At 45.6% G+C, this 72089-nt stretch overlaps 3 non-coding genes across 3 annotated transcripts; all 3 read right to left on the bottom strand.

The window, feature by feature from the left end:
* Positions 1-24918: 24918 nt before the first annotated feature.
* TRNAP-UGG lies at positions 24919-24990 on the bottom strand. The gene has a single exon. It is a non-coding gene; the product is annotated as a tRNA-Pro (tRNA).
* An 18132-nt stretch (positions 24991-43122) lies between these two features.
* Positions 43123-43194, bottom strand: TRNAP-UGG. The gene has a single exon. It is a non-coding gene; the product is annotated as a tRNA-Pro (tRNA).
* Positions 43195-46924: 3730 nt separating this feature from the next.
* TRNAP-UGG lies at positions 46925-46996 on the bottom strand. The gene has a single exon. It is a non-coding gene; the product is annotated as a tRNA-Pro (tRNA).
* Positions 46997-72089: the final 25093 nt, after the last annotated feature.

The following is a 72089-nucleotide window of genomic DNA, read 5'->3' as shown; positions in this document are numbered from 1 at the left end:
AACACTTAGGGCATGGCTACACTTGCAGTTGTAGAGCGCTCACACACCATCCAGTGACCCCATCTCCTCCTACCTCCTGAACTTGATTGCCAATGGAGTATCAAGTCTTCTCCTGAGTTTTGTACCCCGAAACAGTAAGTAAAAGTATACTCTGATCTCCCCTACCTAAGATCCTTTCTCCTTCTGCAGCTACCACCCCCTTCTCCTTTGAAACTCATTGAACGCAGTATTTACCATCACTGCCCCAAGCTCCGGTCTTCTATCTCCATCCAGTATCCACGCCAACCTTATTTCTGTCCTGTCCACTCCATGCAACTGCTCTCAGCAATGTCTCTAGTGAGCGGTTTCTGGATAAATAAGAGGGCCAGTACTCCATGCTCATTCTTTCACCTCTCTACTGCCTTAACACTGCTATTCATAATTCCCATTCTCAAAATCTTTCCCTCCCTCTGTGCTTTCATCACTGTTCTCTTTCTGTGTTTCTAGCCATTACTTTAGCCTCTTGTTTTGTGTCTCCTCCCACCCTCTCCCACTCTCTTTTGGGTGCTCTCAAAGGGTCCTGTCCTCGTTCCTTTCCTGGTCTCATTCTACACCTTTCTTATAGTCATGTCATCTACTCTCACATCTTTATGTCAATGACTCACTAATCTACACACACAAGAAGGTAGAATTTGTGCATGTAGTGGATGTAAGCAGGTGTAAACGGCCCTGATCCTGCTGAAAAACTCCCAAAGAAACCAAAGCTGATGTAACTTACCTAATGAAAGCGTAAGTAGGTGATGTCCTATTTTAATTAACACGTACGTGTGCCAAAGTCTGAGACAAAAATTCCTTTGGGGGGCTCAAAATAAGAGACAATGTGTAAGGAAGGTGACAGGAGGGGAGGAGATGGCTTGTCACAATGCAGGGGTAACAGAGCCTAAATTACTACAATGCACTCACTGAGGGCTGGAAAACGGTGTAAATTATACCATCTTAACACACCTCTGAATTTGGCCTAAATAGTTCAGTGTGTTACGAAGTTATAACCAGGAGTAATAGGTTGGAATAAGAACCTTTTGTTAGTTACATTTCTTCAACCATCCATAACAATGGAGCAAGAAAGTTACATTCAAGCTGAAACAGGAAAGCAGCGTCTTAACAATCATGTTTCATGGACTGAGCATTAGTTTTCTCTAGGAAAGAGGTGGACACCCCATGATCATTTCTTTTTAAAAGCATTAGAGAAGGTGCTGCAAAATATACTGGAGGCAACAAACCATCAGTGGCAAAGGTATGGACTAGATAATATAATGGGCCTTTTCCATCTCTATCACCTAGGATTTTGGGTGCATTGTGTGTTCTTTATTTCATTGTGATAACTATGTTGCTCCCTGGGTGAGAAAGGTGTTTAAATTCTAACTGTGTAACATTGCAAAGCCAAAATGTCTCCTGCATTGGGACTGCCATGGCAACATATCCATGAGGCCAAAGATTTAGCTTATTGGAGCGATGGGTATACCTTGCCAATATGCAATCTGTCAAAAAAAGGATATTTAATCTCCACAGAGGTGGCCATTCTTGACCCTGGAATCACCCAGGCAACCACTGCTGCATACCCTTCTTCTTATAAATGTCAATTATTTTCAGTCTTGGACACATGACAGTGAATACACTTTTAACATTTTGATCAGAATTGTTATTAAACACAGAATCATATCTGCTTAGCGGCATTTATTATAGACATAACTGATCCAAACACTCGTTTGTGGCTAACGCAGAGATGATGAATAGTCAGCAGCAATAAATGCAATGTATAATAACAGTTATTTTACTTGCCTTATTATTCTATTAGGAATCCACTGTGTGGTGGATTCATCTGGTAATTCTTTAACTGAGATTGGACTTGGGAGACCCACATTCAAATCCCTGCTCAGTTACAGATTTCCTGTGCGACCTCTGGCAAGCCATTACATCTCTATGCCTCAATTCTCCATCTTCTAAAATGGGAATCACAGCACTTTCCTACCTTGCAAGGGTGTTGTGAGAAAGATTGTGAGGGGCTTAGATATTACAATAATGGAGGCCATATAAGTAGCTAATAATATTTCTAAACATAATTTCCAAAACAATATTTTACGTCAGTCCAGAGAACAGGGAAGGAGAGAAGACAACAGGTGCTGTTAGCTGGCTCACTGTTCTGTGTTGATGTTTGGTTATTGGATTTTGCTTATTACACAGTCATGCCCTAAGTCGTTTTTCTCAGTATGTAGTCACAGACTAAACTATTTCACTAGGGCAGAAATGAAAGATCAGTCAGTTAAGAAGGACTCAGCGGGTTTATTGTGCCTCCCAGTTATATTTGCGATCACAGAAGTTGCTGTCTTTTAGCTTGTACTTGCACAGCAGTGAGTTTGCGGTTCATTTCAGACTGACATTGGAATTAGTTGTTGTTGGTCATTATACGCTGGGCTTATCTATATTAATTTCACTTTATTATTATGCATTATTCACATTACATATATTAATACTAGGGTGACCAGATGTCCTGATTTTATAGAGACAGTCCCGATTTTTGGGTCTTTTTCTAAAATAGGCTCCTATTACCCTGCACCCCATCCCAATTTTTCACATTTGATCTCTGGTCACCCTAATTAATACACATTAAGCACTCTATATCAACATAACATTATATTGTGTGTGTGTGTATATGTATTTCTAGCAATTATGTAGCCAATGTTTTTTTCTATAATCCTGTTCGCTTATTCTAAATGTCCCATAACACTTTGCAAACCTGCATTGGCATTAGGAAATAAGAAACTTGTCGAAGGCCAAATACTTCAATATTCCGCCATAGTACAAGCAGGAGAGGTACTGTTCCAGTACCTGGAATACTAGTATCCAAAACAAAGATAAGAAAGGTACAGTAGAACAAGGAGGGATGGCTCAGTGGTTTGAGCATTGGCCTGCTAAACCCAAGATTGTGAGGTCAATCCATAAGGGGGCCATTTAGGGATCTGGGGCAAAACTCTGTTTGGGGATTAGTCCTGCTTTGAGCAAGGAGTTGGACTAGATGAACTCCTAACGTCCCTTCCAGCCCTAATATCTATGAAAGAACTGGTGGGTTGCATTGTAGTGATTTGTAAATAATTTTGTAACTTATAAAATCAAGCTATAATGCCACTAGCTGAAATGTGTTACTTGGAAGCAAGCCTTCTTTATTATGGGAATTCAGCAATGCCACACAAAACAGCTTCCTGGAAATTGATGGCGTATTGAATTTTTCCCCCGTACTATATTATTACTGACTTTTAGCAATAAACCTGACTGGTTTTGGTTATTTGATCCCTTGAGTATATTTGATAACAAATCAAAGTGTGGTGAAGCAATTGACTATACACTTTACAAACATTATTAGCCATTAAAAAGGTAAATGGAAACTGACCATGTGTCCTGCTAAAACAAAGAATAACCAGGGTTGTCAGTTGTGCAATTCCTACTGTACATACATGGAGAAAATTAAATAGATGCCCTCATTTGGTCACATATCTTATTACAAGCAACAGTGATATCTTGCATTGAAAAAATAACCCCAAGCACAGCTATCATTTGTTTCAGCTGAACCATATGTGTGAATAAACCATAATTAGTGTTGCCAACCCCAAGCATTCAAAAAACATGAGCCACACTGATTTGCACCAGCTGTGGATCTGGCCCTAGGCCCTTTGAAAATTCCACTATTCACCTAGCTCCTTCTTCACATGCCTAAATAGCTTTACAAATCTGTTCCAAGTTTCTTAGATACAGTTTGCATTCTCAGATAAACTCATTACAGAGTCATATCCACATCTCCAGCTTTTTTTCCATGCATACTCGGTAAGCAAAAACTGGCAGAAAGTCTGAATTTCACATTTTGCAAGGAGATTTTCTGCATGAGATTTTTCAAAAGGGCTCAGTGTTGACTTAATTGAAGTCACTGAAGTTAATGAGAGCTTTACCATTGGTTTTAATTGGAGGAGAGTAAGGGTATGGCTACATTTGGAATTTCAAAGCGCTGCCCCGGCAGCGCTGCGGGAGCGCTGCGGGAGCGCTTTGAAGTGTGAGTGTAGTCAGAGCGGCAGCGCTGGGAGAGAGCTCTCCCAGCGCTGCATGTAAACCACATCCCTTACGGGCGTAGCGTGCAGCGCTGGGAGCCTCGCTCCCAGCGCTGCTGCTCTGATTACACTGATGCTTTACAGTGCTGTATCTTGCAGTGCTCAGGGGGGTGTTTTTTCACACCCCAGTTGCAGCGCTGTAAAGTGTGAGTGTAGCCAAGGCCTTAGGTCAGTGCTGGAGCACTTTTGACGATGCCTATGTTTCCAAGACAAGGAGTCCAATTTGCATTTCCCTGATGGCTGGGACAATAACATGGCTATCCTGGCAATAACATAGCTATAATCACTCCTTGGAAGTTTTTCAAACACGTGTGGCATTATGTAGCACCCATCCCATTAAACCATGTAGGAGTTAAGTCACTGACACTTGAGAGAACATTGCCTCTTATTTCATAGAGAAATCCAAAAGATGTTGCAGCGCTTTAAATCAGTTGCCTCCAACATGCTGAGAATATTTAAATAGAAGTTAGTGGAAAGCCTGATGGCAAGCAGTGAGAAAATTAACATCAGGTGTGTCTGTGTATGTTACTTTGTCAGCACCAGAATCTTATTCTACTGATACTCTTAAAATTGGAAATCATTATTTTCCTTAATATCACTTTTCATCTTAACACTACACAGGAGGATGGGGACTAACTAAGTTAAATTCCTCCCATCTAGGCTGAATATGATAACATGCTTAGTAGCGCTGATCAGGGAGAGGTTTGGATTTCAGTTAGCAAGGTTCTGATAAAGTGTAGTTACTGGGATTCTTTCCAGGGGGCTTGGGATGGACGTGTCTTCTCTGAGGAAAACAATGATGATCAGAGATCATCTAATGTTTGTAATTAAGAGTCTGGGTCAGCACCCTTCTCATTTGGCCTGCATCCTGCTACAGAACTGACCCCTGCTGCAGAAAGTCATTGACTTCTTTGGAAGAGTGCAGCTGTGACTCTTAGGCCATGGCTACACTTACAGTTCTGCAGTGCTGGTAGTTACAGCTGTGTTCGTATAGCTGTGTAGGGCCAGCGCTGCAGTGTGGCCACATTTGCAGCACTTGCAGCGCTGTTGGGAGTGGTGCATTGTGGGCAGCTATCCCACAGAGCTCCTCGTCCCATTTTGGCGCTGTGGCTTGTGGAAAGGGGAAGGAAGTGTGCGGGTCTTTCCGCTTCCTGTTCCTACACATTCCTGTTGCTACACATTCCGAGCAGTTTGGCGGCATTGTGAGTCTGCAGCGCGATTTCTGAGATTTCTGTTACAAATGGAGCATGAGCTGCTGAGGACCTTGCTGATGAATGTTGCCAGCACATCACGCATGGCAGTGGAGCTATTCCTTCAACTGCAAAGTAACAGTGAGGAGTCAGACGATGATATTGAAACGCCTGACGCTCAAGACACTCAATTGCTTGTGGCAGTAACAGACGTGCTCAGCACCGTGGAATGGCGCCTTTGGGCTCGGGAAACCAGCACTGAGTGGTGGGATCACATCGTCCTGCAAGCCTGGGATGACGAGCAGTGGCTGCAGAACTTTCGGATGAGAAAAGCCACTTTCTTGGCACTGTGTGCTGAGCTCGCCCCTACCCTGCGGCTCTGGGACATGAGATTGAGAGCTGCCCTGCCAGTGGAGAAGCGGGTGGCTATTGCAATCTGGAAGCTGGCAACTCCAGACAGCTACCGATAGGTGGCGAACCAGTTTGGAGTGGGAAAGTCCACCGTTGGAATGGTGCTGATGCAAGTTTGCACAGCCATTAATCGCACCCTGCTAAGAAGAACTGTGACTCTGGGGAACGTGCAGGACATTGTGGATGGCTTTGCACAAATGGGTCTCCCTAACTGTGGAGGGGCAATAGATGGGACGCATAATCCTATTCTGTCACCACTCCACCTGGCATCAGAATACGTTAATCGCAAGGGGTATTTCTCCTTGGTTCTGCAAGCGCTTGTGGATCACCGTGGGTGTTTCACTGACATTTACTCAGGATGGCCTGGAATGGTGCATGATGCACGCAACCTTCGGAACAGTGCCCTGTTCAGGAAGCTGAGGGCTGGGACTTTTTTCCCAGACCGCAAGATCACAGTAGGGGACGTCAAAATGCCCACTGTGATCCTTGGAGACCCCGCTTACCCCTTAATGCCTTGGCTCATGAAACTGTATACAGGGAAACTTGACAGGAGCAAGGACCGGTTCAACTACAGGCTGAGCCGGTGCAGAATGACTGTGGAGTGTGCTTTTGGCCATTTGAAAGCCCGCTGGAGGTGTCTTTATGGGAAGCTAGATTTGGGGGAAAGCAGCATCTCCGCTGTTATATCCGCGTGCTGTACCCTCCATAATATTTGTAAAGGGAAAGGTGAAAGATTCAGTGAGGAATGGACCTCCGAGGTTCAACGCCTAGAGGATGAATTTTCATAGCCAGAGAGCAGGGCTACTAGAGAGGCCCAGGAAAGGGCTTCAAGGATTAGGGATGCCTTAAGGGGAGCAATTTGATGCTGAGAGCCAACAGTAATGTTTGGTGCCTTTGCTGTGCTCCTTTCTACCTTGGGGTACAGTATTTACCACTTCCTGCAATAATAAAAAGTATTGTAAAAGCCATAAAATCCTTTATTCAAAGTACAGTACATAAAAGGCCAGGGGGGTTAGGGTGGTGGACTGTACATTCAGAGGTTTGAATATGTCCTGTTTGGATTACTGTTCAATGTCTGCTGCACTTCAGGATTACTATGCTGCAGAGTAATGGGGGTGGAGTGCACAGGGTAAGGATTGTAGTTATCTGGGCTGGTAGGTGATCGTACAGGTGTTGGGGGCAGCTGGGGGTAATAAGAAACTGGCTGCTGGAGAAAGGTATTTTGTGCAAATACTGGGGAACAAGAAAGAGAGCTTTGGGAGGGTTGTGGGTTACCACGGTACAGATCTGCCTGCATGGCTACGAGAAACTCGAAAGAGTCAGTTTGGCGAGCCAGGAGGCTTATCAGGTGCTTTGAGGTTTTTTTGGTAGCCAATTCCTTTCTCCTGCTTTGTGTTTGCCTCCACTCATACATTTTCTCTCTCCATTCCTGCGTCTTCCTACTTTCTCTGTTGTAGTGAATCATAACTGCTTTGATCAATTCTTCTTTTGATTTTCGCCAATTTTTTCTCAAGTTCTGCAAGCGACGTGAGGCCGGTGATCCGGCTGCATTAGTCAAGGTCACTAAAAAAAACATAGATAGAAACATGTAATACACAGAGGCTACATTGTTTATTATCACACAGTGAAGGAGTTTGTAGACTTTTTGTAGCATCCTTCCCACATACCTAACATAACACAGAGAGGCCAGGGAAGTGAAGGCATGGCGAGCAATGGGGTGAGTGTTTCTGCCCTGACTTCACCTGGGAGGGGGAACTGACTGATGGCTCACTGGGGTTTATCTGCACTGGGTAGAGGAGGTAGCTGGTGGCGTGCACAGGGGACAGTAGGGAACATGAAACTGGCGACCTGCTGGTGGGGGGGGGGCGGTCCGCAGAACTGCCTGCCTGCTGGGGAGTGGGGGGCAGAACGCACAGCGGTGCTGGCTACCTGCTGGCGGGGGGGGGGGAGACTGGAACGCACCGTGGTGCTGGCTACCTGCTGGCAGGGGTGGGGGGAGACTGGAATGCACCGCGGTGCTGGCTACCTGCTGGCGGGGAGGGGGGGAGACCGAAATGCACCACAGTGTTGGCTACCTGCTGGCGGGGGGGCGGGGGGGGGAGACCGGAACGCACCGTGGTTCTGGCTACCTGCTGGCAGGGGTGGGAGGAGACCGGAATGCACCACAGTGCTGGCTACCTGCTGGCAGGGGTGGGAGGAGACCGGAACGCACCGCGGTGCTGGCTACCTGCTGGCGGGGGGGGGAGACCAGAACGCACCGCGGTGCTGGCTACCTGCTGGCGGGGCGGAGACCTGCTGGTGGGGTCAGCTGAGCCCAGGGCAGTGGAGTGTGCAGGATTACCAGAGAGGCTTAAAAGGTATGCTGGGATACCTCCTTATACCCTGGAGGTCAATAAAAGTGCTGGTGGGATCCACACTTGCTGACCAGCGCTGGATCACCAGCGCTGGAATCGCTACACCCGAGGCTCGACCGGGTGTACAGCCAGCACTGCAACCAGGGAGTTGCAGCGCTGGCAGTGCTTTGCAAGTGTGGCCACATCCTAAGTTGCAGCGCTGTATCCCCCTCACCAGCGCTGCTACTCTCTAGTGTAGCCATGGCCTTAGTATTACCGTACTGCAGCAGACCCGTGGTCCATCTAATTCAGGATCCTGTCTCTGATTGACACAGGTTCAGTCACAGAGACCGCCTTGGGACTGTCACCTGATGTGCTAAAATGACCTCTGAGTCTGTTTGCCCTGCCAGTTTAGGACTTCCAGAACCCTGCCTTGTTGAGCCAGACATGCTAGCCAGATGCAACAGAGACCCAGGTCTGGTCCATGCCCCCAAAGCTGCAGACATTAACTAAAAACTGTTCAGCAGGTTTCTTGCCTCCAGCACCCAGACACCCAGCTCTCAATGGGATCCAAACCCCAAATAAATCCATTTTACTCTGTATAAAGCATATACAGGGTAAACTCATATATTGTCCACCCTTTATAACACTGATAGGCAGATATGCACAGCTGTTTGCTACCCCAGGTATTAATCACTTACTCTGGGTTTACTAATAAACAAAAGTGATTGTATTAAGTATAAAAAGTAGGATTTAAGTGTTTCAAGTAATAACAGACAGGACAAAGTAAGTCATCCATCAAAATAAAGCAAAAACACACAAGTCTAAGCCTAATTCATTAAGAATCTGTTTACAGGTAAAATCTCACTCTCCAAGATGTTCCAATAAGCTTCTTTCACAGACTAGACTCCTTCCTAGTCTGGGACTAATCCTTTCCCTGGTACAATCCTTGTTAGTTCCAGCAGGCATCTTAGACAGAAAGCAGGGGTGTTCTCATGACTGGCAGCCCCTTTTACTCTGTTCCACCCCCTTTTATAGCTTTGGCACATGGTGAGAATCTTTTGTCTCTCTGGATTGCCATCCTAATTCTAAATGGAAAAGTACCATATTTAAGATGGATTCCAGTATCATGTGACATGGCCACATGTCCTGTGAGACCTCATTCTTCATTACCCATGGGCTGGCCCACACATACACAGGAAGGCTTGCAGCTAAATGAACCCATTCACAACCATTTGTCCTAGTCAATGGGAGCCATCAAGATTCTAAGCCACCATTACCCACACTTTGCATAATTACAATAGGACCTCAGAGTTATACTTCTTATTTCTAGTTTCAGATACAAGAATGATACACACATACAAACAGAAGGAATATATTCAGTAGATTATAACCTTTGTTATGATACCCTACAAGAGACCTTTTGCATAAAGCATATTCCACTTACATTATATTCACATTCATAAGCATATTTTCATAAAACATATGGAGTACAACATCACACCTAGCAAAGCTGGTCTGAAAATTTTCATCAAAACAGTTTTGCACTGAAAAAATTACCTTTTGACTAAATCAAAATGTATTGTGAAATCATAAAAGCAGCAAAGAATCCTGTGACACCTTATAGACTAACAGACGTTTTGGAGCATGAGCTTTCGTGGGTGAAGTGGAGCTCATGCTCCAAAACGTCTGTTAGTCTATAAGGTGCCACAGGATTCTTTGCTGCTTTTACAGATCCAGACTAACACGGCTACCCCTCTGATATGTGAAATCATATTGATTCCAATTAAATTTAATTTAAAAAAAATTGGAAGACACATTTCAACACTTTTGAAATGAAAACTGTTGGTTTCTGTTGTGTTTTGAAAATTTAGTTCATTTTATTTAAAAATTAAAAAGTCAAAATATTCAAATTTATTGAAATAAAATATTTTGATTGATCTGAAATTATTATTTTTCCAGAATTTCATTTCAGAAAAAAATTCAAATTGCCTAGTCTGATTTAAGATGTTACATGTTTGGAAACCTTGAATATATTTTGCAGGATAAAACATCCATATTCTGAACAGGTCTAGTGTCCAGTACCAGATGTTTCAGAGAAAGGTGAAAAAACCTAATAGGCAGATATGAGATAATCTCCCTTCCCCTTCCAAAAAAAAAAAAAAGAAAGAAAAAAAAATAGATAGATCAGAATGAGTTTTAATAGTGAGAGACTGGCTTAAACCCTGAAGTCCAAAATTTTTACTGTTATTCATTGTGGTAAGTCAGCATATTCTTGTTACCCATATAAATGTCCACTCCCTTTTTGAATCTCATTAAGTTCTTGGCTTCAGTGACCTTCCATGAGAGTGAATTCCACAGTTCAATCACATGTATGAAAAAGTATTTCTTTTTATTGGTTCTGAATTTCCCAACTTTTAATTTAATCTATTGCCCTCTCGTTTTTCTCTTATGAAAAAAAAAGAACAGATCTGATCTACTGTCCCTAGACCAGTTATTATTTTATTTTCTTTATCATGTCTCCTCTTATTCATTTCCTTTTTAAGGCAATCTTTTCAATCTCTCACTGTATGAGCACTTTTCTAGGCCCTTCATCATTGTTGCTCTTCTCTGAACTTGTCCTAGTTCTCACATACATAGTCTGACTGGCTTCCAAGGACTGCATGCATGAGTAAGGATTGAAGGGTATAGTGTGAAAAGAGAAATATGCCAGAATTATATATCCTGATTCTGATCTGATTTACCCGTAAATCAGGGGAGCTCGACTTACGTCACTGCAATTACAGTTAGGGCTAGACAACAAATACGAATTATTTTCCATGAACATTTTTGAATTAAGTGATTTTGCTTTCACTTTATATTTGTCACTGATTTTTCAGTGACATTATTTATAATGAAAATTAATTTTGAATTAATTCAAATACAAACACATTCTTTTGAACTATGTAGTGAAGTGGAGAGGCCTCCCTCCAAACTGGAGAGTGAGGAACTACTACACTCCTACTGGTGGCTGGAACTAAATCCCCACCCCGCTCACCAGAAGTCCTGGGGTGAGACAGGAAGCATAAAAGAGAGCCCTGGAACTGAGTTGGGGCTGGGCCACAGGAGGGAGCAGACATCTCTTCAAGGGCGCTAAGACTCTGCAGGAACCTGGATTAGCCCACAAGAGGAGCCGTGCCCTGCTATTGGAGGAGACAGAAGACTCCAAGGAGGGACTAAAGTGGCTGCCATCCAACTGCGAGCGATGAGACAAAGCCCTTGCTTGACAGAGCATCAACTACTAAGTGGGGTAGAAAGTAGCCCAGGAGAACCAGACCTTGACCCAGTTGGGCTGCTGGGAAGCAAGGCAGTGTGGTTCAGTGGTTTCTCCACTGATCCAGTGGTGGGACCACCTACTAGTGATAGGGTCATGAATTGGGACCTGGTAGAATACAGTGGGCCCGGCTCCTCCTCTCCCCTGCTGCCATCCCACACCTGGGGTGGCTGCAAACTCATTCTAGGCCAAGAAACGTGCTCAGAGGGCCAGAACCCCCTATAGACTATAACTTGCTATCTGCCCCAGCCAAGAGGCTGTGGGCCAAAGACTATTTGTGCTCTGCCCTGCCCAGAGGGCCAGAGTTTCCCTAAAGACTGTCTGTCTGTAGTAAGGCGGAGTGGCCTCACACGAGAGTGAGGGACCACTACACTCTCAAATAAAATCAAAATTAAAAATTTTCCTTTGGGAGATTTCTTAAGCCTTCTCTTTCCTTTTTTCTGTTTAAAAGACAGGGAAGGAGGAGAGTAAGAGTAGCAAAATTGAAGGGGAAGGGAGCTAAAAATGGCGTTTTTCCCCTGAAAAATCTTAGATGCAAAATTTTCAACCAGCTCTAATTACAATAATATGAAATTAATTGAAGAGAAATCAAACTCTTGCCTCTGTTCAGTCTGCGACTTTTGAGTTCAGAGGAGACATTCCACTTCTTGAAATCAGAACTTGCCAAAATTCCACAGCTGTATGATTTTTTTTCCCAAAAATTCTACTTTTGTCAAATAAGAGGGAAATGCATGAAAATATAACCATGTTCATCTCCATTTTAAACCAGATCTATTTGCAATGTTCTCCTGCATGAAATATATAAAATTGCATTGGCTATTTAAAATTATCTAAGCATTTTGGAAGAATCCTTTTTTTAATGTTTGGTGTAACCTTTTATTACAGAGACATTTTCAGGAATAAAAAAAAAAAAATGTTAAAAATATTATCCTGACCCAAGATCAAAAGGTGACTTGATTATGGAGCAGAATTATCTTCACAGGAAGAAAATGTCACATAACTAAAGAGATGTTTAATCTAGTGGAAAAAGATATAACAAGAACCAATGTCTGAAAGTTAAAGCCAAAAAAATTCGTATTACAAATAAGGCACACATTTTAACATAGTGAGGATGATTAACCCAGGGAAACTGGTGGGTGGATTCTCCACCCCTTGACGTTTTCAGATAAAAAATGGATGCCTTTCTGGAAGATATGCTTTAGTCAAGCTCACTAATGCTGCTAATGCAGACATTCTAAGCTGATAAGAGAGAGGTCTCCTGTCGACTTAATTACTTCAGGCCCCACGAGCAGCAAAGCTATGTTGGTGGAAGAAGTGGCTTAAGCCATGAGGAAGGGAGTTCAGAAGGCCTAGAAAAGGAGCTGAATATTGAACTGTCAAACACCTCTGGAAGGGGATTGGACAATTTAGTGGCCCAGTTGGAGAGCTGGGACCAGAAAGGACCGGAGCGTGACCAGCTCTATTAGTGAAACTCAACTGGTATGGCTCATTTTGTTTATAGTTAGTTTTGCTTTCTGGTTGTCATAGTGCACAACATGACTGAGGAATATTTCAACGTAAATAAGAATTACATGAAGAGATTTAGGGATTTTTATTAACAATTTCCTAAGTAAACAAAGTTCTTAACAACATCCCTTCAACATTGACTAATGTTGACCTGGGATTTCTTATTTATTTACATAAAGTGAAGTATGGGTTTAAATTTATCTTCCCAGACATTTTGAGTTTTGGTTAATTAGTATTTTATTTCATGATATGCCTTATCACATAAAAACCTTTTACAGGAGATGAGTTTATTAATAGAATAAACTTGTTTTATGGATAAATTAAACACATTTGTCAAAGCAGATGTTGCAGTGAGTCAGTTTCCAGAATAATAGGGCCAGTTAGTTCTTTTACAGCTGCTTTGTGCCACTATAATGGTGCAAAGCTGCCATCACTTGGATGGCTGTGGAGTGCAAGAGTTTACAATCCACAGATCACAACCACCTTGTCCTTTCTATATTGTTAAAAGGGAGTGGTGTTTCTGTGACAGACTGTATCCTTATGTTCACCATTTTTTATAAGAATATGATACATTTTGTACTAAGTATGCAGTATCATTTGAAAACCCTTAATACACTGATCATTATTGTCCTGATAAAACATGTGACAACACTGTATGTAAAGTTACAAGACTCTGCTGTATGATGTTACAAAGGCATATCCCAAATCTGGGGAAGCAGCCCAAACTAGTTCCTCAGAGACAAAAGCATAGTCAGCTCTTCAGCCAGGTGTCAAAAAAACCAAATGCGCTATCACCTGGGTAAGTGGCCATTCTTTAGCATGAAGAAGGGTGTGAGTGAGAAATGTACATCTTGGCAGATGGAATTGCTGTTGCCTGAACCTCAGCTGCAGATGATCCTCAAAGAGGAGGAAAAGATGTAAAAATGAGGAACAGAGGCCCCAAATCACCTCTCTTTCCTTTTCCCTCTCTTCATGGTGTCAACAACACCTGAAGGAACACTGAACTGGGGGAGGGGTCCTGACTGAAGAAGTTCAGCCAGTAAAAACATGTGGTGAGAAAAGCCTTCACTGTGAATTCATTTAGCTTGTTAAGTTAGGTATTAGTTTGTGTTTTACCTTTGATTATTTTGTAACCAGTGCTGATTTTTGTGCCTTTTAAGTTACTTGTAATCACTTAAAATCTCTCTTTCTGTAGTAAATAAACTTCTTGTGGTGGTGATGTTTTATCTAAACTAGTTTGTGTTTGGATTGAAATGCTAGGGAATCTGCATGTGAGCTAATGGGGTTTGTGCATATACTTGTCTATTAATGAAATGATGAACTTTCGGTGAACTTGTATTGTCAAGGAGGGTATGGGGCAGTACAAGATGCACATTTCAAGGGACAAGGCCGGGGCTGAGAATTTGCTGGTGTCATTCTAAAATATAATTCAGGAATGACTGGCTAGAGCACTGGTATGATTCAGCTGGGAGTGATTTTGCAGGCTGGGTGTGAACAGGCCAGGAGTGGCTGCCCTCATAGCAAAGCAGTGTAAAAGGCACCACATGTTGGAGCACTGAGGGGATACAGCTGTTCAGCAGTTCAGAATTGGAGAATGTCACAGCTTCCCAGTACAGACGTTAAGAACCACTGACATGGAGGTGGACCCGAGCCTACTCTGTGGAAAAGTGACCACAAAGATGGAGTTGGCCAGAAATGCTGAGGAGAAAACATTAGTATCCTTATAAGACCACAGTAGGACCTTTAGAATTATGTTTTGGGCACACTAATAGTCAACAGAGATGTTGCCTTATTACATTTACTAGAGCAGATGTATGTGGATCAATATTAAAGCAGCAACAATTTGCACCAAACCTCAAATAGTTCATCATTCTGGGTCACATAAGGTCAGCTTGGCTACTTCTTCAGTCCATCCTGATCTGCACAACGAGAGCATGCAAAACCAGGCTGGCCAACTGCAGTTACGGATCCCCTCAAGAGATTTCTTGTGCTTCCCAATTCTAGTCAGGTCAGGAATACTCTCTTGGGACAGGGAGCAGCCAAGTTTCCAGAGCCAGGTAAAAGTGGGCAATTTAGAAAGGAGTGATCATGTTATTCAAGACCGTTTCTGTGAACTTCATCCTGATCCTGAGAGGTCTGGGCCAGAGAGAATGGGACCCAAATGACATTGTCACCTCCACACACTTCAGCTAAGTCCCAAACACCACACTGGGGTGTTAGATTTTGGTTCCTGCTGTCATCCATTCCCTACCTTATTTCTTCTCTTTCTCATCCTCTCCCTTTGCCTTCTGCTTAATAAGAGTCTGGGTTAGCCAGTCAAGACTGTTTATTTTGCAACACTGTTGTAAGCCTCTGATCAGAAAGGTAGCTAAAAACAGTGTCCTACATTACCCAATACTGAAACAAGTTTGCCAGGTCTCAGAATGGCTGATCAGACCATGAGCTGTTTCTTTGTTTCTCCAGTAGTGACACTGCAAGTCAGAGTCAGCACCAGAGACAGTAGTTTTATTTTCTATCTTTGCTGTTCTCTCCTCTTCCTTTTTGTGTTTGTTTATCTTGTCTTATAGGAAATGGAATTGGACTTAACAGGTGATCTAGCCCATCTCCACTACGTTAGCCCTTCTCCAGTTTTCCAGGACTTCTCCTATCATCCATGACTTTTCAAATATTGTTGCCACTGGCTCAGATTTTTTTCCCAGCTCATTCCTTCAGCACCCGGGTGTGAATAGCATCAGGCCCCACTGGCTTGAGTTAATTCAAATTAATCAAAGATCTCGGATATGTTCTTTACTTATCCCCATCTGCATTCCTTCCACTTTATTGTCTATGGTAACTTCGCTAGTCATCTGATCACATGTCATTTTTTGTAAGAAAACTGAAGGAAAGTAGGCATTGAGCAGCTCTGCCTTCCTACATCTTCCATTACCAGCTCACCTTCTCCATTGAACAGTTGGCCTACACCATCCCTGATCTTTCTTAATTGTCTGACATATTTGTAGAACTCCTTCATGTTGTCTCTAACACTTCTTGCCAGCTGTAACTCATTCTTTGCCTGTGCTTTCCTGATTTTGCCCTTACACGATTGCACTATTCTCATATATGCTTCCTTGGTGACATGGTCCTCCTTCCATTTCCTGTATGTACATCTATTGGTTTTTAGATAGCTAAAAATCTCCTTGTGAAGACACATTAGCCTCCTATGGCTCTTCTTATCTTTCCTCTGCATAGGAATAGCTGGAGGTTGAGCCTCTAATATTACATCTTTTAGAAACTATCAGATTCCTTTGACTCCTTTTATTCTTAATTGGTCTTTCAATGGGATTTTGCCTACTATTTATCTGACCTGGTTGAAATCTGCCTTTCTGAAGCTCAATGTCCTTGTCTTGCTGTTGTCATGATGTCCTTTCCTTAGGATCTTGAAATCTATTAGATCACAGTCATTTCCTCCCAAGTTCTTAACCAACTTTATATTCACAACTAATTCATGCCAAAGTGCTAGGGAACTATATACCAGTCAGCCTGACCTCCATACCTGGGAAGCTACTAAAGCAATGTATAAATCATTCAATTTGTGAATACCTGGGGGAAGAAGCGGTCATCACTAGCAACCAGCATGGATTTAGTAAGAACAAGTCATGTCAAACCACCTTGATTTTCCTCTTTGACAGGGTAACTGATTTGGTGGAAAGGGAGAGTGCAGTGGACATGATATACTGGACTTTAGCAAGGCTTTTGACACAGTCCCACATGACATTCTGATAACAAAGCTGGACAAATACAGACTCGATGGAACTCCCATTAAGTGGATACATAACTGGTGAAACAACTGCAAAAAATGTGTAACAGTTAATGGAATGATGTCAGATTGGAAGGAGGTCTCAAGTGGGGCTCCACATGGATCTCTTCTGGGTTCTGTGTGATTTAACATCTTTACTAATGACCTGGAAGTAGGAATAGAGAAAACAATGATCACATTTGAAGATGACACAAGGCTACAGGGGTTGCAAACACTTCAGAGGATACAGATAAAATGCAAAAGGTTCTTGATCAATTGGAGAATTGAGCAATAGACAATAAAATGAAATTCAACAAAGACAAATGAAAGGTGCTAAACTTAGTGAAGAAAAACCAAATGCACAAATACACAATGGGAGATAATTGGGGTGGCAGCAGCACTGCTGAGAAGGGTCTGGGAGTTATGGCAGATCACAACCTCAACGTGAGTCAACAGAGTGATGCCGTTGCAGAAAAAGCAAATATAATTATAGGTTGCATTAACAGAGTCATTGCACGCAAATCACAAGAGGTAATAGTACAGCTCTATTCAGCACTGGTTAGGCCTTAGCTGGAGTACTGTGTCCAGTTTTGGTCACCAACATATAGAAAGGCTGTAGAGAAGTGAAAAAGGATCCAGGGGCAAGGGACAAAGATGATGAAAGGGATGGAATTTTAGCCATATGAGCAAAGGCAGAAGGAAATGAGTATGCTTAGTTTGGAAAAGATTTGATTCAGAAGCGACATGATAGCGGTCTTCAAATACCTGAAAGGTTGCCATAAAAAACATGGAGAAAACTTGTTCTTTCTTGCCACAATTGGCAAGACAAGGGACAATGGGTTCAAACTACAGCATAGCACATTTAGATTAAATCTCAGAAAAAACTTTCTAACTATAAGAACAATAAGAGAATGGAACAAACTGCCTAGGGAAGTTGTGAAAGCTCCTTCTCCAGAGGTTTTCAGAAGAAGACTGGATAGTCATATCTTGCATGGTTTAGCATCATAGAATCATAGGACTGGAAGGGACTTCATGTAGTCCAATCACCGGCACTCATGGCAGGACTATTATCTAGACCATTATTTAGACAAAACAAATCCTGCATCTTGGCAGGGAGTTAGATTAGATGACCCATTTGCGGTTCCTTCTAACCCATGGTTCTAAGATTCTATGATCACCACTAACTTTTTCTCTTTCTCCCCCAAAAGAACAGTTATTACCATCTTTGATACTATCTAGAAGACTATCAGAACAGGGGGTGTGGGTGGGGTGTCATTATCAACTTCTCTACAGCTAAAGGGGAAGGGTATAACAGATATTGTTAAAATTATAGCGTTTCCTAATACTTCATATTTCAAATGCTTTAACTGTTTTTCTTTCTTTTCTGTATCTTTAATAAAAGGTCATAAAATGGTGTATTTGCCATAGCACTCAGCAGGCTGAGGTCTCTCTATTCCAAACCAGGGACAAAGTCTTAGTAGGCTGTAGTGATAGGGTCATGTTCACACCTTTGACTCTCAGGGCTCATTTATTCCACCAAAATTAATACAGTCACTATAATGATGAGGAATTCCAGCCCTTTTAACCACGGAAGTCATTTCTGAAAAGCAACAGCTGGAATCAATATGTGATTTCTCAAATGGAAACTTAGGGTCTATTCAAGAAAATATTGTTATTTGGGAAGCCACTTAAGCACATGCTTATCTTCCATTGAAGTCAATGAGACCTAAGCATGTGTATAAATTAGTTTCCTGAATAGAGGCCCTGCTGTGCTTGGTAGGTAAGAGGGTATAGAACCTTTCACATATGTGTTGCTGGTTCAGATCCAACAAAGGATGTTCCTAAGTGACTGAAAATTGTTATGCTGTTGTAACCAATTGTTGCCCTCTTTGAAATTAGTTTGGTGTCTCAATCTAGCTATTTGATGTCTAGCTCTTCGTGCATGGACATATGCCCATATCCCTACAACCACTGACACAGCTGGCTCTAAGCAGCAACCTGTTGGTAGTATCAGCAGAAGGGGCCTTGTAAACAGCACTTCCCTTTCAAGGTGTTTCCCACAAGGCATATGAGTGGGGCAGCACAGACAAGCCTTCACTGCTGCTACCCGTGATGCAGCCATTCTGTGGAGAAGAGATTTTAGTCTCCAGGGCTGTCAGCTTTGCTCCTTTCACATGCATATAGCCCTGAGATTATTAATAAATACTAAGAAGCCACAGTCCTCTAGGAAGGAAAACAGATCTGAATAGCTTAACCCTTTATTATCTGTGTAGTGGCACACAGGGCCAGCGCTACCATTTAGGTGACCTAGGCAATGGCCTAGGGCGCCAGAATTTTGGGGGGGGGCGCTATTTTGCCGGGGGGGGGTGGCACGCGGGTCCGGTGGACCTACCTCAGTCATGCCGGCGGACGGTCCGCTGCTGGAAAGGCTCCAGTGGAGCTGCTGCAGTCATTTCGGCGGACGGTGCCCTGGTCTAAAGGCTCCGGCGGACCTACCGCTGTCATGCTTGCGGCAGGTCCACCGGAGCCTTTAGACCAGCAGACCACCCACCGGCATCATTGCGGCAGCTCCACCGGAGCCTTTCCAGGAGTGGACCGTCCGCCGGCATGACGGCGGTAGGTCCACTGGGGCTGCGGGGGGCGGCGAAATGACCATCTGCCTAGGGTGTCAGAAACCCTGGCACCGGTCCTGGTGGCACATAACATAAAAGCAGAATAAAAGCATTCTAGCAGTCAGGACTGTTGGATTTCTCTGCTTTTTCTCCTTTCCCAACAAAAATAAGCTTCAGAAAAATCCATGCACAAAGGGCAGATTTTTTTTTTTAAATCAAAGGCTAAATAAACATGCTGTTAGTCAACCTCACACTATTGTTTGGCACTCTATACTCTCACACTGGAGTCTGGCTTTATCATGACTTCTACTTTGCCATTAAACAAAACTAGCTCACTGCTGCTGCTCCAGACAAAGCAATTCCAACACGATAACCGTTCTGTCTGCTGTTGGAAGTAGTCTACAACTCACTGAGCAGACATTTCTGGGATGACTGTAGTTCTATGTTTCCTGCTGCTCCTTGTGCACAGTGTTTTACATCTGTCACCCTTAAATTTTGCTTGTTAAGAGTAATGGGTTTGCACACAAACAGTAGGTTGTCTAAAGCAGAGGTGGGCAAAATCTGGCCCGTGGGACCATCCTGCCTGGCCCTTGAGCTCCCAGCCGGGGAGGTTAGCCTCCAGCCCCTCCTCTGCTGTCCCTCCTACCCCACAGCCTCAGCTCACCATGCTGCCAGCTCTCTGTGCGGCGGGGCTGAGAGCTCCTGCCGAACAGTGCATCAGTGTGGCTGGCTCCAGCCGGGCGGCATGGCTGCCAGTCCTGCTGCTGTGAGCAGCATGGTAAGGGGATAGGGAGCAGGGAGGTTGGATAAGGGGCAGGAGGCCCCAGGAGGATGTCAGGGGATAGGGAACAGGGGGTGGTTGGATAGGCATGGGAGTCCTGGGGGGGCCTGTCAGGGGTGGGGATGTGGATAGGCGGCAGGGCGGACAGGGAGCAGTGGTGATTAGATAGGGGGTGGGTTCCCGGGGGGAGGTGGTTAAGGGCAGGGGGTCCCAGGAGGAGATGGTCAGGAAACAAGGAGCAGGAGGGAATAGATTAGTTGACGGTTCAGAGGGGACAGTCAGGGGGCGTGAAATGGGAGGGGGCGGGTAGGGAGCTGGGGCAAGGCTGTTTGAGGAGGCACAGCCTTCCCTACCTGGCCCTCCATACAGTTTTGGAACCCTGATGTGGCCCTCAGGCCAAAAAGTTTGCCCACCCCTGGTCTAAAGCAAACTTGCTAAAACCACCTATACTGGAAGGCTGTCACAGGATGACTGGCCCTTTATGAATGAGTGGGGTCCAGTGCACCTGGACTAATTACCTGCTGTCCAACTGGGCTTAAGGGAAGGCACCTGGACCTTATAAAGGAAGAATCAGCAGCAGGACATCAGAGAGGAAGCTGCAGTACAGTGGCACCACAAAGAATTAAAAGGCTCCTGCAGCTTCACTCTATCACAGCTTCTGCTCCTGGTTTCCCCTTTTGAAGGCTCAGGTGCTGTCCCTTAAGCTCAGCTGGGCAGCAGGGAGTCAATCACAGGTGCACTGGAGCCCATTCCCTTTTAAAGGGAGAGTCATTTTGTGCCATAGACATTTTAATTTCCAACAAATTTCAAAGAGAAGATATCAATTCACAGAGGTTAAGTAAGTCCCAGCATACACATCCTTCTCTGGGGACTGGCTTTTGATCAAAAAATAGAAGCCTGCCTTTTTCAATCACATCAGTGCAGGTGGAGACAAATTCCTTTCAAGAGCGACAGCCAGTGGAAAGAGCTGGATGTCAATTAGAGATCATATGGAAAGTCAGCAAGGCGTTTTCACGTTGGCAAACAGTGCCCTGCAAGGGAAGGCCAATTGGCACCCATACAACAAAAAATTCCTCTGAATGATAAGCTAGATGACACAGGTGAGATGTGATCACCTTTTCTATATACACACGATAGATCTGAAATATTAATCAGATGTGTTTCACTGTACACAGATGCTTTGCCATTAAAGCAGTTGGCAATGTATAGACAGCCTGTATCTCTTCCTTCCCAGTTTCCTTTTCCCATTAAAAATGTTTTTGAAAAGTTAAATGGGGTAAATGGAAAGATTGAGCAAATGTGCTGCTGTAAAAGTTAAGATCTTTGCACTGGGATTTGTATACCTTGCGGGTAGATATTCAGTGGGTGTAAATTGTCATAACTCCAGTGAAGTCAATGGAGCTATAACAACTGACATCAGTATGATTATCTGCCCCATTATGTCAGCGTGTGAAGAGAAGGGTAATTTGCTGTAGTAATTTTACTTTGCACTTACAGCATCTTTCAAATGAGGGTCTCAAGAATATTTTATACAAGCATGTAAGCATTGTTATCCCCATTTCAGAGATATCTGAAGAGAGGCAACAGGAGGTTAATGGACTTGGCCAACATTGGCTCTATTCCCAGTCCTGCACAAAGGCCCCAATCCTTCAGTGGGTTACACACAAGCAGACCCCTTGCTCAGAGACCCACTGATTTCATTGAGGATCTGCATGAGCTCAGGGGTCAACTCACACCACGTTCATTGCAGGAGCAGGGTCAAAGTATCCAGTCCTCTCCTCCGATAAACAAAACACATTGCCTCTCCCATTGCAGCCTCTCGCAAACTCCCCATACAATATAGGCTGACTGATGCTCAGTACTGCTTTAATACACGGATTGAGAATGGAACATTGATGCTTCTATGTCATTTTTGAGAGACAGGGATTGCTACCTGCCAAACCTTAATTTATAAATAAATAAATAAATAAATAACCCATAAACAAGTGCTTCCATCGTTCTTGGAGAGAGACTGCCCCTTTAATGATCCTGCTGCTGGAACAAATGATTGCTCACTGATAACATACACATTGCAGTTGTCATAGAAACACACTTAGCAACAAAGAATCCCTGACCTTTTCCCCATCTGTTTTGAATGTTCACAATGGCACATATATACATGTAATCAAATGCCACATTTTATGTGGCTCCCAGAGGCCAGTGGGGGCTTAAAAACAGAGGTCCAGGTCATTCTCAGCTGGTATAAGTGGTTGACTTCAATGGGGCTATTTCAATGTATACCACCCAAAGATCTGGCCTGCTATGCTGCTTAATAAGATCAAATTAATTTAAGCTGTATCTCTGAAAACTCATATTGTGGTTCTTACAGAGCCTAAAAACTTGGTTCAGACCTGAAAAGCTAAGAAATCACCACTGCTTTATTTATGAGATGTTTTAGCGGGGAAGTTGCTATGCAGACAGGGTAGAGTGATGATCTGTATCAAAATCAGAACATTCCCTGTGAACAGATGGAGCCCATGGAAGCCAGGTTGTGTTATTACATGTGTATATAACAGCACCCCCTACGTAATGAAGTTAGTCCTGCATAGAGGACATAACTAACGTCCAAAAAGAGAGAAACTGATTAAATTAAACCAGACTACGAATAATGATGTAAAAAAATACAGTTGTTGCAGACACGCAATTCTTAGATAAATCACAGTCATGCAGGAAGGTAGGATTAGATCCCTGGGTTTTCAATCATTACATCACCAGCATTTGTCATTTGCAATAAATGGGATGAAATAAATCACAGGATAATTTAGAGCTTGTCAAAAAAGAGAAAAGCAGTTTTGGAAAATATTTCAAAGTCAGTTTTGTTCTGCAATGGAATGATTTTTTTTTTAAATGCATTAAGCATTTAAAAAAAAATCCTTTCCCTCTTTTCCCTCCTAAATGCACTAGAATGAAGGATATCCCAAATGGGTTTTTTTTCTCCATCTTTCCCTCCCTCCTTTTTTCTTCACTTTTCTATTGGCTACTTTCACTTTTCAAAACTTCTTCAACTTTTGAATTGGCAGAAAGGAAAACAGTAAATAAAGAAAAATGAAAAAGTAGGAAACAGACCATGGAAATCATAGAATCATAGGACTAGAAGGGATGTCAAGAGGTAACCTAGCCTAAGGCAACAAACCACTTTTACACCCTAATACCACTCGACTGGGGAGAAAAACACAGGCAAAAGTTGGGGGAAAAAAGAAAGGGACACTGGCAGACCCTTTGGCGAAGGCTTGTCCGGGAGTTGACCCCGGGGCCTCTCGCACCTGAAGCCACACTGGGACTCGCAAGAGTCAACAAACCGTTTCTTTGGAGAAGAGCCATAGCGAACATCATTTGTTATCATTTTTATAACCAAACCAAACCAAGCTCCACAAGAACAGGCAGAGTTGGCCCTAAAATGAAAAAGTACTCTGTGTGCCTGACTTCACCTTTCCAAGGTCTCCTCCTCGCTCTCTCACGCCAGAAGTGAGAACAGTTCAGCTGGACCAAGGAACCAAATTCAGACCCTAACGCAGATCTCTCTCTACGGGATGTTGGGGAGCAATGGGGGGAAAAAAACAAACATAAACAACCAACCAACCCCACAACGGTCAGCTGCAAACACAGGCTTGGCAAGGGTTTGGATGAAATTGAAACCCGTGATCTCTTGCGCCCAAAAACAGACTCATGCTCCTGTCCAGCTAACCCTTTTGGAACTCTAAGGAAAGCAGCCTTTCACAGGAGTTTCCAAAAGCTAGCCATAAAGGAACCTGACATCACAAAGGGAGGACAGCAAACATGCCCTCAGGTAGGGTTTGTCTGGGATTTGAACTAGGACCTTTCACACCTGAAGCAAGACTCATACTCCTAGACCAACAAACCACCTTTTGGTGTACAGCCTGTTGTATGGCCTCAGAAGGTTAGGCCAAAACACAACCTTCCTGTAAATTTTCACCAGTTCTAACTGGTGCTCCTCCAGTACCACAATGCCCTAGGCAACAGTCTCTGTGTGTGTGTGCTGTTGGTCGTCGAAATGTAGAATCGAGTGCCTGCATCTTTGCCTCCCAGGGAGGGATAGGTTGAGCCCACGCCAGTCAGGAGAAGAGTGGGTAGAAGAAAAGATCCAGAAAGTCCCCCTTTCCGTCTGAGCGGGGTGCTCCCTTGTCGAGTCGGGGTCCTGCCCCTGAGAGCTATCCGGATAGGGTGCGGGTGCCCCCAGCTCTTTGTGCACTTTTGTGTCTGAAGTGTGCGCTGGGTTCTTGTCTTCGGGGTGGGAGCGTGTGCCTGTGCCCAGTGGAGGTCTGGTCTAAAGGGAGCTGTCAAGCTAGTCCTCCTGCGTAGGCCCACACGTAAGCGTCTCCCCTTCGTTGGGGTTCCCACACGAAAGCCTCCCCAGCATGGTGTAGAGCTGGAGTGTTAAGCCCCCCTGCATGGCTTGTGCTGGGGTGCATGAAGCCCCAGTGGGCATCATTTGCAGAGACATGGCGTGAGGAAAGAATTTGGGCCACCAGGTCAACCCATTGGGTCCAATGGTGGAGGATGTGGCTGTCTCCCTGTGCCCCCACCTCAAGCCATTTCTCCCGCCAGTGGCTAAAATTGCTGCCCAGCCTCCCCTGGCCCTGGACCATGCCCCCAGTTGCCCATGCACCATGTGCTCAAGATGGCCATCCCCACACTGATGGAGGCGGCCACTCCAGCTTGCCCTCTGCAGTCCTAGCTCCTAGGCTTTGTCCGCAACCAGGGTAAACCAGCACTCCCTTCAGACTCTAAGGCAGCTGTGACTCGACACACAGTTGGAGCAAAACACAGGCCAGGTAAATTGCATCATCAAAGAGACCTTCTGCTAGGGCTTGTCTGGGATTTGAACCCAGGACCTCTTACTCCCAAAGCAAGAATCATACGCCTAGACCAACAAGCCAAAGCCCAGGTGTGAGACATGCCCTTGTGCCTCAGAGGGAACCAAACAAAATGCTCACTGAGCTGCTGAGATTTCACTTCCTCCACCAGGGCTGGAAGGCGTTCAGGTGGCCAGCTAGGCCTATCAACATCCCGGGCTGCACCTGGAGGAAGAGCCAGGGGGCAGAGATGGAGTGCAAGCGGACTCAGCTGGGCCAGAACGGGCAGGGCCTCTAAAGCCAGGGAGCTGGCAACAGACAGAGGTTGCTACTGCTGCTGGGAAAGGGCACTCACTCCCTGGGAGGATTTGGAGCTGGTCCACCCGGAGCCAGGAGGGAAGCCAGGAGTTTTAGGAAGCAGTCCAGGGAAGGAGCAGGGGTGAGTGGACCCGTGCCATCACGTGAACCAAATAGAAAGAACAGCAGGAAAATCACCCCCAGGGAAAGACTAGCCCCCAGCCCACCCCCCCACCCCCCGAATTTACAGTAGAGCAGCAAAGAAACCATGGCAAGGGCTTGTCTGGGATTTCTTGCACCCTACGCGAGAAACCTATCTCTAGACCAACAAACCTCCCTTGCCAGGGAGGGGCTCGGCATGCTTTGGAAGTCGGGGAGAAACAACAGGCCTCTGTAGGCCTAAAGTTGAAAAGGACCGCACCTATCTTCAGCTTTCCAAGGTCATCTGTTGTGTTCCATGGTAAAATGAGGACAGATGGACAGAACAGAAGAGGGGTAAAGGAAAATGGGGATAAACAGAAACCAATGTTCAAAATTTTATTTGAAAAATGTTTTAAAATTCAAATTTTGTGGAAATCTGTTTGTTTTTTTTAAAGGAAGATTTTTGTGAAAGTTTCCAGCTTCCAAATGAGGTTATTTTTCCAAAGGAAAAGTTTCAAATAAAATATTTCAATCAGTTCTAATTTAACACGAATACCAGAAAACAAAAATTATCAATCTAATGGTGAGATAGGTTCGATTGTAAGGCACCCATACAAAGGAAAACCTACCGTTTAATATAAAAATGAACTGAACAAAGCACTGCTCAATATAGTGTAGGAAACAACTTTGCATTTGCTGGAAAGATGGATCACTATAGGTTGTTTTTCATTTCTCGTTGCTATTACTGTACACCTGCCACTTTAGTGTGAGATAAAGAGGATAATTGCTGAATATTACTAACACCTATAGGAGCCTGTGTTTGCAATTTAGCTGCCAGCTCTCGTATTTGTGTATGTTCTGTCTACAGATCTGCTGTGTCCCATCACTGCTGTTTATTGTTACAGGTTGTCAGTCAGCAAAAATATTGGCCCTGTGAGGACAATTATTGTCACCATATTTTAATGAAATATTACTGCATCTAGCTGATCCCTTGATATTTCTGAGGCAATGGACAAAAAAAGCCACTCTGCCTGATACACAGAGGAATGAAGGTAAATTGCGGGGGGGGGGTACTCAGCCAGAAAAATGGACAAAGAAGCAGCCAGGAGAGATAAAGACATGGAGAACCAAAAGTGAGCAATGGAAACTGAAAGGGAAAAAATAGTTCAAGAAGGATCATAGAAGATTGAGGTTGGAAGGGACCTCAGGAGGTATCTAGTCCAACCCCCTGCTCAAAGCAGGACCAACACCAACTAAATCATCCCAGACAGGGATTTGTCTAGCCAGGCCGTAAAAACCTCCAAGGATGGAGATTCCACCACCTCCCTAGTTAACCCATTCCAGTGCTTCACCACCCTCCTAGTGAAATAGTGTTTCCCAATATCCAACCTAGACCTCTCCCACTGCAACTTGAGACCATTGTTTCTTGTTCGGCCATCTGCCACCGCTGAGAACAGCTTAGCTCCATCCTCTTTGGAACCCCCCTTCAGGTAGTTGAAGGCTGCTATCAAATACCCCCTAATTCTTCTCTTCTGCAGACTAAACAAGCCCAGTTCCCTCAGCCTCTCCTCCTAAGTCATGTATCCCAGCACCCTAATCATTTTTGTTGCCTTCCACTAGACTCTCTCCAATTTGTCCACATCCTTTCTGTAGTGGGGGGGGGGGCTCAAAACTGGATGCAATACTCCAGATGTGGCCTCACCTATGTCGAACAGAGAGGAATAATGACTTCCCTCAATCTGCTGGCAATGCTCCTACTAATGCAGCCCAATATGTTGTTAGCCTTCTTGGGAAAAAGGGCACACTATTGACTCAGATCTAGCTTCGCATCCACTGAAATCCCCAGGTCCTTTTCTGCAGAACTGCTGCTTAGCCAGTCGGTTCCCAGCCTGTAGCAATTCATGGGATTCTTCCATCCTAAGTGCAGGACTCTGCACTTTTCCTTGTTGAACCTCATCAGATTTCTTTTGTCCCAATCCTCCAATTTGTCTAGGTCATTCTGGACCCTATCCCTGCCCTCCAGCAGACCTACCTCTTCACCCTAGCTTAGTGTCATCCAGATCATTAATGAAGATGTTGAACAAAACAGGCTCCAGGACAGACCCCTGGGGCACTCCGCTTGATACTGGCTGCCAACTAAACATCGAACTGTTGATCAACCCAACAATATAGCCAGCTTTCTATACATCTTATAGTCCATTCATCCAATCCATACTTCTTTAACTTGCTGGCAAGAATACTGTGGGAGATTATATCAAAAGCTTTGCTAAAATCAAGGTATATCACATCCACCACTTTCCCCATGTCCAGAAAGCTAGTTATCTCATCATAAAAGGCAATTAGGTTAGTCAGGCATGACTTGCCCTTGGTGAATCCATGTTGACTGTTTCTGATCACTTTCCTCTCCTCCAAGTGCTTCAGAATGGATTCCTGGAGGACCTGCTCCATGATTGTTCTGGAGATTGGAGGTGAGGCTAACTGGCCTGTAGTTCCCCAGGTTCTCTTTTTTTCCCTTTTTTAAAGATGGGAACTACCTTTTTCCAATCATCCAGGACCTCCCCTGATCACCACAAGTTTTCAAAGATAATGGCCAATGGCTCTACAATCACATCAGCCAACTCCCTCAGCACCCTCAGATGATTTGCATCTGACCCCATGGACTTGTGTATGTCTAACTTTTCTAAATAGTCCTTAACCTGTTCTGCCACCACTGAGAGCTGCTCACCTACTCACCATACTGTGCTGCCCAGTGCACCAGCCTGGGAGCTGACCTTGTCTGTGAAGACTGAGACAAGAAAAGCAGTGGTACTTCAGCTTTTTCCACATCATCTATCACTAGGTTGCCTCCTCCATTCATTAAGGGTCCCACACTTTCACGGACCTTCGTCTTGTGCTAACATACTTGTAGAAATCCTTCTTGTTACCCCTCACATCCCTTGCTAGCTGAAACTCCAATTGTTCTTTGGTCTTCCTGATTACACCTCTGCATGCTCAAGCAATATTTTTATACTCTTCCCTAGTCATCTGTCCAAGTTTCCACTTCTGGTAAGCTTCCTTTTTGTGTTTAACTCACTGAAGATTTCTCTGTTAAGCCAAGCTGGTCACCTGCCATATTTACTATTCTTTCTGCACATCGGGATGGTTTGTTCCTGTGCCCTCAACAAGGCTTCTTTAAAATACAACCAGCTCTCCTGGACTCCTTTCCCCCTCATGCATCTGAGGAAGTAGGTATTCACCCACAAAAGCTCATGCTCCAAAACGTCTGTTAGTCTATAAGGTGCCACAGGATTCTTTGCTGCTTTTACAGATCCAGACTAACACGGCTACCCCTCTGATACTTTCCCCCTCATATTAGCCTCTAAAAGGATCCTGCCCATCAATTCTCTGAGGGAGTCAAAGTCTGCTTTTCTGAAGTCCAGGGTCCGTATTCTGCTGCTCTCCTTTCTTCCTTTTGTCAGGATCCTGAACTCAACCATCTCATGGTCACTGCTGCCCAGGTTGCCACACACTTTTACTTCCTCTACAAATTCTTCCCTGTTTGTGAGCAGCAGGTCAAGAGAAGCACAGCCCCTAGTTGGTTCCTCCAGCACTTGCACCAGGAAGTTGTCCCCAACAATCTCCAAAAACTTCCTGGATTGTCTATGCACTGCTGTATTGCTCTCCCATGAGAACCAGGCAACTTCTGTTAGTTGTCTCAAGAAAGTCTTGCCTACCTTATCCTCCTGGTCTGGTGGTCTATAGCAGACACCCACTGCGACATCACCGTTGTTGCTCTCACCTCTAAACTTAACTCAGAGACTCTCAAGAGTCTTTTCTCCAGTTTCATACTGGAACTCTGAGCAATCATACTGCCCCCTTACATACAACTTGTATGTATGCAACTTGTCCACCTTTTCTCCCCTGCCTGTCCTTCCTGAACAGTTTCTACCATCCATGACAGTGCTCCAGTGATGTGAGAAAGGAGACAGACAAATGGAGAGACACAAGTAGACATGTATCCAGGGCTAAATGTAATAGCAACATCAAAACTCATATGTGCATATAGATAGCTGGGTTCACAACATGCAGCGCTGGGTGCATTAACCGCATCTCTACTTGAATACCTGTTCTTGGTGAACAAACATGCAGGGCAGGAAAAAGTATGATGTTAAAATTTAGAGACAGAATTTGAAGATTTTCTTAAGTGCTGAATTTCTCATACTTGAACCTGATTCTCTGCTGACTCACCTCTGATTTGTTTAATAGAAGTTGCTGCATGCTCAAAATTTTTTTAAAGGCCACTTATTTAGGTGCCTATATGTGGGCCTTCAGAGCCTAGCTTTAGGTCTCCATTTTTAAAAAATCTTGGCTTTAAATCTATAATTTAGGCCTGAATTTTCAGAAGGGCTGTGCACCCACAATCAGGGCCAGATTTTCAGAAGAGCTCAGTGCCCAATGAGGTGCCCAAATAAGCCATTCAAGACAGCTTAGCAGGTTAGGCAATGAGCTATTTTGAAAAATCTGGCTAAAACTGTAGATGCTGAGTATTTAACCTGTCCCGGAGCTCTTTTGAAGAGTCCATTGTGACTGTGATGGAGCCTGCCTCCATGGTGTCCCCTTATGGACCAACCAGGCATTTCTCATGTTATTGTGGAGTCTCCAGTGGTCCATTTCAACAGCTGTTATGCAGCCCAGTGCAGTGGTACTTTAGCCCTCCAGCTACAGCATGCTTGAGCTCCACCCATTTTGAAGTATTCACCTTGATCGATCGATCCTTCAGGCTTCATATAGATTGCACCATTCACAACATGTCTTCTATCCTTCTCGATGTGTAACCATGCCTTTTTGCAATATACTCTTCCCATCTCTGGAGGCTGGTTGAGTGATCATTTCAGTTCCCATGGGGTACCACTTGGTGACAGCTGTAGTCCATCAGTTGTCAGTGAGCCTAGCTATATGCCTGGCCCATCGCATTTTATTGTACCTGCTTTCAACAACGACGTCCTGCACTCCACTGTGCTGTCTAATCACTTCACTGGGGATTTGATCATGGATTGAAATCTTCATGCAGCCAGACATTTGGTCAGGCTCCCTGGTCCCATCCACTGGGCAGGTTGTCCAAGAAGCAAGCTGTCTCAGACTTTGGCTATAACCAGCCTTCTCTCATCAAGGGAGAGGTAAAGCACTTCTCTCCTTCATGGTAAGTCCTGAACTGAACTAAGACTTCTCCTTTCAGCTCTCCTCCCCACCACTAGCCAGTTTGGAGCCCATATGCCACATCACACACACCCTTCATGCCTGAAATGGGTATTTTATGTGTGCCTCACTTTCAGTTTTTAAGTTGAATATTAGACCCATATGCCTAACTCTTCATGGCTTTGTCATCACTTACATATGTGCACAATGAGTACCATGCCGGTATAAAATGCTACCTTTCTGATCCTGTAAACTTTGACACTCCCTTGCATAGCTGTAAAGGATTATACAGGCTCAAAGCAGGGGAGTACCAGGCCATGTATTTTTAGTAGAACTGGTCGGGTACTTTTCCCCAGGAAGTTTTAATAAAAATATCAAAAGATCATTTTTGTTTCCATTTTCCTCCTGAAAATTCACATATTTTAGCAAAATTTGAATATTGAAATATTTCAGCCATAACCTAGAATATTTTTCTTTGGGAATAATGCTGTGATGCCTCATGGAATTTGTAATTCAGATGCTTCCTACTCTCATTGTCCTACATGTGGCAAGCTCCCTGTTCGGCCTACATCACCCATAATGCACCACACTCTCTCCTCTGGGTGAAGTTGGTGAAGCATCATGGGAGATGTAGTCTAAACATGAAGCCTGGCCCTTAGAGGAGAATGGAGACATAAGGCACCTGAACTATAACTTCCATGAAACACTGCCACAGTATTTCCAAAGCAAAATATTTTGGTTTTCAGCTAAGAATAGTTTGGTTTGGGGGTATTTGTTTTTATACACACCCACTTCTGAAGAAAGCAGACACTGTACATGAAAAAAAAACCATGTAGTGAAACATCAAATTTTCCACTGAAAAACAGTTTTAACAGATTTTTTTAAAATCCTCTCAATTTTTTTTTTAGTTATAGATTCTACTCCAGTGGATTCAAACTTGAAGTAATAGAGAACTCTTCAGATAGAGTCAAAATAACACACTAAATAATTGTGATGTGATGTTCTGACACAGCCTTGCATTTGCAGCTCAGTGTTCTTACATATTTGTGCAATGCAAGAAGGCTAGATTTCTATGGTACTCATATAGTCCCCATTATCATAGAATCTGAGCACTTCATAATCTTTAATGTCTTTGTTCTACAGTGCCCCTGTGAGATATGTCAGTGCTGCTATCTCCATCTTATAGATGGGAACTGAGGCACTGAAATGCTGAGTGATTTGCCCATGGTCACACAAGAAGTCTGTGGCAGATCAGGGAACTCAGCCCAAGTCTCCACAGTCCTAAGGTAACACCATAACCACTGGATCATCCTTCTTTTGTCATGAATTGGGACAAGAGTAGTCATGCCTAGTGGTTGGAGCAGGAGCCAGGCTCTGAAGCCAGTGACCAGTACCAGATTCAGGAGCCAGAAAGAAAGCAGGCAGGGCAGGATCGGGGTTGGATCAAGACCAGAAGCAAGGGAGGCACAGGAGAGATCTCAAATGTGGGCAAGTGCATGGGGCAGCCAGATATCAGTTATTGCTGTTGAACTTAAGAGTAGGTTTGCTGACTTCCTCAGCCAGTCATGTGGACTCATCAACCAGGCAGCCCTACCATGGCTCAGATATGCTCATATACTGCCAGGAAACTGAGCAGGGACAGCTGCAAGTTCTCATTCCTGATGCTTTCTTTTCTAAGACATGGCATAATGGAAAAGCAGAAGAAAGCCTCCATCTGCAGAGGAAAGAGTAATAAACTAAAGAGATCTTCTCTTTCTCCATTTCTATAATCCTCCTATTCTGGTTGAGGCTTAAGACGAAGATGAGGAAGAAGGCTATGAATATTGCAGGTAGTTCTCTTCAGAGAGATTCCCCAGAAACCCTGAACATAAAAATCACAGAGGAGTGTCCTGATGTTGGTACAGCTGTATTTCAAATATCATTAAACTTTACTGAAATCATAATGTGCATCTTTATATAAAGCTCTCAGTGAATGGATTTTAAAAGCTGAGGCAGATGACTCTTAAGTATGGAAAGAAGATTGCAGCATGGTTTTCAGAGGCAGAATTTGCAGCCTACGCATGGTCAATAAAGCCATTCAGCCTGAAGAAGCAATATTTCAGGGAATAATTGTCCTTTGTCATTTTCTTTCCTTAACTTAAATCAGGGATGTGACAAGTGCTGGAAGCCAACACCCAGCCCCGCCCCCCCCCCCGCCTTTCTTCTGCATGGATAGGGGAGGGAAAACATTTTACCCACGGCTAAACAGAGTAGGGCAAGTAATTTTACTTCACGGAAACTATTACAAACAATGGAGAATAATGTATTTTAAAGGTACTGTATATAGTCTGTGATCATGCGGGACTCCGTGGTTGCCAATAACAATGTACCATGCCCACTTATGATTTCATGATGGCAGAGGACATTAAATCATGATATTCCTTCTCCAAAAGCACAGGCCAATACCACTTGAGCTAAAGAACAGACTTCACCATCTGTTAAGAGTGTATGGGGTTTATGACATACAACTGAACAATTCTAAATCAATCCAGCAGAATGCAGTGGCACACAGTCACATGACAGTTCATTGCAATATTTAAAAAAGCATTTGTGTGTGTCCATTGTTTTTAAAGACAACAAGAAGCAGTCTGAATTATCATATAGTATAGTCTCACTAACTGACCTCTCAGCAGCTAGCACATGTATTCCCTACTTCTGCATTGATTCAGGACATGATTCACTAATTTAAGTCACACATTAAAAATAAACAATCCCCCCCCCCACACACATACATAGACACAAACTCTGAACCCAAATGCAATAGCACAGTGGCAGCAAGGCATGAGAACCACTGTCAGAGAAATGTAAAATGAAGAAACAACTGAAAGCAGGCTAAATCCTCTGGAGCCATTCACTGAAGGTGCAAATGCAGGAAGAACATAGCATTCCTGATAATGTGGCAAGTGGGAGAAGCAGCAGGAAGCATCCCCCTGTACACCACAGAGGGAACACCTGACTATATTCCTCCACATTGAAGTATGTGTGGGCAGGGGAAAGTTGACATGTAGGGTTAAAGAGTCCCAAAAAGTCACTTTCTTCCAACACTGAAAAAGAAACATTATTAGAGTAAGGAAATGTATTCCCCCTACAGCCACACATTCTGTCTGCTCCACTGTAGTTTCTGCCTAGTGTTTTCTTCTGGCTGCCTGCTGCTGACTTAAGGAATAAGTATAAGAGGCAGAGAAAGAGGAGTAGGAATTTTGACAGCATGGCCAAGGGGCCCACCCACAGTGCAAATATGAAAAAGCCAACTTGGAAGACAGTAGTGAACCACGTCTATTATTCCCATATACACTGTAGTAGTCAGCTATTCAGTTTGATGGCCCTGTAACCAAAACATTCCTATTGTGGGGCAGTGCAGCAACCTCAGGGCAAAGCCTTTTTCTCCACTTTCCAGGACATGATCCAGCATCCATAGTGAAAAGCAAATGGTTTGTTGTTGTTTAAGTGTATCTCACTATGAAATTATCATAAGAACATAGGTCTGGGAAGGTCCTCCTTGGTCATGGAGTTCAGGCCCCTACTATCCCATGAATAATTGTAACCCTTCTACCAGGTAGAGCGGGCAGCAACCAGGGCTGGGTTCAATATTTAGAGGTTTCTTTTTAACAATACACCACAGAGCCAGCTTGAGTCCCCACCCAGTAACTTGGGGAAATTACACACCACCCCTGGGCACCTCTGAGAGGCAATACTTCCCCACTTGCAAGCACAGAGTCTGAGTGTAGAAAATTTTTTAATGAAAGGAGGGAAGTCACCTGACATTAATTAGGGAAAATGCCACAAGCAGGATTCATAATTATAAAACTCTGAGCAGGACACCCACCCCAGAGTGCGTGGGGCAGTGCTTTCTGCCTCACGTTCTAAAACCAAAAGTTCCTTTTCTGTGTCCTCCTCTGCTCCCTCAGCACACCCCACTCACAGTGTTGTCCTTGGTCAGTGAGGAGCCAGAGTTCAGAGGTTCATCTGTGTGAGTTCACCTCTCACCCAGAGAAGAAGGCACCTGCTTGCTCTGCCATCTGAGCTCTTGCTCTGTCTGGCTGCCCCACCAGCTGCAGTTCCTTTCTGCTGCCATTCTGCCAGCCATGCTTCCTCTCTGCTGGCTGCCCCACCAGCTGCAGTTCCTTGCTGCCTGGATGCCTTGCCAGCTGTTCATTCCCCTCTCCAGCCACTCCTTTGCTGGCCAACTATCAGTTACATTCTGCTGCTACCTGCCTCTCTGCTGTGACCTCTGCACATCAGTCTCAGTGATTTTCAGCTCTTTGCAGGCGAGGCAGAAACATTGTCCCACCATAAGTGATTTCCATTCTCATTTGATAATAAAAAGGCTCCTAATGAAGCCTATTTAGCTCTATCTTTTAGTAGTGGTGAGGAACAAGTTTAACTGGACTAGAAACCCTTATGGAGAGTCCACCCCTCCTGGCTAGGACATCTGTCTCCACTCCTCTTACTTTCACAATGATCTGTCATTTGAGCCCCTGGCTTAGCAAGTTCTTTTCAGCTGAGGGTGACCCCTCAATGAGGACACGCTCAGCACAGTTCTGCTCCCCTTTAATATTGAATGCTGGGGTGGTGAAATGTTATCTTCATTTTGTATGACTAAAATGATTTGTAACCCAACACCAGCCAAAGTTGATAGCTTGAAGCTACACAGCTCCTGTCTTCTAGATACCTATGCAGAGTAGGTGTATTCATGTAAATACAGTTTGCTCCTGAACCCTCCTGAACTAGCTGTCATGGGAGAGTTCATTCAGACATTGCTTACATCATCTTATCAAGTTCCTTTTTTAAAGTTAATTAGGTTGTTTGCCCCCACTTCTCTTATTGAGAAGATGTTTCAGAATTTCAATCTTCTGATGGTTAGAAACACTGGGGGAAAGAGAAGTACACTAACCCACACCAAAGAAAAGAAAATTCAGGAAGCCCCTTAAAAATATCCATAGAAATAAAGGTCACAGGGAAGGAATAAAGTTTTCCTTAGAAATTTAATTAGTGCTGCTAGTGAGTAAACCTCAGAAGGATCAAGGGGTCAGGTATCAGCTCCTTCTCACAAAGGTCTTGCTTCATGCTGCTCCTCCCAAAATATACTTTCTTGAGACTTATTTGCCCCTTTCCTCATTTAAATCTATCATAAAACTCAGCATGCTTTGAAGTTTACCAGAGATCAACAAGGTAAAATAATTATCTGTTCTATTTTTAAAAGACATTTTCCCATGGAGTCACTTCACAATCTTTCAGATGTGACTCTGTTCAGAACCCACCCTATTATTACCTGGGGTTCTTTCAACCCAAACCTCTTAGTAACTTTTACTCTGTGCAAGGAGGTGTCAGGAAATAAATCGGGGGAGACATGGCCGTCTGACCGATAGATGGGCTGGCACAAACAGGACAACACAAGAGTGCTTTCACTTAAAATTAAACCTTTACTTAGTCAAAAGCACTTACACATGTCCGCAACAAGATAAGTAAAACACCTCCAACACTTGATAATTACCAAAGCTTAGTGTGGCTTTTGAGTGACACAGCAGAGGGGAACACAAGATGCATCCAGAGGAAGAGACCAGTCCCAAAGAGTCCCCCCATCTCAAGCTTTTTCACCTTATTTATACGTTAGTAATACAATGACATGTCCCTTAAAGAAAACTTTTCAAGCAAACAGTTCCAATTGGCAAGCAAGAGGCTCCTTCTGATTATTGATTAACCAGGTGTGGATTTTTCCAGAGTCTGCAGCCTTGAGACCCCAATAGACATTCCTAAGGGTGCATCTTGCTCTTTTAAAATGTATCAGCAACTTCAACACAATTCTTATCAGGAAGGACATCAGGACAAGCTGCCCTTTCTGTGGCACCCAAAACCCACTCCCCTTCTGCCTTGGTCAAGCTGAGATTGCTGAATGATCAATTTACAGTTTTCTGACTAGGCCTCCTTTAATAATAAGCCATAGTGGTTTCAAGCACTTTACTGGTTTGCCAAAGTCTCCCCGTACACTCTACTCTCCTTTGTCCTTTCCCTCCTTTGCTTTGTCATGTCAAGAGTCTAGACTGTGAGCAATATAAGGTAGATTGAGGGCTAATTAATTATCTGTTCTCTTAAAGTCCCCGGAAAGTCTCTGGTTTTTGGAATTGCTCTTCACTGGGAGTCCACAAAAGACTTGGATTCATGACCTTAAGGCCACAGTGCAGGTTGTTTCTGCTTGTTCTGACGTTTGATAAATAAGCCATCTATGCAGCAGAATATGAGGCTGCATCAAATGTTTTCATTGCCAGAAATGTTTAGGTCAGAAGGGACCACGATAACTATCATAATCCTGCGTTTCTTACTACTACTCAGTCTTGGTTAGCTGCTGCCACCACCAAGTTTCTAAATTTGAAATTTTACCTCAGGGCACCTCTTCCTCCGATCCCTTCTTAGAAGAACCCATCCTCCAGGAGCAGTTTGCCTCAATAGATATGGTAGGTGTCCTCTGAAGCCCACTGCAGAAATCCCAATCCATCCAAGCATAAATTAACACACTAGCATTTTACTTTTTTACAATTAATAAATGAACTCCAGTACTGATCATCTGGCAGTTCCCACTGTCCTCTTCAAGCCCCTGAAAGCCTTATTTCAATACCCCAATTAGTCTTCCTTTTCATAAGCCATGGAGGCCAATGTTCTCTCAACCACCACCCTCTCAGTAGTTCAGACATCAGTCATCCCTAATGGACCTGTCTCTGGATAGACCTTTCTTGGAAACTTCAGCATGTTCAGATAAAAGCACTTCCAGCTGGAAAACCTCCACACTCACTCCTCTAAGAGGCTTCTTCTTACAACTCACTTTGGAACCAACATCTGGGACATATCCTACCAAACCAGTGGGCCTTTATAAAGTCCTTAATTTTCAAACCACTATCTCACTTCCTCCTACATATTTTACCTCTCACATAACTCATACCTAAAATAGTATAAATGCAAGACACACCCTCTATGATGGGGCTTCCACTCCACACTGGCATGCAAGAGGTTAATGGAGCAGCCACTACGAAAAGGACTGTTTGGAACAGCCAGTCAGGACCCAGCAGATCCATATAAAAGGGAGCTGCAGGGTAGAGTAGGTCAGTTGTTGCTAGGAGCCCAGGGAGCAAAGACTGTATCTCTGGAAGGCTGAGAGAACTATAAGCACCTTGGACAGAGCAGTGGCTGGCTTCTGGTACTGAGCAGCTGAGCACACTGAGGTGAGGACAAGGAAGGTGCTGGGGCCATGAAGAAATGGCCCAGGGAAATAGAGCAGCATTGACAGAGGTTACAGAGGAGCAGCTGGAGGCTGCTATTTACAGCGTCTCTGAGTTGTGGCCCAGAGTAGAGGCCAGGGTCCCCACCACTTAGCACTGGGGAAGCAGCTGGAATGTTGGACAGAGATAACCCCCTAGAAAAGGGGAATGCAGATGATGGAAACACAGGGCTGAGTCAAGAAAAGGAGCCATAGGCGTGAGCAGAGACTGGTGTATAGACTGTGGATCTAGGCACTGGCCTCAAGCTAATCCCCAGCATGAGCAGGAGGACATGCCAACACCCTGTGACAACCTTACTTTCTCCACAACAAATACTGACCTCTGCAGAACACAAACCTGGGCATTCCACCCAGAAACTAGTGCAGAATTATCCTTTCCCGTGACATAGGTGATGGGAACAGACATAAATCTGGATTATGGTAAATAAAAAAAAGTTCACTTTTTTGAGTAAGCTAAGAAGTGACAGTGAAAGCATTTGAGATATTTATGAAGCTGCTTTACTGGAAGTAAATGAGAGGGGGAATCTTACATATGACGTACTTCAATCCGAATGGTTTTTCTGCGAAGCTAAAGATCCCTAGCAATTATGTAACCATTTCTTTCTACATAAGAGAATTGAGAGACTTTGGGCAGTAGTTTGAGCTCACACCTCTTTTGTCAATGATAGTACAACGTTGACTTCAATAGAATTATTTCTGATTACACTTGTTTGAGATCAAGACCTCCAAGTGCATTTGAGTGCAACTAGATTTATTAAAAGTAATAAATAACTTCTATGACCACATAGAAACATCCTCTAGCATTCTATTTATTTTTGTATGACTTCAGCGATTAGGAGTCTCTGCTATTTAATTGCTCAGAAGGGCAAAAACTGCATAAAGCTCTCTCTATAGCAGAAGCAATCAAATCAAGGCTGGGCTCCTTGATAAAGGCTGTAGTTGTTAAGTTCTCTGTATTGCAGGAAGTTATTGTATATATAAATTATACCCATACAGACTATGTTAAAAGCATATGAGGTTCCAAAGTCCAACACTCAAAACTTAGAAATGCCAGATTTCAGCTTGCCTGTGTAACCTTGAGCCGTCCCTCTTTCATTGGTGGTCTTTAATTATATGATCACATCCTATTTTTTCCACAAGACCCTTGTCTCATTCTAGAGGAGCAACTGCAGGAAGAGTCATTCTCAGCCTCTGCAGCCCTGGGATGGAGCATGCACAATCTCTCTGAGGGAATGACGTATGACCACAGTCTAGTCAGCATGAAGGAGCTATGAAGGTGTGGAGTATGTTCAGTGCAGACAATGTCTTTAAGAGAATTTAGATGCAAAACTCAGACAAGTCTCTATGGAGCATGTGTAAGATTTTTCAGACTTATGCATTGGATTAATTTGGATGAATTTTCATAGGGGTAAGAAGCACATCACTGATACCAGATGACAACCCCACCAAATTTCAATTCCTTGTGCCAAAGCACAAGAGCTTCTCAATGAAATGGTTGTAAGGTTGTTTTTTTTTAACATGGGCTAAATGATGTATTTTTTCCTACTCTCATTCTCAGAAATAGCTGAAGTGTCTGAGATGACACCTGGCCCAGAAAATGTCAAGACAAATGGTTACAGTTTGACAAAGTGATAAGCAACTGAAAACAGGGTCTTATAAAGGAAAATGTTGAGTGAACGACGTTGCATGATGCCAATTCTAATAATAAAAATGTAGGGCCAGAAGGGACTTGAGTTCAGCTAGTTCAGCCCTCTCTGCTGAGACAAGATTATAAATACCTAGACCATCCCTGACAGATGTTTGACTGACTTGTTCTGAAAAACCTCCAATGAGAGGGATTCCGCAACCTCCCTTAGAAACCAATTCCTGTGCTTATAGTTATCCTTATAGTTAGAAAGCTTTTTCTAATATCTACCTAAATCTACTTTGCTGCAAATTAAGCCTATTACTAATTGTTCTACTAGGGTGACCAGATGTCCCAATTTTATAGGGACAGTCCCGATTTCGGAATTTGTCTTATATAGATGCCAATTACCCCCCATCTCCTGTCTCGAATTTTCACCCTTGCTATCTGGTCACCTTATGTACTACTTTCAGTGGACATGGAGAGCAATCAATCACCATTCTCTTGATAGCAGCCCTTAACATATTTCAAGATTGCTATCAGGTCCTCATTCAGTCTTCTTCTCTCAAGTCCAGTTTTTTTATCCTCAGAGGTCAGATTTCCTAAACTTTTTATCATTTTTGTTGCTCCATTCTGAACCCTCTATAATTTTTCCAAATCTTTTTTAAAGTGTGGCACCCAGAACTGGAAACACTACTCCAGCTGAAGGCTCACCAGTGCCATGTGGAATGGAGCAATTACCTGTCAAATCTTACATATGACACTGCTATAAATATACCCCAGAACATTAGTCTTTTCACAATTGCATGCATGACTTGGCTGACTCATATTCAATTTGTGATCCACTATTACCCCAAATCTTTTTCAGCAGTAGTATTGCCTAGCTAGTTATTCCCCATTTTGTCATTGTGCATTTGATTATTCCTTCCTAAGTGTAGTACTTGTCTTTATTGCATTACATCTTGTTGATTACGGATCAATTCTCCAATTGATGAAGGTTGTTTTGAATTCTAATCTTATCCTTAAAAGTACTAGCAAACCCTCTCAGCTTGGTGTCAGCTGAAAATTATATAGGCATTGATAGAGAGGGGACAGTCAAAACCACGGGCTACACCTGGAGGAAGAACCAGGGGGCAGAGATGGAGTGCAAGCGGATTCAGCTGGGCCGGAAGAGGCAGGATATCTAAAGCCAGGAAGCTGGCAACAGAGAGAGGCTGCTGCTGGGACAGGGCACTCACTCCCTAGGAGGATTTGGAGCTGGTCCACCCAGAGCCAGGAGGGAAGCCAGGACTTTTAGGAAGCAGTCCAGGGAAGGAGCAGTCCAGGCAAAGAGGAGAAAGCCCAAAACTGCTAGGCATAGGGTCCCTGGACTGGATCCCGCAGAACTCGGCCTGTCCGAGTTCCCCTACCAGCCACCGAGGGCATGGCCTAGACCAGGCACAGGGCACTGAGGGGCACGACGGTAGTGGGGTCACCGTGGTAGTGAGAGAGAATGGAAGCCCTGTACGCTGGAAGGGGGGAAACGCCGCATGCCCTAGCCGGAGGGCTGAGTCCCAAAGAGGAGAGCGGCAACTCCTGAGAGCGAGCGAGCGAGAGAGGGGCTCTAGTGGAGTAACTGACAGGGTGTTCCCACCGGTTGGGGCGTCAGCCTGAGTCGGCCTATTCCCCAGAGGAGCCACAAGGAGGAGCGGTGCGCGGACCCGTGCCGTCAGACTAAGCAAATGGAAAGAAGAGCAGGAAAAGCACCCCCAGGGAAAGAGGAGCCCCCACACTAGCCCCCTGTAGAGCAGCAAAGAAACCATGGCAAGGGCTCGTGTGGCATTTCTGGCCCCCTAAGCGAGAATCCTACCTCTAGGCCAACAAGCCCCTCTGGCCAAAAAGGGGCTCGGCACGACCTGGAAGATTGGGAGAAACAACAGGCCGCTGTAGGCATCAAGTTGAAAAGGACCGCGCCCCTCTTCAGCTTTCCAAGCTCATCTCCACGCTGGCTCTGTCACACCCCTGGAGCAGCAAACCAAATTTACACCCTAATGCCACTCTCATGCCACAGGATTGGGGAGAAAAACCCAGGCCAAAGTTGGGGAAGAAAAGAAAGGGACAGTGGCAAACAGACCCTTTGATTAGGACTGGGCCGGGAGCTGACCCTGGGACCTCTCCCACCCGAAGCCACACTTGGACTCGCCAAAGTCAACAAACCGTTTCTTTGGAGCCGTAGTGATCATCATTGCCCACCTTTTCCACAACCAAACCAAAGGAAAGCAACACAAGCCCCCCAAGAACTGGCAGAGTTAGCCCTCAAATGAAAAAAAAGGACTCTACCTGACTTCGTCTTTCCAAGGTCTCCTCCTCGCTCTCTGCCGTTGTCAGTGAGAACCGTTCCCCTGGACCAAGGAACCAAATGCAGATCTCGGTCTCCGGGATGTTGGAGAGGAAGAGGAAGAAAAAACCCTCCCAGCTCTGCTGCAAAGACAGGCTTGGCTGAAATTTGGAGATGGGGTCTCTTGTGCCAAGAGCAGATTCAGGCTACAGTAAAGCTAATCATTTCGTAAGTCTAAGGAAAGCAACATTTCCCCAGGAAGCCTGGCAAGGGGCTGGAAAGGTGAAAGTAGGTCAGGAAACACACCCTGAGGGATGGAGGACAGGCAGCTGGGCTTTGACCTCTGGACTTCTCACACGCAAAGTGAGAATCATACACCTAGACCAACAAGCTACCTTGGTTGGAGTCTAGGCTCAGCAGGTTCAGCCAAAAACCAACCTTCATGTAAATGTTCACTACTTCTAAACGGCGCTCCTCCAGTGCCACGATAGCCCAGGCAAGGGTGTCTGTGCGTGTGGCGTCGGGCAGCAGTGGGTAGAATGCAGCGCCCGGGTCTTGGGCTCCTGGGGAGGGATCGGTTGAGGCCACGCCAACGAGGAGAAGAGTGAGTAGAAGAAAAGAGCCAGAAAGTTGCAAGAGTCCTCCTTTCAATCTGAGCTGGGTGCTCCATTCTCCACTTGGGGGGCTAGCCCTCAGAGCTGGATGGATAAGGTGCGGGCAGCATCAGGTCTGTGTGCACTTTTGTGTGTGAGGCGGGCGGTCGGTTCTTGTCTTGGGGGCGGGAGCGTGTGGGTCTGCTGAGTGGGCGTCTGGCCTGCGGGGAGCTGTGGAGCGCCTCCATCTACGTAGGCCCCCACTTAAGCCTCTCCCCCTCCTTGGGGTGCCCAGTGGAAAAGATCCCCAGCCTGTGCTCCATCTGGATGGTTAAGCCTCCCTGCGTGGCTTGGTCGGGGGAGTAGGAACCCCCGTTGGGCATCATTTGCAGGGACATGACGTCAGGAAAGCATTTGGGCCACCAAGTCAACCCATTGGCTCCAATGGGTGGAGCATGCCGCCGACTCCCTGTGCGGCCGCCTCAAGCCGATTCTCCTGCCAGCAGCCGAGGCCGCCATCCAGCCTGCACTCGCCCTGCCTGCCCACCCCCGTGGCCCGTGCGCCACATGCTCAAGATAGGGAGAAGCAGCCATGCCGGCTCGCCCTCTGCAGCCCTTAGCCCCCAGGCTCTGTCGGCCACCGGGGCAACCCGGCACTTCGTTGAGATGCTAAGGCAGCTGTGGCTCCACAGGCTATTGGAGAAAACAAAGAAAGAAGGCAGAGGGGGCAAATTCTGCCAGCAACAAGACCTTGTGCCAGGGCTTGTCCGGGAATTGAACCCAGGACCTCTTGCTCCCAAAGCAAGAATCATGCTCCTAGACCAACAAGCCACTGCCTGCTGCTTATGGTCCTCTGGCGCATGTGAATGAATGAAAGTATATACTCCCTGTGCTGATGAAGTTTCACCCACCCCCAACAGGACTGGAAGGTGTTCAGGTGGCCAGCTAGGCCTAACAAGGCCATGGGCTGCACCTGGAGGAAGAGCCAGGGGGCAGAGATGGAGCGCAAGCGGACTCAGCTGGGCCGGAAGAGGCAGGGCCTCCAAAGCCAGGAAGCTGGCAAGAGAGAGAGGCTGCTGCTGGGACAGGGCACTCACTCCCTGGGAGGATTTGGAGCTGGTCCACTCAGAGCCAGGAGGGAAGCCAGGACTTTTCGGAAGCAGTCCAGGCAAGGAGGAGAAACTGCTAGGCGTAGGGTCCCTGGACTGGATCCCGCAGAACAGGGCCCGTCCGAGTTCCCCTACCAGCCACCGAGGGCATGGCCTAGACCAGGCACAGGGCACTGAGGGGCACGACTGTAGCGGGCTCACCGTGGTAGTGAGAGAGAATGGAAGCCCTGTACGCTGGAAGGGGGGAAACGCCGCGTGCCCTAGCCAGAGGGCTGAGTCCCAAAGAGGAGAGCGGCAGCTCCTGAGAGTGAGCGAGGGGCTCTAGGGGAGTAACTGACAGGCTGTTCCTGCCGGTTGGGATGCCATCCTGAGCCGGCCTATTTCCCAGAGGAGCCACAAGGAGGAGCGGTGCGCGGACCCGTGCCGTCAGACTAAGCAAATGGAAAGAAGAGCAGGAAAAGCACCCTCAGGGAAAGAGGAGCCCCCGAGTTCCCCGTAGAGCAGCAAAGAAACCATGGCGAGGGCTCGTGTGGCATTTCTGGCCCCCTAAGCGAGAATCCTACCTCTAGGCCAACAAGCCCCTCTGGCCAAGGAGGGGCTTGGCACGCCCCGGAAGTTGGGAGAAACAACAGGCCGCTGTAGGCATCAAGTTGAAAAGGACCGCACCCCTCTTCAGCTTTCCAAGCTCATCTCCACGCTGGCTCTGTCACACCCCTGGAGCAGCAAACCAAATTTACACCCTAATGCCACTCTCACGCTACAGGATTGGGGAGACAAACCCAGGCCAAAGTTGGGGAAGAAAAGAAAGGGACAGTGGCAAACAGACCCTTTGGTGAGGGCTGGGCTGGGAGCTGAGCCTGGGGCCTCTCCCAACTGAAGCCACATTTGGACTCGCCAAAGTCAACAAACCGTTTCTTTGGAGCTGTAGTGATCATCATTGCCCAGCTTTTTCGCAACCAAAGCAAAGGAAAGCAACCCAAGCGCCGCAAGAACTGGCAGAAATAGCCCTCAAATGAAAAAAAGGACTCTGCCTGACTTCACCTTTCCAAAGTCTCCTCCTTGCTCTCTGCCGCCGTCAGTGAGAACTGTTCCCCTGGACCAAGGAACCAAATGAAGATCTCGCTCTGTGGGATGTTGGAGAGGAAGAGGATGAAAAAATCCTCCCTGCTCTGCTGCAAAGAGAGGCTTGGATGAAATTTGGAGCCGGGGTCTATTGCGCCCAAGAGCAGACTCAGGCCCCAGTCCAGCTAATCCTTTTGTAAGTCTAAGGAAAGCAGCGTTTCCCCAGGAGTTTCCAAAAGGGAGCCCAGCAATGCAAAAGTAAGTCAGGAAACAAACACTGAGAGATGGAGGATGGGCTTGTCTGTGATTTGAACCCGGGACCTCTCGCACCCGAAGCGAGAATCATACGCCTAGACCAACAAGCCACCTTGTTTGGGGTCTGGCCTCAGCAGGTTAGGCCCCAAACCAACCTTCCTGTAACTGTTCACCACTTCTAAACGGCACTCCTCCAGTGCCATGATAGCCCAGGCAAGGGTGTCTGTGCGTGTGGCATCGGGCAGCGGTAGGTAGAATGCAGCACCCGTGTCTTGGGCTCCTGGGGAGGGATCCGTTGAGGCCACGCCAATGAGGAGAAGAGTGGGTAGAAGAAAAGAGTCAGAAAGTTGCAAGAGTCCTCCCTTGCGTCTGAACTGGGTGCTCCATTCTCCACTTGGGGGGCTAGCGCTGCGAGTTGGGCGGATAGGGTGTGGGCAGCGTCAGGTCTGCGTGCGCTTTTGTGTCTGAGGCGGGCGGTCGGTTCTTGTCTTGGGGGCGGGAGTGTGTGGGTCTGCCGAGTGGGCGTCTGGCCTACGGGGAGCTGTGGAGCTCCTCCATCTGCGTAGGCCCCCACTTAAGCCTCTCCCATTCTCTGGGGTGCGCAGTGGAAAGGCTCCCTAGCCTGTGCTCCAGCTGGACTGTTAAGCCTCCCTGAGAAGGAACCCCCGTTGGGCGTGTGACGATGCAGTTCTGGCGGGACCCAACTGAGAGTGCCAATTCAGGGCCAATTGCTTAAACAGTGCAGTTACAGCCCTAGGCTGGGGTTTTTCCACCTCTAAGGCAAACCAAACCAGCCAGACAAAAATGACTTTGGTTTCACCCCACTGGCTAACCACAGGTCAACCAAGCAATTTCCTTGGACACTCCAGTCTCCCCGTATCACCACCAGTGCCACCCATCCTGGGGATGAATGGTTATGAAAACCAACACCCCTTTAAAAGAAAAAGGTTCTCTCCATCCCAAAGGACCAAGGCCCAGACCCAGGTCAATATACACATCAGACCTTACCCACAAATCACGCTGTTGCCAATCCTTTAGAATCTCAAATCTAAAGGTTTATTCATGAAAGGAAAAAGATAGAGATGAGAGCTAGAATTGGTTAAATGGAATCAATTACATGCAGTGATGGCAAAGTTCTTAGTTCAGGCTTGTAGCAGTGATGGCGTAAACTGCAGGTTCAAATCAAGTCTCTGGAGAACATCCCCCGCTGGGATGGGTCATCAGTCCTTTGTGTACAGCTTCAGTTTGTAGCAAAGTCCCTCCAGAGGTAGGAAGCAAGATTGAAGACAAGATGGAGATGAGGCATCATCCTTATATAGGGTTTTCCAGGTGTAAGAACACTTCTTTGTCCTTACTGTGGAAAATTACAGCAAAATGGAGTTTTCAGTCACATGGGCCAGTTTCTGCACACCCTGCTGAGTCACAGGGTGTAACTGCCTTCTCTCGACGGGACAGTTGTGTAGCTGATGGTCCTTAATGGGCCATCAAGCAGGCTAAGCAGAGCTAACACCCACTTGTCTGGGATGTCTCCCAGTAACACAGCACAAGTTTGAAATATAGACAGCATACAGCCGATATTCATTACTTCAACTACAAAATGATACAGACATGCAGACAGCATAATCATAATCAGTGACACATACCCTGGTCTTAGACACTTTACATGACCCCCTTTACATAAGATCTGGTGCGCCTACAGGACCTTGGTTGCAAACCGTGTTCTATATGGTCCCAGTTTATATCAATAACATGACAGGGCATCATTTCCAGGGACATGGCGTCAAGAAAGCATTTTGGCCACCAGGTCAACCCATTGGCTCCAATGGGTGCAGGAGGCCACTGACTCCCTGCGCGGTCGCCTCAAGCCGGTTCTCCCGCCAGCGGCTGAGGCCGCTGGCCAGCCTACCCTTCCCAGTGGCCCTTGCACCACGTGCTCAAGATTCTCCTTCCACCATAGGGAAAGCGGCCACTCCGGCTCACCCTCTGCAGTCCTTAGCCCCTAGGCTCTGTTGGCCACCAGGGTAACCCGGCACTTCGTTGAGACGCTAAAGCAGCTGTGGCTCAACAGGTTGTTGGAGAAAACAAAGAAAGAAAGCAGAGGGGGCAAATTTTGCCAGCAACAAGACCTTCTGTCAGGGCTTGTCCGGGAATTGAACCCAGGACCTTTTGCTCCCAAAGCAAGAATCATACTCCTAGACCAACAAGCCACCGCCTGCTGCTTATGGCACCCTGGCACCTGTGAATGAATGAAAGGACACACTCCCTGTGCTGATGAGATTTCACCCATCCCCAAAAGAACTGGAAGGCGTTCAGGTGGCCAGCTAGGCCTATCAAGGCCATGGGCTGCACCTGGAGGAAGAGCCAGGGGGCAGAGATGGAGCGCAAGAGGACTCAGCTGGGCCGGAAGAGGCAGGGCCTCCAAAGCCAGGAAGCTGGCAAGAGAGAGAGGCTGCTGCTGGGACAGGGCACTCACTCCCTGGGAGGATTTGGAGCTGGTCCACCCAGAGCCAGGAGGGAAGCCAGAGCTTTTCGGAAGCAGTCCAGGCAAGGAGGAGAAACTGCTAGGCGTAGGGTCCCTGGACTGGATCCCGCAGAAGAGGGTCCGTCCGAGTTCCCCTACCAGCCACCGAGGGCATGGCCTAGACCAGACACAGGACACTGAAGGGCACGACGGTAGCGGGGTCACCGTGGTAGTGAGAGAGAATGGAAGCCCTGTATGCTGGAAGGGGGGAAACGCTGCGTGCCCTAGCCGGAGGGCTGAGTGCCAAAGAGGAGAGCAGCAGCTCCTGAGAGAGGGGCTCTAGCGGAGTAACTGACAGGGTGATCCCGCCAGTTGGGGCGTCAGCCTGAGCCAGCCTATTCCCCAGAGGAGCCACAAGGAGGAGCGGTGCGCGGACCTGTGCCGTCAGACTAAGCAAATGGAAAGAAGAGCAGGAAAGGCACCCCCAGGGAAAGAGGAGCCCCCATCCCAGGCCTTGAGTTCCCCATAGAGCAGCAAAGAAACCATGGCGAGGGCTCATGTGGCATTTCTGGCCCCCTAAGCGAGAATCCTACCTCTAGGCCAACAAGCCCCTCTGGCCAAGGAGGGGCTCGGCATGCCCCGGAAGTTTGGGAGAAACAACAGGCCGCTGTAGGAATCAGGTTGAAAAGGACCGCGCCTCTCTTCAGCTTTCCAAGGTCATCTCCACGCTGGCTCTGTCACACCCCTGGAGCAGCAAACCAAATTTATACCCTAATGCCACTCTCACGCCACAGGATTGGGGAGAAAAACCCAGGCCAAAGTTGGGGAAGAAAAGAAAGGGACAGTGGCCAACAGACCCTTTGGCAAGGGCTGGTCCGGGAGCTGACCCTGGGGCCTCTCGCACCCGAAGCCACGCTTGGACTCGCCAAAGTCCACAAACCATTTCTTTGGAGCCGTAGTGATCATCATTGCCCAGGTTTTTCGCAACCAAACCAAAGGAAAGCAACCCAAGCCCCCCAAGAACTGGCAGAATTGGCCCTCAAATGAAAAAAAGGACTTTGCCTGACTTCATCTTTCCAAGGTCTCCTCCTCGCTCTCTGCTGCCGTCAGTGAGAACTGTTCCCCTGGACCAAGGAACCAAATGCAGACCCTAAGGCTGCCCTCCCTCTCTGGGATATTGGAGAGGAAGAGGAAGAAAAAACCCTCCCTGCTCTGCTGCAAAGACAGGCTTGGATGAAATTTGGAGCCAGGATCTCTTGTGCCCAAGAGCAGAATCAGGCCCCTGTCCAGCTAATCCTTTCACGAGTCTGAGGAAAGCTGCCTTTCCCTAGAAAGCCTAGCAAGGGGCTGGAAAGGTGAAAGTATGTCAGGAAACACATCCTAAGGGGCACAGGGGTGAATAAGTAGGTTTGTCTGGGATTTGAACCAGGACCTCTTGCACCCACAGCGAGAATCATACACCTAGACCAAAAAGCCACCTTGTTTAGTGGTTGGCCTTAGCAGCTTAGGCCAAAAACCAATCTTCCTGTAAATGTTCACCACTTCTAAACGGCGCTCCTCCAGTGCCACGATAGCCCAGGCAAGTGTGTCTGTGCGTGTAGCGTCGGGCAGCGGTAGGTAGAATGCAGCGCCCTCGTCTTCGGCTCCCGGGGAGGGATCCGCTGAGGCCATGCCAATGAGGAGAAGAGTGGGTAGAAGAAAAGAGTCAGAAAGTTGCAAGAGTCCTCCTTTGTGTCTGAGCGTCCATTCTCCACTTGCAGGGCTAGCCCTGAGAGCTGGGCAGATAGGGTGCGGGCAGCATCAGGTCTGTGTGCCCTTTTGTGTGTGAGGCGGGCTGTCGGTTCTTGTCTTGGGGTCGGGAGCATGTGGGTCTGCTGAGTGGGCCTCTGGCCTGTGGGGAGCTGTGGAGCTCCTCCATCTGCGTAGGCCCCTACTTAAGCCTCTCCCCTTCCTTGGGGTGCCCAGTGGAAAAGCTCCCCAGCCTGTGCTCCATCTGGACTGTTAAGCCTCCCTTCGTGGCTTGAACTGGGGAGTAGGAACCCCTGTTGGGCATCATTTGCGGGGCCATGGCGTCAGGAAAGCATTTGGGCCACCAAGTCAACCCATTGCTTCCAATGAGTGGAGGATGCTGCCAACTCCCTGTGCGGCCATCTCAAGCCAGTTCTCCCGCCAGCGGCTGAGGCTGCTGGCCAGCCTATCCTTGTCCTGCCTGCCCACCCCAGTGGCCCTTGCGCCACGTGCTCAAGATTCTCCTTCCAACATAGGGGGAAGCGGCCACTCCGGCTCGCCCTCTGCAGCCCTTAGCCCCCAGGCTCTGTCGGCCACTGGGGCAACCCGGCATTTCATTGAGATGCTAAGGCAGCTGTGGCTTGACATGCTGTTGGAGAAAAAAAGAAGGTAGAGGGGGCAAGTCTCACCAGCCACAAGACCTTGTGCTAGGACTTGTTTGGGAATTGAACCTGGGACCACTTGCTCCTAAAGCAAGAATCATGCTCCTAGACCAACAAGCCACCATCTGCTACTTATGGCACCCTGCTGCCTGCAAATGAACAAAAGGACACACTCCCTGTGCTGATGAAGTTTCACCCACCCCCAACAGGACTGGAAGGGGTTCAGATGGCCAGCTAGGCGTATCAACATCATGGGCTGCACCTGGAGGCAGAGATGGAGCACAAGCGGACTCAGCTGGGCCGGAAGAGGCAGGGCCTCTAAAGCTAGGAAGCTGACAAGAGACAGATGTTGCTGCTGCTGAGAAAGGGTATTCACTCCCTGGGAGTATTTGGAGTTGGTACACTCGGAGCCAGGAGGGAAGGCAGTAACAAGAGAGGGATTGTCTGCATTTTGAACGAGTGACCTTTTGCACATGAAGGTAAACTTGGTTTTCTGATATCCGCTCCCACTGCTACTAGCTTTTTTCTTTTCCACTATCTCCACCCATTTGGTTCTGATTTCTTCTGCCTCAGTTAGAGTTTTGAGCTTCCCATCTGGTATGCACCTTTGTATTTCCTGAGGAACACCCTCTTAGAGCTCCTCCATTTTCACTGGGAGAGACAGTTCTTCCAGAGATTTAACAGTTGCTCCTGATACACAGGCATCCCAATTTTTTACAATGTGGTAGGTGTGTTGTTAATATTCCACATCTGGTTTCCACCTTTGGGCTCTGTGTTATCTCCATTCTAATTCTGACCTTTTTAAAAAAAACATTTGTAGTTGTTCATGAGTTTTTAGGCATTTCAGCTGCCATTTCTTTTAAGGGTCCACTGAGCTGAAACCTCAGCTCCAATGTATCCTGGTCTGTAGCAGTCCTGTATCCAAGACAGGTGCTTTCAAAATTTTCTGTGAAGACCTTTCTATCATTGCTTACCTTGTTCATGGGGAATTTCTTGGAAGGGGGATCCGTACCGCTAGTAGGACTGTTTAGGGTTATCTGGTAGACCCAGCTTACCCCTTTCCAGCTCTAAGTGCTTTATTTCTAACTTCCACTACAAGCATTTCGCCTTTCCTCCAAGTGTTTCTCCTCCATTTCTGTCTCCAAGCGTTTTGCCTGTGCACTGGCATTTCACCTCTTTTCTCTTCTCCACCTCCAACTCCAAGTGCTTTAAGTCCATTTGTCTTTCATGTTCCTTCTGTTTTTCTTCAGCCTCCAGTCTGGCTAATTCCAGTTTCTTCTGGACCTCACTTTCAGTCATCTTTGTTAACCTTTCTGACTTTAGCCTAACCTTGCCTTAGAGCTAGGGGAACAAAAAACCCCAAACCAGCTTGAATTCCCTTGCTGTATCTTAACTACTGTGCCCTCAGGCAAAGAAAAAAATCTCCAGCTGCTTCAGCGAAAAAAAAAGAGTCCTTTTAAAATCCTGAGGTCTGTGCTTCTGGTTAAAAATGATCCGAGCGCATTGCCACCATGTCAGGATACTCTCCTTACTCTGAATTCTGTGGTACAGGTGTGGGGACCTGCATGAAAGACCCCCTAAGCTTATATTCTACCAGCTTAGGTTAAAAACTTCCCCAAGGCACAAATTCCTTCCTTGTCCTTGGACGGTATTGCTGCCACCACCAAGTGATTTAAACAAAAATTCAGGGACAGGTCTCTTGGAATCCCTATTCCCTCAAAATATCCCCCCAAGCCCCTTCATCCCCTTTCCTGGGGTGGCTTCAGAATAATATACCAACCAATTGCCTTTAATGTAATTACAGACCAGACCTTTTATCTTTAGGACATTGAAATCAACAAGGTTTTTAAAAGAAGAACTTTATTATAAAGAAAAAAAAAGTAAAAGAATCACACCTGCAAAACTGGGATGGAAGGTAACTTTACAGGGTAATAAAAAGATTTAAAACACAGAGGACTCCCCTCTGGGCTCAGCTTCAGAGTTACAAAAACAGGAATAAAACTACCTCTTAGCATGGGGAAAATTCACAAGCGAAAACAAAAGATAACCTAATGCATTCTCTTGCCTTACTTACAATGTTTGTAATCTTAGATGGATCATTTCAGGTATATTTTCAGGAGATATTGTACCTGCCTGGTCTCTCTCTCTCCCTCTCTCTCTCTCCATCCGGAGAGGGAACAAACAAAAAGAGCACAAACAAACCCCATTTGTCTGTTTTGTCTAAGCTTGTAGAATGGAGGTTGGAAGGAGGGTAACTGGAATTCAAGCATGAAAAGTGAGTAAAAAATTAGGGGAGTGGAAAGAACATCAGGTATTTACTGTGAAGAAGTAGTGAAAGAAGTCCATGACAAGTCCTGGAACACAATAGAGGAGAGGAAATTTTTAATTTAGTTCAGAGCCTGCTTGTGGATGTTTACACCCCATGAGAAAGAGATGATGATAAAAATGGCTATGAGAATTGCTTTATACAAACAGTCTCACCTGTGGCCCTTGGCCTTATGGGTGCCCAGGAACTCCCCACGCTGGACGAGCTCCTGCTACGTGACCTCAGGGACAAGGCTGGAGGGTCCAGGATTGTCCATAGCAGAAGGGTTGTAAGCATTGATTCTTGCTTGCCTGCTTGTTTGCTGGAAAGTATATATTTAGTAACAGGTGAAGGCTGGGAAGCTTATTATACTTTGGCAATAAAACCTGTCATACTTATACACTTGGTGTGGATTCACTGAGTGTATCCGAGCCCCCCTTGGTCCGACAGAGAGGTAAATAGCAAGGTTCCCCAAGGATCTGTGCTGGGACTAGTGTAGTTTAACACATTCATGGATAATCTAGAAAAGGGGGTATAATCTGAGATGGCAAAATTTGCAGATGATATAAGATAGTTAATCGCAAAGCAGACTGTAGAATCATAAAATTGTGACTTGGTGACAAAAGGGCAACAACATAATCCCAACTGTACGTACACAATAAAGGGATCTAAATTAGCTGTTACCACTCAAAAAAGAGATCTTGAAGTAATTGTGAATAGTTCTCTGAAAAGTCTGCTCAATGTGCAACAGTAATCAAAAAAGCTAACCATGGTAGCAATCATTAAGAAAGGGATACATAATCAGACAGAAAATGTCATAATGACACAATGTAAATTAATGGTATGCCCCCTACTACCCTGTCTCAAAAGAAGTTATATTAGAATTGGGAAAAGTACAGAGAACTGCAACAAAAATGATTAAGGATATGGAATATATTTTTTCACATGAGAAGAGGTTAAAAAGACTGGGACTGTTCTACGGGGAAAAGAGATGACTGAGGGGATATATGATAGGTCTATACAATCATAAATGGTGGATAGAAAGTGAATAAGGAACTGTTATTTACCCCTTCACATAACATATGAACACTAGGTTCACCCAATGAAATTAATAGGCAGCAGGTTTAAAACAAAAGTAAGCAAGTACTTCTTCACACAACACATAGTCAACCTCTGGAACTCATTGACAGGGGATGCTGTGATGGTCAAAAATATAATTGGGTTAAAGAATAATTAGGTAACTACAAAGAGCAGGGGTTCATCAATGGCTATTAGCCAAGATGGTCAGGGATGCAACCTCATGCCCAGGGTATCCCTAAACTTCTGATTGTTAGAAGCTGGGACTGGACGAGAGGGGATAGATCAGTTGATAAATTGCCCTGTTCTGTTAATTCCCTCTGAAGCATCTGGCACTGGCCACTGTTGAAAGACAGATATTGGGCTAGATGCACCACTGGTCTGACCCCTTATGGCCATTTTTATGTTCTCATTACATGGTGTGAAAAGGTAATTAGTGCCAGAGCAGAACAGAAAGAGGAGCAAAAAAAGATTGCAAACTTAAGGGAAAAAAACACAAGAAAGGTTGCAGGATCTCATCAACATGCCACTCTCCAAGGCCCTAGGGAACTTCAGCTTTCACAGAGCTTAATAATGAACAGTCTGGAAGCAGCACTTTGCAAGATTTTATTCATTGAGAGCGTTTGTGATCAAAGGCCAACAGCCTTCTCCACCAATGTGACATCCATGATGGGCCTAGTGAGAAAGGAAGAAGAACCTGATGAAATATATTTGGTGATACTGGACTGTTAAAGGAGATGAAGTACAATTCATCTTGAGACAATTCTGAACCAAACAGTGTACATACATCTTGCAGTATTCTTATTCCATTAGTTCAAAAAGTGGAAACTGAATTCAAGAGAATGGAGCATATTGAAATAATGAAGAGAATCTCTGAGCCAACAGCATGGTGTGCAACAATTATAAAGAGAAATGGACAAATATGAAGCTGTGTGGATCTAAAAGACTTAATGAAGCAGTTGTGAGAAAAATATGTCCTCCCAGCACTGGATGACTTCCCTGGTGTGAAAGGAGCTATAGTATTCTCCAAGCTAGATGCCTCAGGTGGATTCTGGCAAATTCCTTTAGTCAAATAAACTCCTAAACTGACTGAGTATACTTATCACAACCTTTGGGATATTTTGCTTTCAAAGATTACCTTTTAAGACACCAGTGCACCTGAAATTTTCCAAATAAAGATGGTAGAACTGTTAACAAAAACAACTGGAGTTGTCCTTTTCATGGAGGATATTGTGATAGATGGGTCTTTGATGGAAGAATATAACAAACCCCACAACGAAGCTCTAAGCCTAATCAGGGCTGCCCAGAGGGTGGGGCAAGTGGAGCAATTTGCTTGAGGCTCCAGGCCCTGCAGGGGCCCCATGAGAGTTTTTTGGGGCCCCTGGGGTAGGGTTCTTCACTCGCTCCAAGGGCCCCAGAAAACTTTCATGGGCCTGGGCCCTTGAAGCTTCTTCCACTTCGGGTCTTTGGTGGCAATTCAGCAGTGGGTGGTCCTTCCGCTCTGAGACCTGCCGCCAAAGTGCCCCGAAGACCTGTGGCGGGGGGCCCTTCCACCCCCGGACCCACCACCGAAGTGCAGAATCTTTGGCGGCGGGGCGGCGGGGCGCCCTCGCCCTCGGAGACCCCAGGCCCCCTGAATCCTCTGGGCAGCCCTGAGCCTAATCGGTCAGTCCAGACTGAAGCTAAAGAGGGAAAAGTCTGGTTTAACATACACTCTGTCACAGAGCTGAACACTGCATCATTTCGAGCTCCTGGGTAGCTGAGTGCAAAGATATGTGAAAGCTGTGTATGGATCCAGACCAGTATCAGAAAAGACACAACACCAGATACAAAAAGCGATCTTGAGAGACATGCCACTTCAAGAAGTTCTAAGTGACATTAGGCCGACTGGTTCCACGTATCTAAGGGATACTAAGGAAGTGAGAAGAGAATGCTTTGCAGTACCTGGACAATTAAGTGAGTCAGACTAATGGTTAAAGGAAATTGTATTGTAATTTTAAACAAAATGCGAGAAAAAAATCCTAAATCTCATCCATGAAGGATATCAATGATTAACTAAATGCCAAGAACGGACCAAGCAGTGGTGTTGGCTGGACATCAGCCAGGGCATAAACGACAAAGTATCTGCATGTAAACATAAAGGATATTTAATAAGATCACCTCTACCCGATAGACTTTGAAGAAGCAAGCTGCAGATTTATGTGAATTCGAAGGACATCATTACCTGGTCATAATAGACTGTGTTTCCAGGTATATAATAATAATGTACTTGAAAGACAACATCTTGCAATGTTATCAAGAAACTGAAGAGCACTTTTGCTCACTTTAGTGTTACAGAACAACTCTTCAAAACGTCCGCAAAAAGTGGGAGAATGCTCTTATCCCCATTTTACAGATTGGGAACACAAAGGGCTGGCTTCAAGAACCAGCTCAGCAAACAGGTGGTTGGGCGGCCAAGAGGAAGGGGTGGCAGGTTGGGCTCTTTGGCAGCAATTCGAAGGCGGGTCCCTCGGTCCCTCTCAGAGGGAAGGATCTGCCACCGAATTTCCACAGAAGAAGTAAGCGGCGCAGTAGAGCTGCCGCCAATCGTGATTGCGGCTTTTTTTTTTTCTGCCACTTAGGTGGCAAAAACCCTGGAGGCGGCCCTGGGGACACGGGCACAGAAAGAGAGACAAAGTGACTTGACTAAGGGCACACAAGAAATCTGTGGCAAAGCAGGGAAATGAATGCAAGTCTCCCCAGCAGAACCCTAACTCTCCTTCCTCCCTTTTGTCTAATGATCTGTCTAGTGTACATCCACACCCACGGTCCAGCACTTTCCCTCCATGTCAAAAACAAACTGATCAACTCACCTCCTTTGACAGGACCTGCTTAATCAATTCCTGACTCTACTGAGCCCAATGAGCAAATAATGAATAATAGTCAGAAAGCAGCAGAGAGTCCTCGGGCACCTTATAGACTAACAGACGTTTTGGAGCATGAGCTTTTGTGGGTGAATACCCACTTCGTCGGATGCATTCGACGAAGTGGGTATTCACCCACGAAAGCTCATGCTCCAAAACGTCTGTCTATAAGGTGCCACAGGACTCTTTGCTGCTTTTACAGATCCAGACTAACACGGCTACCCCTCTGATAACAGTCAGAAAGCAGCTTTATTTAGGTACAGTGCTATACAAATATGGGCATCTGGTGGAAAAACAGCTATTCACCAAAATTTGTGACAGCAGGAACTAATGTAATCCACACACTTCCTGGGTGTGGTGTTCTGTCTCGTCTAGTAGCACCAAGATCACTTAGAGAAAAACTTTAATGAGTCTGGTCTACAGCCTTAGCCACCAGCCATATGGCTTTTGGCTCTTCCACTAAGCTCCAGAGGTCCCAGGTTCGATCCTGCCCACCAATGACTGGGGTTTGTTGGTGTTACGCTAGCTCATATGAATGTTTGAAAATGGTGGAGGGGATGGGGGAAGGGATCATGAACAGTACTATGTGCAAAAATCTCAAATTTTGAAAGTTTCTGATGAAAATGAGGGACAATTTTTTCACAAAAACGTTCACTAAAAATTCATCCTGTTTTTTTTCAGTCAGCTCTGGTTACAAACATAATGGAACAGAAAAGCCAATTAGAACTTGGACAAGTGATCAGGAATACTGAGTGTAATTCTTCACAGTTTACACCTTCCAAAATTATTTATCCCTAGGGAAAGAGCATAAAATCAGTATAAACAGCTACTTGTCTGATTCAGTAGCATGTTATACTTACTTTATATTAGCTAAGGCACGAGGCAGTGGAGAACCAGGCTTGCTCTTCAGCATTATTCACCAACTATATTTTTGACCTGAAAAAAAGAACACTACCAATAATAAAAATAACCCACTCCGCCCTTTTCCTCCTCTTTTAAAGAAAATTAATATGTATGCTCCTTCCCTCTCTCCTTGTACATAATAAAAGTCTCTGGAATGTATTGGTGAATCACTATCAAAGTAATGACGGTGATTTTGTAAAATAAACTCTTACCCAAACGCTCCAATAATTAGACTCTCCCTCATCCCAACCTTATGTTCCTATTGTTCATTAATTCCAGATCCAAGCATTTGTTATAAACTCATCATCAGTGCCAACTCTAACAAAGAAACAAAAGCAAAATACAATTTAATAATGAAAACACGTAAAATGTTTACATGGAAAGTAAATAAAACCAGTGATAAGAAGAAAACCCTCAATTTCACCTAATTATACAGAGCTAGCACAAACTGCCACAGCTTGTCAATTTTTTTGTTTTGTGCAAACTGAAGTTTAATTTTTAGCATCAATGGAGTGTTATGTCCTGTGTTTAATTACAGTATAGGTGTGGTATACATAGCAGCAGGCTAAGGTTAATTATAGTCTATCACCAGTGCACTCCATCCATGACCTTGAGAGACAGCTCCGCTAGTGAGATGGGAGTTTTGTTTCCATGGTGTATTCAAACCTTGGCTTTTCTTTAGAGTGCCAACCAAGGTGTCAATTGTGATGGTGTCTCTTTGGATGTGGCTATCTAGCCACAAGAAGTTGGACAAACAAGCTCAATTTTTTTGCTCCTAGATTTCACAACGTAGAGCATTTTAACAGTAGGGGACAGCCAGCATTCTGCCCATCCTGCCCTCCTTGGGAAAGAACTCAGCCATTAACAACCACAAATATGAGTTTAGAAAGCTAGATTTACAGAAGCCTTGTGCTAAATGGAGATTTGGCATTCAGAGATGGAGCCCAAACTAATAAGTAAGAGCAATATGCTCAGCTAAAAAACTTCTGTTGTTCTAATTGGTTTTTATAGATAGAAAATAGACATGAAGAAACAATTTTAAAAAATGGTGTAAGTCCTTAAAGATGCAATTCACCAATGTGCGGAGAGTCAGCACAATGCCTATGTACCATTTCAACCCTCAAAGTATTGCTTAAGTACAGCTTTAATGGGATATAGGCTAGATGATGCCCCATTGCACAGGAGTGAATTTAATCCAGAGTGAAGAATATCAATTGTTTTTCCTTTTATGGATGCTATTCTGACTCTTTCTTTTGATCAATATTATAACAAGGATTTTTTTATAATATAACATTAAAATGATATGATAAAAACAATACAGCAGCCAAAATACAGACCTTGGTTTCACTGTGTTCCTACTGTAATACAGATAAATAACAACAAGGAATAGGAAAGAGAAAAAAGGTGATTAAATGATGTCACATACATGACATTGTCTCACAAAACGGTTTCATAAACTCTGTGAATATTGGGACTGATTCTAGAAGAAATTCTATCCAAGGGCTGCTTAAAAATGGATCAGACTGCAGTGAATCACAATTAAAAGAAAAAGAAGAATCAACCCTCTGAATCCAAGTAATTTTAAAACATCCATCTAAGCATCCAGGCCAAGTGCCAAGACGAAATCATTCTGTGTTGGCTCTCTCAAACCCCTGAAGTGTGATAAATTTAATACCAGCATTCATCCACTTGTTACCTTTTTTGCAGCTTTTATAGTCAAATTCTCACCTTTTCTTTCGGTTTTGCATGTGTAATCCAAGATCTGAATGAGCTCTTTGCCATCTACTGATGGATTGAGGGGAGAGGCCTCAGTAGCAGACTGTATTTGCATAGACATACCTGCTTTGTCTGGGTGGTCACAGACAGACTTGCTTTTCCAAAGTGATCAGTTTGGGCTAATTTGGATTTTAAATACACATTACTCTTGAATGCAGGTGTAATGAAACATCACAATCCCTGTATGACTAAAAGACAGAAGAACTGTATTAAATATGATCAAACTGAGAGGATCACCGTATTTAACCTCACTCGCTAAGCAGGAGTTAGTGATGCCAAAGACAAGTGAATGTCAGTGGATGGCTGTAAGTGTTCCTGCTTGGTGGTGTGGATTTGGTTTGAAGAGTCCTAGAGACCAGCTGACCCTTATCTCCACAGTTTAAAGACAGAGTTGATCAGACTCCATTGAGAGTTCTTGTTTCTGTTCAGTGCTCACCAGCACTGAAATGACTAATGAACAGGTCTGGGGGGGGCGCTGAACCACAGACCTGGTGTGGGGATAGTGTTATGGTAAGACAATGCTGAGGCTGCAGCAGTAATGAGGTTCCCCACTACGCAGTGAAATTGCTAAGAGATGAACTCACTAAGAACTGAACTAAGTTATTGAGCTTTGGAACGCAGCATTGCAGCTAGAGGCAGAGGTGGTGGTGAGCAGCAGCAAAGATGGTGGCGACAATGGCCAGCAATGTCAGACACAACAGCGGCAGCAGTGAGCAGCAGCAGAGACCTCCCCACTTCAGGGGTGGGAATGAACCCAGGGGTCTTCACTGACTTCAGATGGCCAGCTGTGAATGGGGTGCAGTGGAGGGAAAGGGGAGTGGCATGCTAAAAGAACATCTATTCCCAAACCCAAACTCCCTCACTTCTAATTAACTGGCATTTTTCACTTACTGGAATTCCCCTAACATGCCAGATAAAAAAGCTTTTACTGTAGTAATATGGCCACAGATCTGGTCTAGGTGGGTTTCTTACAAAACAATCCAAGTATGGCCTTGTGAAAACATCTATGGTACTTGAGCTCCAACCAAAGGCCACTGAAGTCCATGAATGTATTTCCCTTGACTTCAATGGACTTTGGGTCTGCCCCTTGTCCCCACTTCTAGGTGCAAAGCTCATCATCATAAGAAAAAGCATCTCTTCATAGAAAGGCAAGCAAGACATCCATGTGCCAGGGTGGGAAACATGTTTTCTCCTGTCTCTTCACCTATCCTCATTTAGCCAGCTTCCCACTCCATTAGCATTTCCAACTTACAGAGATTTGTACCCGTGTCTTTTTGTACTTGAAAAATCAAGGTGTCCTGTCCCAGTGTCAGTGAAACACATTGAAAGGAAAGACAAAGGAACACATTAATTTCATATATCAGAGGGGTAGCAGTGTTAGTCTGGATCTGTAAAAGCAGCAAAGAGTCCTGTGGCACCTTATAGACTAACAGATGTATTGGAGCATGAGCTTTCGTGGGTGAATATACTCCTACAGAATTCAAGTTCTGCATCATCGCACAGGCAAGTGGTTTGAGCTGCAAGACTTACAGGTGACCGATATCCTGCCCCAGATGATAACGCTCTCAGAGGCCTATATCCAGATCTGGAAGAGGCAGGATGAGGATGAGATCAACGAGCAGGGGACGTGAGAGGAGAGCAGAGTGCTCCAGATGTTTACCAGCATCCTCTCCAGGGAACTGGGGGAGAGACTGGGACGCTGCACCCCACAGCTGGATGGCGCTTCTCATCTCCTGCCTAGCACAATGCACAGTACATGCCAGCAGGACTCAGCCCAATCAGCTTCTCCACCAGCCTCCGAGGGGACAGTGGGATGGAGTCTCGCATCACCCAGTGCCCTTCTGCTGGTCTCTGGCTGGACACAGGCCCCAGCAAACCTTGGCCTGTGCCCATGGCAGAGGAAGCCTATCCCACCTGTCACAGACAGCCATCTGTTTTCATGTCCAACTGACGTCCCCATTCCAGCTGTACTGCCGCTAGCTGGTTGCTGGAGCAGACCATGCCTGGGCACAGTGGCTAGTGAGGCTTGGAGCAGGAACAGCCTCTCTTCTACTTGCTAGTCCTGCTTCCTTATGTGCATTAAAGGAGTTCAGGGCGGGGATGAGAAGCGCCATCCAGCTGTGAGGTGCAGCGTTCCAGTCTCTCCCCCTGGTTCCCTGAAGACGATGGTGGTAAACATCTGGAGCACTCTGCTCTCCTCTCATACCCCCTGTTTTGTATTCACCCACAAAAGCTCATGCTCCAATACATCTGTTAGTCTACAAGGTGCCACAGGACTCTTTGCTGCTTTTATTAATTTCACAGAGAGCCTGGATCTAGCTGAGTGTGTTTACTCTCTCAGAAACAGTAAGGGAAGGTGGTTGACAAGAAGCTTCCCACTATTTAACCTCATGTTTGCAGCAGGGAATTAGAGCAGATCAATGATTCCCAAACTTTTCAGGGTTGTGCCCCCCCTTACTCCTGTCTGCACCCCACCCCACCCCTTTGGAACTGGGTCTGTGAGCGGATCTGTGAGCGGGTCTGTGGCTTCTGGGGTGAGGGGACGCAGACAGGTGTAAGGGGGCCATCGCGGGGCCACAGCTGGAGGTGGGTCTGAGGCCAGGAGCAGGACCAGGAAGGGAGCTGTGGCCGGGGCTGATGTGGAGCTGCAACTAGGCCATGGTTGGGGGCTGCTGCTGGGAGAGGGACCAGGTGTGGGGCCATGAACCTGGGCCACGACTGGGGGCAGGGCCAGAGCTGGGAGCGGAGCAGGGCTCAGTCTTATTGGAAAACCTGGGAGGGTTCTAAAAGCCCCTCCTCCAGCCTAGCGGGAGGGACCATGGACCCAAGGACCAAATGAATACAGGAGACAACAAATGAGAAAAACAGGGACTGAGGTGAAGGTCATAGGTTGAAAATGAGGGTACTGGATGGGGACACTGAGCAGAGAACCCCAGACAGCGCCCATTGCTCCTCAAAGGTGTCGAGGGAGCCAGCGGATGCTGCCCAGTGGGACTCTGCCCAGATGCCTGAAACTAGGAAGGAACGGAAATAGGCCCCACAGTCGCAGAGCATCCCTTCGTCCTGCATTCTTTTCCTCGTAGTGTAGATGGAGAGTTTGGCCAGGGCCAGGAGGAGGTTGACGAGGACATCTCGTGACTTCATGGGGCCACGGATGGAGTGTGCAAAAAGAAACAAGTGTGGGGAAAAGTGCAGCCAGAACCTCAACAAGAGGTTCTCCCTCAGGCGGCAAAAGGGGCAGGCCTCGGGTACAGATGTGAATTGTGCCAGGTACACACCCATGTTCATGGCTCCGTGAAGGAGCCGCCAACCGATGTCCCTGGCGGGCCGTGTGAACAAGGTGGAATAAAGGTTGGCCCACCGGGGCTCCTCACCCTCTTTAGGTGGAATATAGTCCCGCTGTTTAGTGTCGGGGCAGGATGCGAGAGTGAGGAAATGCAGTGTGTGGAGCACAAGTGTGTACAGTTGGCCTTTAAGCATGGTTTGGAACTGGACCAGCTGCAGGGTGTGCTGCCAGCTCGGGGTGTGGGAACGGGGAGGCTGGGGGGGCTCATGAAACAGAGGCCAGAATAAAAATATCTGGAAGGTCCAGGTTGAGGGGTGGACGGGGAGTGCCCTCTCACAGGGCCTATTGCAGGAAGATGAGAGAGAAGGGTGACAAGGCGGTCTCCACCTCCTGGAGTATGCACAGGGGGGTTGGAAGAGTGGAGAGCCCCATGCGCCAACTGAGCACATGAGGATCTACCCAGTCCCCCCGTCATAGTCCAGGAGGTCTCCGACCCTAGTGGTTTCTGCCAGGACCAAGCTCCGGCACACCGAGGGAGACTCCGCCACCTGCACACGTAGATCGAGGTTGTGTAGCAGGGGTTCTATGAGGAGATCTGCCCCACAAAGGACCTGGTCACCAAAAAGAGCTTACAGGTCTGGAGGAGGTTCTGGTAGAAGACCAGCAGCTCTGAGAGGTCTTGTGGAAGACCCCTTGGGTGGAGAAAAACAAGCTGCCGGTCATATCAGAGCCCTCAGGGCTCAGTGGTGCTCCCTCCCTGCCTCACATGAGGGTTGGCCAAGGCCCCATCAGGCCTGCCCCCAATGTTCCTCCATGCCCCCCTATGGGGGAGCACCTGACAATTTGGGGACCTCTGGAATAGATCCAGATCCAATGCAACTTCCCCTAATCCCAATGATCCTCTCCTCTGTGCCTCTGAACTAATCTTCCCCAGACTGGGAAATGCTGGATTAGTTTATATAGTAGGGATGGCCAAATTTACTGACCCTCCAAGCCATGTACCACAATTTTCAGAAGTTCAAAAGCCAGAGTGCACCTGCTGGGGCTTCAGCTGCTTGGAAGACACCTGCCGGGGCTTAGGGTTTCAGCTGCATTTCTGCTGAGCCCTGGCAGCATACCCCAAGGGGCTGAAGCCCTGAGAATCTCTTCCTTTTGAGAATAAGCCAGAGGCAATGCATGGGGGGGACACATGGGGTCATGTACTCCCCCAGATTTTTGCCATAGTTCGCTGGCCATGCTCAGTCACATGGTGCTACCGGACCCCACTCCCTGCATGGCAGCTGCTGGAGCTGGCAAACTGGGAGCTGCGGGCACTGGGGAGAGGCAGCAGCAACAGGAGGGAACTGCAGGGAGAGTTGCTGATTTTGCTGCTGTCTCTCCTCGCAGAATGAAAGCATTGCCCCTTCCCTGCAGCTCCCAGCTCTTTCCCACCGCCTCTCCATGTGGAGCTAACAGCTGGGAGCTACAGGGAGGGGCCACTGAGGGCAAGAAGGGTTGTGTGACTTAAGCTGTTGGGATGACTTAAATTGTGTCCCCCACTCTCAGCAGGTACCAGTCATATCTGGCAGAAGCCCCTATCTCCCCACTATTCCCAGTCTGGGAGGTTGCAGTTGGGGGGCTCTGCACGCTGCACTTTAACTGTAAAAGAGCCACCCATGGCTCACGAGCTGCAGTTTGGACACCCCTGTGATATAGGATTACAGCATCAGCAGCAGCAGCAATAAACCACATGTACTGTCAAATGGTCCAGCAATGCCTGCAAAAGATTCAATACTGTCTGAAGAGCACCTGGTTCACACTGAACCCAAGCACGGCTGGAATGAGGTTGCTATTACAGGGGCAACACTCTATGTAGCTTGTCTTTCTATCAAAGACAACAGACATCTGTTTGTCCAGGGAGCATGGCGGGTGGTAATTAATCCTGGACACGCAGGCATTGGGAATCTGAGCAATGCCTTCTTTCTGCCTCAACTTGTCCAGAAATGATGTTTTCTCCTCTTATGTAGGTGCAGCATATGTACATCTGCTCAAGCTGGTAATTACACCTCCCACCTACAGAGTAGACTAGCCTCGAGGAAAGACTATTGTAACACTGTATGTGGCACTAAAGGTGAAAGAGAGAGGGAAATTCCAGCAATCGGTAAAGTGCAGTAGCCTGGGTCCTTAAAACATTTAGAACATAACTTACCTGTGTCCTTCATCCCTGCACTGGCTCCTAGTTGATTTCCGGTGCCAGTCCAAGGACCCGGCCTTAATCTTTAGGGCCTTTGCCTACATTCGAGGCAACATCTCTATTAATGACTCAAAGACCCGCTAATGTCACCTCAGGCTTGGATTATTGTAATTCACTGTATCTGAGCTCAGTGTGTGGACAATGCTCTGGCTCCAGAATGTGGAGCTGCAGTCTTCTCCATGGCTCAGGTCACTATGAGCACAGTTTAAGGCCTGGGTCCTAATCTTCAAAACAATTAATGGATCAAGCCCCAGCTACATTAAGGACTGAATTACTATGAGCTACCATAGCAGCTGCATTCCTCTGCGATAATGCAGCTCTCAAAACCTAGGATAAAGCAAGTGAGAGCTGGGGAAAAAGCATTCTCAGTTGGGAATGAACTTTCAAAGGAGCTCAATTGAATCTAGAGCCTGGCCATCTTAATGGAACACTTCATAAGGCCTCTTCAAAAAGGCTTTTCCACCATAAGAATGACACTCAAAACCAACACTCTCTTCTACTGAATAAACTCCAACTGACCAATCAAAAATTAAAAAAAGGAATTTAACAACATTTAATAAAATAATCAAACCCCAAGCCCTATCCCAAGCAGAGTTTTGACTCCAAAAAGAGAGACGTGTTGGACAATCCATGAAGTCCTCTATTGCTACTGATTTTACATGGAAGCAACCAGACACTCTAGTGATAGGAGGCAGGACAAAACCCTGAGATATATAGAAATAGAGATGATCTTCTGGGACAGAGCAACCAGCACTGCTCAGAGGGCATATCTCACGTGCCAAAGATGAGGAATTCTCTGCTGGAGATGCCTGACTATGGAATGTGGCTGACATGCGGTTGACAAAGTCAATATTCACCCATGAAAACGTATGCTCCAATACGTCTGTTAGTCTATAAGGGGCCACAGGACTTTTTGTCGCTTTTTACAGCTCCAGACTAACACGGCTACTCCTCTGATACTTGACTGTGGAATGACTCTTATGAGGAAGGGAAACAGTTTCTGAGCCTCACCCTGGTCAAAGAATGCTGGAAGAGTCACCTTGCTGCAAAAGCCACAATAACCAAAAACAAAGAATTAAAATAATAGCCACAAGACAAACCACAGGAAGCCAAAGCTGCCAGATCTGAGAGAGGTGAAGGGCAGAGTCTGCTATCTCTGTGGAAATATTGTTCATGTATATGATGCTGAGATGCCGTGTGCTATCTGATCTCTACAGCGTGAGAGAGATGGTTTCTGACCCTCACTGTACCCATTTGTAAAGTGTTTGTCCCACAAGAGAAGAAACTGACAATGTGTAGATCAAGTTTTAGACTGTAGAGCAAAGGGATGCTATGTAAGTACCAGTTATCATTAATCAAGTTGTGATCTACAATTGTTCTAAAATTGAGAAAATCACTTACATTCCCATGTAATAGTAAATGAAAAATGGCAAAAAAGAATCTGTGGGCATAATGCCCCATGTGATAATTTTTTTAGAAATCCAGTGTGCTTTCATTTTAAAATCCAAGGGGCTTAAAAACTTGGGGGAGTGGGGATAAATAGCAGAGAGAGCATTCCAACAAAAATTATGTTTAAGAATCTCCATATCACTGACATTAAATATTTAATAGAAGCTGGATTTTTTTTTTCGGAATCCAAACAGTCTTTGAAGGAGTTGACTTTTTATTATTGGTACTTTTTAACCTGCATATGAGTTCAAGAGAGAAGATTCCCCTAGATACCCATTACCAATGCTGTCTGGGGGGATTAATTACAATTTGATGAAGCATTGTTATGGCAATCTCATTTTCAAAAACTGAATCTCAAGGAAGTGCTATGACTGTTACAGCATTTGGGCTAATTATGCATGGGAACCTTCTGCTAATTCTGCAGATATAAGGTTTACGTGTACAGCCAAACTCTGCTCTTACATACACAACAGATAAATTGTCATTCATAGTGGTAATTCATAATCATTCATGATGATAATGAATAGTCATTGGGGCAAAGAGCATGTGTGAGAATGACTCTGACTCTGTAGCTTGGTGATTAGGGCATTCCTATGGGATGGGGAAGGAATCAAGTTCAAGTGCCTACTCTAATGATTATTTACACAAACTGGAACAGCTTCAACTGGAGAAATTAAGAAAGCCCCATAGCAAGATGGCCCAGTGGCCCCAATCTCCTGCAATAAAGGAGAGCTGAGTGAAAATTCTTTCTCCATATCAGGCAGAAGATGCAATGGAACTTGGCTCATACTCACCTCAGGTGAACCCGCTCACGACTGGGATAATGCTTGAAAGGAGCCACTGCTTCCTCTTTCAGCCATTTTGTGGCACTCCTCCTCCTTTCCTTGCCTTTTGCGAAAATGCCTTGAAATCAAAACATTTTTTTTCTAGTTGGACAGAAACAAACCATTTGGTTTCAATATTATTGAAATGTTTTGATTTTTTTCTGTTCATAGAATCATAGGTCTGGAAGGGACCACTCAAGGTCATCAGCTCTCTGTGCTGAAGAAAGACCAAGAAAACCTACAGCATCCCTGCCAGGTCCAACCTGCTCTTATAAAGCTCCGAAGATGGGGATTCCACAACCTCCATTGGAAGCCTGTTCTACAGCTTAACTACCCTTACAATTAAAAAAGGTTTTCCTACAGTGTACCTAAATCTCCCTTGCTGCAGATTAAGCCCATTACTTCTTGTCCTACCTTCAGTGCATACGGAGAACAATTGATTACTGTCCTCTTTAGAACAGCCCTTAACATGTTTGAAGACTATCAGGTCCCTACCTCAGTCTTTTCTCAAGACTAAACACACCTCTTTTTTAATCTTTCCTCATTGGTCAGGTTTTCTAACACTTTTGTCATTCTGTTGCTCTCCTCTGGATTCTCTCCAATTTATCCAGATCTTTATTGAAATGTGGCACCCAGAATAGGCACAGTACTCCAGCACCAGTGCCAAGCAGGGCGAGACAGTTACCTTCTATGTCTTACATGCAACATTCCTGTTAATGCATATTAGCCTTTTTTGCAACCACATCACATTGCTGACCCATATTCAATTTGTGATCAATTACAATCCCCAAATCCTCTTCCACAGTGCAACCACTTAGCCAGTTATGCCCCATTTTGTAGTCATGCATTTGATTTCTCCTTCCAAAGTATAGTACTTTGAACTTCTCTCTTCTGAATTTCATATTGTTGATTTCAGAACAATTCTTTAATTTGTCAATGTCATTTCTAATTAAAATCCTGTCCTCCAAAGTGCTGGCAAACTCTGCCAGTGTGATGTTATCCACAATTTTTGTAAGCATGATATCCACTCCATTATCCATGTCGACCTGTTTCTGCTTCTCCTAGGCGGAGGTGCAGCAGGTGACTTTGTACTCTGCCTCCGCCCCGCCCTGAGTGCTGGCTCTGCAGCTCCCATTGGCTGGGAACCAGGGCCAATGGGAGCTGCAGGGATGGTGCCTGTAGGCAAAGAGAGTGTGCAGAGCCGCCTGCCACACCTCTGCCTAGGAGCAGCAGGGATAGGTCGCCGCTTGCAGGGAGCTGCCTGAGGTGAGCGCCCCCAGGATATGGCATTCCAAAACCCCTCCAGTGCCCCAACTCCCTGCCCTGAGCCCCTTCTTGCACCAAATTCCCTCCCTGAGCCTGTGCTCTGCACCCTCTCCCATGCCTCAAGCCCCAGCCCTGCACCCTCTCCCGCCCTCCAAACCCTTGTGGCCATTCCTTCACCAAGGAGCAGCAGGGACATGTCACACTTCTGGGGAGCCACACAGAGCCAGGTAGAGGGATTAGAAATGACAGTTAATAGAGCTTTCTGGTTGGTACAGGGCTAGATAACACAGTTTTTACTTTATTACTTTGTCCTGCCTTGAGTTCAGGGTCCTGAACTAGATGACCAATTGAGTTTCCTTCCAGTGTGTATACCAAATGGAACCAGAGCAGACAGGGCATGCTCCTGGCAACTCATGGTGTGGGTAATTGTGAACCAGACCGGCAAAATTCTAGATGATCCTTCTTCTAAGTATTTTATACATACAATGCTTCATATGAAATAGAAATCTCCTTGAATTGTATATGTGATAAGAGCGTATTAATGATAGCATTTGGCTTCTGAGCCAGATGGTGTTTTGAAAGAGCAGAATGAACTGTGGGCAAATCAGTAAATCAACTGGGAGAACAACACAATATTTATCAGTGAGTTTTACACAAATGCTAACTTCCCTCAGAGTCATTATCACGTCTTTCAGGATTAGAGATTAAAGAATGCCAATTATCTCTCTTCCTGTTTTCAGACACCTGGGTTTTGTAGAAAGAGGAGATCAGTAAACATGATACATTCTATGATTGTGTGTGATTAACTAAATCAGCTTGGTGTGGTTTCCATTCTGTAACTACACTCTGATACCCATTTCATAAAATGTATTGATTTCCCCATAGGAAATGTTTCATTTTAGACACTTTGCAACACTTCATGGTTGCAAAATATCACTGGATGCATATTCCAGTTGTATAAGGTGTTTTGCCACACAGCAGTCACTCCTATATATAATGTGGACATTCTGAAAAGATGCAGGGGTACCTCTGAGTGCATGAATATTTTTGCTAGGGATGGATGAACCGGTTTGGAAATAAAAATCATTCCCTAGGAATCTACCCATTGCTAGAAATGAACTAGAAAGAGAACCTTTCTGATGGTCTCAAATTTGAGATGGACCAAACAGAGAATCTTGTCTCAGATTCTGAAACTGCTCCCCTGCAATGTTTTGTACCCATTGATGTTTTTTGTTTGCTTGCATGAGTATAATCTGTAGTCAGCTGCCTTGAACCTAAGAAATTATGCCAGTCAGAGGAATTCAAGCAGGTACCTAACTTTACTGATGATAAACATCTTCTGTAAAGAACTGCACGACAGCTAACAACAAGTGTTTCTCCAAGATCTAATTGTTTATATGTTCTGTTAAACAGCTTGCAAGATATACACTAGTGCCAACTGGTGACACCTAGTACTATTATATCTAGGGCACGACAGTTGTGTTATTATTGCATTACATACCACAGTCATTCAGAATTTCACAGTGGCATCAGGAACAGAAATGGGATTTTCCTGCTCTACAAAGTGCCAGTCTCCATCACAGGCACCAAAGGAACATCTGTTGGCTCTTAGCAGCACAAAGCTTATGACACACAGTTGTGAAGTTCTGATTCCATTCTGTAGAGGGCTGTGACGTACCCCAGTGCTTTAAAATATTTTCCTTCACCTTCATCACCTGTTCTATAATGCTATAAAGGTCATAATTCCAGGCGGTCAGCACCCACAATTGGGGCCTGATTTTCAAAAATGCTCAGCACCTGCCCAAATCTGGATATTTATCTAGGTGCCTAAGTTTTGACTGGGAACTAGGAACTGAGCTCTTTGGAAAACTATCCCTGAAATTCTGTAAGGGAAAAAAATAGGAAGAGAAAGGAAAAGTGACTGTGTACACAAATTCCAATCCATCTGGGCAACTTTGGCTGACAAACTCATGCCTCTGATACATTAAACTGTCCTAGAACTTCAGAAAAGGCATGGATGTTATCTTCCATATTAACTGCTAAAATATATATGCTAAGAAGAACCGGCCCACAATTTTTTTGTACATCTTGTTCTCTACAATGGATCTGTAATATGGCAATTTGGTAGCTTCTACCCTGTCCTCCCTTTTGTCCTGTCTTGCTCTCAGTTGCTTTTGTGAGCTCATTTTCCCTTTTGTTTCACTTCCACTCCGTGTTTTCCTGCCCTCTCCCAATCCCATTCTGAAGACACACACTGAAGACTCTGATATTACCGGTCTCTGTTAAATTATAGATAGCTGTTAGGAGTGTGTGTGTGTCAGGGACCAGGGTCTTGCTTTATTTATAGCTGTGCTGTTAAGACTTCTATGGCTGTGGAAGTTGTCATAGTCTGCCAGAACATGCGAATGCCTGGACAGCTTCCTCAATAATATAATTCTCAATATATGGCTAAATCAGAGAAAGTCTGTGCTTGCAGCCACTCCACTTTGTCAGACATAAGCAAAGTTGGGTTTGGCCTGAGAAATGGTTTAATGAGAGCTTGGGAAGGATTCAGAGATTCCAAGGCAAGAAGGGACAACTGTGATAATCTAGTCTGATGTCCTGTGTAACACCTGCCCAAGTGGTGGTAGTTGTAATCACACTGGGGTTGGGAGAGAAGAATGCGGAATCATTGGAGGGTCCTTATATTAAAGAACTGGGCTAGGCCTTAGGCAAACTGGCTCCAGTTCCTGGCTCTAACACTCTCTTCACGTGTGACCCCAGGCAAGTCACTTAATCTGTCTGCGCCTCTGCTCTCTGTCTGTAAAGCAGGGATAATAATTCCCTTTTCCTACCCATTGTCTGTCTTAGACTGTAGGCTCTTTAGTGCCGAGAATGTCTCTCACTCTGCATTTGTACCGCACCTAGTACAATGGGGCTTCTGAGCACTAGAATAATCCAAATAATTAATCAGAAAATACAAACTACAGTCTCTGTGGGAATGAAGCCATATTCTTTACTAGCCTGAGCCTGCTCAAACCTGTCTAGTGTTGTGTCGTCTTGAATGCCAATCCACAGGAGTGGCATTTTAATGCATCTCCTTTTTCCTCAAGTCCATCACTTCATCATTTACATGAGTTTGCAGGGTGCTGTTTAATATTCTGCTGTGAAGCTGTCTGTTTTTTCTGAAGGATACAAGAGACCTATTTGTACACAACAGCTGCTTACACAACCCCCAGGTTGGATAAATGCAGGTTACTAATGCTATAAAATCAGCAAAGTGGCTGGATACAAAATTATCAAAGCATTGAAGTAAAAATAGTAAGTAGCTGTTAGCTCCAGTTGAATGATGCTAGAGCCCATCCTTCGAGTGAGGGCATTCCTCTGGGAATTTATTGCCATCTTTACAAACATCATATGCCATATATTTAGTGTTGCACTAGGAGTTGACATCTTATCTATCAAGAGAATGCCCATAATACTTTGATAACTGAGCCATCAAAACCTTATGAGGAAGGTCAATCCTTGATGATGGTAATTCTGATTGAAATTATAGTAGCACTTAGATGCCCCAACCAATATCAGGGCTGCATTCTGGTAGGTGTTATACATACACGTAGGATACGTCTACACTTGAGCTGGGAAGTGTGATTCCTCAGCTTGTGTAGGCATACCTGCACTAACTGTGCTTGATTTAGTGCCTAAAAATATCCATGTATCCACAGTGGCACAAGTAGTGGCTTGGACTAGCCACATGAGTATGCATCCAAAGGGTTGGGTGGGACTGTCCACAGAGGGGGCTAGCATGAGTGGCTGCCTGTGCCACTGTGGACACATTGCTATTTTTAGGTGCTAGGCTGAGCAGAGCTAGTGAGGGTACATCTACGCAAACTGGGAATCATACCTCCTAGATTAAATGAAGATGTACCTTTACTTAGAGACAGTCCCTGTGTTGGAGAGCTTACAAATCTAAATAGACAAGACAGATAAAGGATGGGGGAGGAGGGAAAGCATATAAGGATCTTATTCACAAAGAGGCTCAAATGGCTTGCCTGAGGCCACACAGAAGGTATGTTGCAGAGGTAGGACTTAAAACCTGGATCCCCTGAGCACCAAAGACAAAACCTTATCCACAAGACCGTCCTTTTAGAATCACAGAATATTAGGGTTGGAAAAGACCTCAGGAGGTCTAGTCCAACCCTCTGCTCAAAACAGGACCAACCTCAACTAAACCATCCCAGCCAGGGCTTTGTCAAGCTGGGCCCTAAAAACCTCTAAGAATGGAGATTCCAGCACCTCCCTAGGTAGCAGTTATGTTTGATATGTGTGCTGTTCCCATTGGCACTATCGTGTCTCTGTCTCTAAGCTAGTCTCTTTCCTTTCTGCTGAGGTCTGTGATACAGCTGAGCAAGGTTGATGGGTTTGGGTTCACAAGGTTAACATGAATG

This window comes from Gopherus evgoodei, chromosome 6, assembly GCF_007399415.2.
Source record: "Gopherus evgoodei ecotype Sinaloan lineage chromosome 6, rGopEvg1_v1.p, whole genome shotgun sequence".
Lineage (NCBI taxonomy): Eukaryota > Metazoa > Chordata > Testudines > Testudinidae > Gopherus > Gopherus evgoodei.
This window is presented reverse-complemented; position numbering and strand designations above follow the sequence as displayed.